The sequence below is a fragment of the Epargyreus clarus genome, unplaced genomic scaffold, assembly GCF_041222505.1.
Source record: "Epargyreus clarus isolate Ecla_fem2 unplaced genomic scaffold, WU_Ecla_fem_2.2 ptg000029l, whole genome shotgun sequence".
Taxonomy (NCBI): domain Eukaryota; kingdom Metazoa; phylum Arthropoda; class Insecta; order Lepidoptera; family Hesperiidae; genus Epargyreus; species Epargyreus clarus.
Genome location: NW_027332235.1, coordinates 10,739,639 through 10,811,727, shown reverse-complemented (window position 1 = coordinate 10,811,727; position 72,089 = coordinate 10,739,639). Strand labels below are relative to the sequence as shown.

General features: G+C 35.1%; 2 protein-coding genes across 2 annotated transcripts; one reads left to right on the top strand and one right to left on the bottom strand.

Annotated features, from left to right (window-relative positions):
• Positions 1–25,786: 25,786 nt before the first annotated feature.
• Positions 25,787–32,617, top strand: LOC140754374 (ommochrome-binding protein). The gene is made up of 2 exons (XM_073089380.1): positions 25,787–25,981; positions 31,441–32,617. The coding sequence occupies exons 1-2, from the start codon at positions 25,972–25,974 to the stop codon at positions 32,337–32,339; spliced, it is 909 nt and encodes a 302-aa protein (XP_072945481.1). The 5' UTR covers positions 25,787–25,971; the 3' UTR covers positions 32,340–32,617.
• A 9,948-nt stretch (positions 32,618–42,565) lies between these two features.
• Positions 42,566–67,729, bottom strand: pod1 (coronin). The gene is made up of 23 exons (XM_073089538.1): positions 67,619–67,729; positions 66,774–67,156; positions 64,377–64,563; positions 63,710–63,913; positions 61,943–62,164; positions 61,313–61,440; positions 60,577–60,717; positions 58,464–59,093; positions 57,707–57,815; positions 57,184–57,300; positions 56,601–56,721; positions 56,011–56,109; positions 55,584–55,681; positions 55,309–55,422; positions 54,721–54,957; positions 53,982–54,241; positions 53,402–53,523; positions 52,728–52,866; positions 51,743–51,874; positions 51,337–51,411; positions 50,823–50,958; positions 50,016–50,131; positions 42,566–49,625 (listed from the first exon to the last, which is right to left on the bottom strand). The coding sequence occupies exons 2-23, from the start codon at positions 67,080–67,082 to the stop codon at positions 49,533–49,535; spliced, it is 3,789 nt and encodes a 1,262-aa protein (XP_072945639.1). The 5' UTR covers positions 67,083–67,156; positions 67,619–67,729; the 3' UTR covers positions 42,566–49,532.
• Between the last annotated feature and the right edge of the window lie 4,360 nt (positions 67,730–72,089).

Below are 72,089 nucleotides of genomic sequence, written 5' to 3'. Positions count from 1 at the left end.
TACAAAGGGGGGAGTTAATAGGAAAGCTTTTTCTTCGCTAACCCGTGTTCTGGATGACACGTATCCACGGTATGCAACTATGTCATTGATTTTCCTAACAAAGGTAATAACAAACTACAGCCCCGCCCGCCCATCATAAGTACTAGAACTTCATACAACAAAACTACCAAAACCAATAGTAAGGCCTCCCACGAAGCATTACGCGCTCCCACGCAACAATACATAATGAATTAATTTACTATTACGTTAATCCCGTAGAACGCGGACGTAAGATATTCAGATAAAGTCCTTTTGTTAAATTGGGAAAGTTTCCTCGCTTCTTGACTCCCATTTTTCTTAAGACCCGACGCAGTTAAAGCATTCAGCGGAAATAAACTCACAACAAAAGTTATATTTAAGAAACGTAATAAAAGTTTTTGATGGAGTAAAAATTAAAATGGCCCTCCGCCGGGTTTAATATATGTTTTAAGTCGCTTCTTATTGTAAAATGTTACTTAACTTGTAAATTAATTATAGGTATATCCGTATTGCATTTTATACAAATAAAATACTAATACGTATAGTCCTGTCAAACTGCTAGTCCGCTCTGAAGTTGTTGCGAGTAGGTGTAGTCATACAATTTGCTATGGCGACGCGATTTATTTCTATATTCCGAGCGGACTAACAGTTTTACGCGGACTATACCTAGTTTAAACTTTATACTACTCATGAGATCACCGATAATATAATATTTGACGTTTTGTTTGTTTAAACACAGAAACTCAGCATTATTCCGTGTATGTTTATAAACATAAAGATTTTTTTTTTCGTTAAAAGATATAAAGGTACGGTACGCTATGTTCAACACAAAGGCGAAAGGTATATTCAATTAACAACTTCAAAAGATGACACTCTCAATACGAGTATCGCGAATATATTTTACTTTTGAATTAAATCAGAACAGTTAAAAAATCACCTCTGTCTTTATTTTTTGAAAAAGAAAAAATACGGTGCAATTTAATTTCACGTATTTTAAACAAGGGCATGTTTAAAATACGTATTGTAACGCTACACATATTTAAATTCAATCCAGAACATAAAAAAATCACTTAAAATTTCGCAACGTTTTCAACGCATCCCACTTAACCGGCGAAAATCACGTATAAAATCAAGGGTATGTAAATAACAACGTAAACCTTCCATAACTCACGTAACAATAATGGGACGACCGTGCGAGAATAAATCAGAGCGAGTGAATAAGCGTCGGTCCAAGTACGGCCCTGTGCTAATGACATTTTCAAAATGGCTACTGCTAAACAAAATGGCGGTCCACCACACCCCTGTTTGAGAAAATGTTTTTTCCTGCCATTTCCCGCGGTTAATGGCGTGTGGGACCCGCATAATTAACTCGGGATTTATTCAGTGCACACAAATAAACTGTTTAGAGTAAATAATAATTCATAAGTTAGGGAATGCTATATAAAATGGGGAATGGATAATGGCCAACCCTAATTAGTGGATCCCGTCGCTAATATAGGCATCACAATTTATTTGCAATAGACCATAGTAGACACTTAAAGTGGTAGGACTATTCACGTTTATTGTGAGTCTTTATTATATTACAATAGTTACAAAGTATATTTGAAAATAATGAGATTTTAACTTCTACTAAATCACCTTTAAAACTAACTTTTTTTTATGTCATAGCCATAGATTAGTAAAGATAACTCACTCCATACAAGTAAATGAAGCCAGTTTTGACAGTTGGAATTGTGTGCGTAATAATAAAGTGTTGCCACGTCTCCGTTCTAGTCTCCCTAAAATGTTTGAAATACGTATTTATTTATTATGTTAATTACGTAGTATTCGTTATTTATACGTAAACTTTCTCTAAAAAGGTTCTTTTTGTCAAGAATTTAAACAATAAAATGACCAATCCCGTCGTCTGTATCTACACCACATTACGAATTGTTTTCTTAGTAGTATAATTTAGTAGGCGCTTAGAGTAGCAAGGGAAAAGGGATTAAATTAAATGTGTATTACGAAAGTAATGTTTATTTATGAAATATACTCAACGCACACCATAACTAATAAGCAATAAAAAGTAAAATATATTAAAAATTACAAAAAATATACAGAAGAAAATAAATGACAGTGACAACAACAAACATAAAATATACAATTGCTATAACATCGATTAACTAAATCCGTAAATGTACAAATTAAACAAAAAAAATAATAAATAAACAAGCTTCATGGAATCACAAATCACAAGTAAATGAGGAGATATTATTGTTTCATTATTTTTCGTGTTTGGTCCACCATAATTAAGTTACTGACAAGAAAGAGACAATGTATTCCTTCCAAAAGTAAAGTGACGCAAAAGTTACGTCGATATTTACGTATGAATCTTTTGAAGGTGATTATTATTATTATTTACCCCTTATGATTCGACTGAAAAAATTATTTCCAAAATTTAATTATAATTTAATAATATTATAATATTTTAATTTAATGTTACTCGTACGTAGCTATTATTTCTGTTAAATTTAAATAAAACACATAATCAATATCTAATTTTACTTGCAAGTTATTTCTCACATATAAAGTAATTCACAATAAGGTACTGGCAACACTTAGTACTGTCAATGTTATCTATTTTCGTGTTTGTGAAATATTAAAAATATGTAGTTTTTAGACCACTTACTAATGAAATGATACTTCTCCGCGCTTTTTCTTAGATTCCGTGCTGTGTTTGCACCATTTAACTGCACATGTCAGCATTTTTCCGTGTAAATTACACCACGACGGTCGGAAACGTTATGGGAAAAACCGTAAACTGTTTTACGTGAGTGTGTGCGTAATTTCGTGTACATGCATGAAACCCGTAAGCTGTTTGATTTTTTTTTTTGACTTCGTCAATTACAAGGCGGTGAGATATCTTTACTTATCTATGGTTATATTAGAAATAAAAATAGCAACAAATAACACTATTGTCTTAAGACAATCTAAACTTTAAATAACTCGATTTCTAAATCTACATCTTCTCTATCAAAGTATTTTCTATCAAAGTTTTTTCTGCCTCATAATAGCACTGTTAAGCGCTGCTGTTCCAGTTTGAAGGGTGTGGTGAGAAAGACATACTTTTCTGAGGCATTCCAGCTTAGCGTGAGTTTAACCCTCAGGAGTAGCGGGGTTCGTGTCCGAACTCAGGTAAGAATCTGATTTTAACTGGGGTTGATTGCAGATGTCTATGGACGGCAGTAGCTACCTAAAATCAGGTGGACTGCATGCTCGTCTGCTGATTCTAAATTATATATAAAACCTAACGTTCGTTGTGTAACTTTCATATTCCACTGCATAACAACAAATACCTATTATCTAAAATTTTAATTAAAATAATTACATCGAGTATCACTATCCCTCTCCATACATACAAACATACATGCATATTATATATAGCCATGAACCCGACTTAGCAATTAGAAGCGGGAGAGGCGCATTTAGTATTTCATTTTCGCAAATGAAATGTTCTTACCAGTATGTCACGTGTAGCGAAACAGTGCTGTGTAAATGTTGCCGCTGTACTATAAAATCATGAAAATCGTGTGATGCCTGGAGATTTTTTTTAAGTAAAACAACAGCAAAATTCCTAATGTGGTAAATTTTGGTAGCTAATAGTCTATAACTCTCATTACCATTCTAATTTTATTTAAATTGAAACTGTGAACTTATATCCGTCGCACCCCTAAAAATATGTTGGATTAATTCGTGTAAATTTTTGATCGTGATTGAAATCAAGTATATATTGTATTATTGCTGTTCCAAGAGAAAAATCTTCTAACAGCCTTTAAATCAAAAGGCTCAAATAGTACATAATATTGATGTTACAAGGCAGTCGATCGCTTAATAACCAAGCGCCCATCTTGACACGACTGTACAAAACTTCCACATAATAAAAATAATTAGCCAAGTGCAACTTCAACTCGCATCCGGATGGAACCACCATTTTCTTTAATTTTAGTATTTGTTATTATTACAGCTATTGAAGTACATGCATTGTGAAAATTTGAACTGTCTACCTACTACGGTTCAATAAATAAAGAGAAAAATGTTAAAAAATAGCAGTTTCTTGTATGGAGAGCCCCGTTTCTTTTCAATTTCTTTTTTGATGTGAAACATCTATAGCCGCACGTAAAACCGATTTCTGGCGTGGCGACGCATGCCGTGGTATACGATGGTATATATATACAGTCTATATATATACCATCGTGTATATATATGCAGTAGTGTGTACGGTGTGAGTCAATAAATAGTCATCGTTATCTGGAAAAAAATCGTAATATTTTATTTTATCATTATGACATATTTAGTTCCTATCACAATATGTTCTTTTCTGCATATTACTTTTACAAAATAATGTCGATGTTTCACATCTGCCAGGCGTCCCGTGACGGCTCACATTTTTTATTATTAGTATTTGGTGTTATAGCGGCCACCATTATACACATTCGGTAAACATGTCAAGTGTCTATCTATTACGATTCAGGAAATAGAGCTCTGTGACAAACAGACGGACAGCGGACCCTAATTAACTGGTTTTTATGGCAAAAAGTCCATGACATGTTTAGGCACGTTACGGTATGCCTAATTTCAAAACCTATCCGCAACATAAATACATCGCTTTCCGTCATGTAAATACTCTCATGCGAAAGCTTTTAGCCGGCAGTTTTATGTTACATTACTTCGCAAAGAGCCTGAAATTCATAGAATATCTCTGTTTCAATTTTTCACATTTTCATACGATTTTCGTGACCCTCTCTGGTGACATCGCTTTTTTCAGGTTTTTACATTTTTAAATTTTCTTCGCAATTTGAAGGAAATTTTTTCGTTACCTCTTAACACCGAATGTCTTTTTTGTTTAAAATAGTGTAAATATCTATTTAAATCAAGACAAGAAAAATATTCATTCTTTACTATCTGATTTTTTTGAATTCTTAAATTCTTACAAAAGGTAATTTTGTATTTAAAAGTTAATTGCGACTAACAATGTCTTTCATAACGTAGAAATAGCAAACAAGAATGCAGTCCATCTGATGGCTACTGCCGCATATCAACCCCAGGTAGGATTAGACTATCAACCGCGGCTGGCTCCAAATTTTTTTAATCATACCATAGGCTTACAGTTGACTGCAATCTTACCTGATATTAAGTGAGATTCAACCTTGGAAGTAGCACACTAACGATGTACGATGGGTTGCTACCCTTAAGGGCTATGTTGGAACGCCTCGAATAACTATTATAATATAGCCGTTAGCCGTAACGTAATATCTAATTAACTGATCGGTCCACACTTCCTAGTGGCGGTATGTGCAAAATTAAAGCTGGTGGTAATTCCAAAGCCCAGGGTGGCCGATCGCACGGATTTATAGTTTCAATTACTTGCTCTTGCTTCGTTAATTCGCAAAGGTGTGTGTTCCACCACGATACCTGATACGATACAATTAGCTATGTAACTATGTAATTTTCTGACAACTAGGGGGTTGTCAGAAAATTTGTACGTGTAGACTATAATATAAAATATGTTAGTACGCTTAGGGGTGAAATTTCAACACATCGTAGAAAGATGTTAGTGGTGCCTACATCAAAAATATTTTGATCAAATTTCATGGTTTTAGATTTAATAGTATTGTTTTGTGATAATAAGTCAGAAGTGAGTATCTTTTCGCTTTCATGACCAAATCCGAAACTATTAGAAATAGCGAAAAATGCTGAAAGGAGTCTCGTGGCCTATTGGGATATAAACTAAAACTGCATCATTCGATTTTTTAAAATCCCTTCCACACGCCTTAGGTTTACTGTTAACTGGTACTGGTGGTGGTGGTGGTGGTACTGGTACTGGTACTGGTGGTTGTTACTGTTAGGTGGTAGGTTTACTGTAAGACAGTGTATCTTATGAGAAACAAATTCTGGGAAAATTACATGATGTAAGAAAACTTGTATAGCGTGATTCAGCAGCGCTATCTTTGGATGAATTTCGGAAAATTGGCATATCACCGCCCGTTGAGTTGCGTGAAGTCGCCACAATACTTTTCTTGTTAACGCGCTTTTATTAGCTTGGGTTGTATGTATGTATGTAACTATGTAACGGAATCTTTAAACCCGATTTCTATCCACTTTGAACGTTCAGTTTAATTCAACATTTTGAAGAATTATCAAAAACCGGTGACAATACACGATTTTAATAATTTTGTACCATTGTCTTTATCAACATCCTCGGGATTAACGATTTTCGAGGCGAGATTGTTCGAGCGCCTTAGAGAAAGTTCATCGCAAGGTTACTAGATTGCAACAATTATTAATCTGAATTGAATTGTTATTTTAATAACTTAAATTTGATTCTAAAAACTTTTTCTACTTTTTAGTCCGATTAGCAATAATGGCGTTTTTTTTAAATTATTATTTAATTTTTGCTTAGCTTACAAGTTCGCTTAACGCTTACAATAAAACAGTTACCTAATAAACGGACCTCGGTTACTGCATTAAGTAATGTAAATTCATGTAGCACCTCTTGTTCATTTTAGTAATAATTAATTAATGACGCGGACACATAATGGGACTTTAACGTGGCTATTGCTCGTAAATCTTAATACTTTAGTTAATTAAGCATTTCCCAAAATGCCACACAATTTTGCTTGTATGGCAACTATAATAAAAACAAAATTTCTTGCTAGAAAATATACCCTATGGTTTCTTTCGCAATGTGATGAATCCAACGACACCTTATATATTAAAATCCGTCAAGCCATTTAGACCGTAGGGTGGGCCAAAGAATGTGTCAAAAAACCCTCCGCAGTCGGGTAAATTTGGGTGTTTTCTTTTTTTTTTCAAATTATGTATTGAAGGTGGTAGAACCCTCTGTGGTTCGACTCCGGCGGCACCACCGCCACACCTATTTCTGCCTCATAACAGCAGTGTTGAGTGCTGCTGTGTTCTGATTTGGAGGGTGTAAGGGAGACATACTTTTTTGAGGCATTCCAGCTCAGTTTTCAGAGGTAGCGGCGCATCTGTGGCCGAACTCAGATAGGAATATCTAATCGGGTTGATTACAGATGTCCATGGGCGGCAGTGTCCGCTTACCATCAAGTGGACTACATGCTCGTCTGCTAGTCCTAAATTATAAAAAAAAATGTATTAGTACGTTTTATTCATGACTTTCTCCACATGTTTTTTTAGGAATAATTTAAATGTACTTATATTTTATATACTAAGTAATTAATTGTGCATTATGTATAAAACCTAGGCATTATAAAAAATGACCGAAACAAAAACGCAATGTTATTATTAGATTAGATTAGGTTTGTTATTAGATTTAAGTTTGTAATCATTTCTTTTTTGTATCTTGTGTGGCAATAAATCATTATTATTATTATTATGTATACTTCTTATTAATTAGGCTCGGCATTACGCATCCGGTATATTGGCATTCACGGGCCTAAGCCAAGTGAGTGCCAGTTACAGCTAAGAAACTTTTAGTAGTCGTCCTGGTCGTAGTATTCGAATCCGCGCTATTCAACTCTTTTCAACCTGTAAAAACTTTCTAACAATTCTGCACGTGTTTAAAATGACAGCTTTCTGTAGACTTGCAAATGTGTATACTGGTAAGTTTAATGTATTAAGCGATTGTTTTAATTGTGTGGGTATTAAGCCAGTAGTGGAGATAACAATCGGTACAATTATAGCTTTCCTTAATTGCCACATTCGAGTTACCTCATCTTTAAGGTCGGTGTATTTGCATATTTTTTTTGATATTGTATTTTGAACATTATGGGAATTAGGAATAGCAATATCTATAATGTAGGCTAATTTATTGATTTTGTCTATAAGAGTTATATCTGGTCTATTGTAGTGGATAGTCTTATCGGTTAAAATTGCTCTGTCAAAATAAAGTTTGTGAGTGCTATTGTCTAATATGGATTCAGGGTTATATTCATAATAAGGTTTGAGTGGTTGTTGTATTAAATTGTACTTATTTGCCAGTTTTTGGTGGATGATTTTAGCTACTTGATCGTGGCGATGTTTGTAGTCCGACTGAACAATTGCCTTACATGCCCCGGTGATGTGTTGGATGGTTTCAGATGAACTATTGCACCGTCTGCATAAATCTGTAGGGATGGGACTTTTCATTATATACTTCTGATAATTACGTGTTTCTACTACTTGGTCCTGGATAGCTATCATAAATCCCTCAGTCTCCGGGAATAGATCACCACGCCTTAGCCACTCGTTCGACGCTTTTTTGTCTACATTAACTTGGCATAAGTCATGGCGATGTCTCCCATGAAGTGACTTTTGAGTCCATTCAGAGATTTTTGTTTGAGTGTCAATCAACTCTTCATTTTTCTGGGATGTTCTTACACTTAAATTAAGAGGAGTTAACTTAAAATCATTCTTAACGATAGCCTTGTGAAGATTTGATGTTTTTGTTTTAAGATGAAAATATGTACGAAGATTTTTGATTTGTTTGTTGTGTAAATTTATGATTTCTATGAACCCCCTACCCCCTTCTTTACGCGGTAGAGTCATACGCTGTACACATGACCTAGGATGATGTTTACGGTGTTTGGTGAGCAATGTATTTATATTACGTTGAAGGCACTTTAATTCGGTTTTTGTCCAATTTATAATTCCGAATGAATAAGTCAAAATAGGTATGGCAAATGTGTTAACTGCTTTAACTATGTTTTTTGAGTTCAACTGTGATTTTAGGATTGTGCTTATTCTGTGTTTGAATTGTGTTGTTAGCGTTGCTTTTGTTTCTTTGTGATGTATGATTTTAGATTGTGTATATCCAAGATATTTATAACCACTATTTTGGTCTAAGGGATCTATATATTCTCCGGATTCCAACTGATATCTTTGTTGCTCTGTTTTCCCGGCTTGTACTGAATTTACTTTACATTTATCAATCCCAAATTGCATGCATATATCGTGTGAAAAGTTTTCTCTTATATTAGCTAAATAGTGTAAATCATCTTTTGTGTCAGCGTACAACTTTATATCGTCCATATAAAGCAAATGGTTCACTCTCATTTCTCGTATGTCTGTTTGATCGTCACGTTCGTTGTCCAAGTACTTTAGTATATAACCAGAATTAGTTAAGTTTAACATTTTAGATAACGGGTTAAGTACAAGACAGAACCATAATGGACTCAGAGCATCCCCTTGGTAGATTCCACGCTTAATATTAATAGATGGTGTTTCGATGGTACTATTTGTTGTTGTCAGTTTTAGTCGTGTGGTCCAATTGTTCATGATGTTACAAAGAAAACTAATAATCTGAGGGTATATTTTATATATATGTAACACTTCTATCAACCAAGAATGGGGAACTGAATCATACGCTTTCTGATAGTCAATAAACATACTGTAAAGATCTTTCCTTTTTTCCTGAACTTGATTTATTATGACTGAATCTATAGTTAACTGCTCTTTACATCCTTGACTTAATCTTCTACATCCTTTTTGTTCCTCCGTTAAAATATTGTTTTTGTTTAAGTGTTCGTAAATATTATCAGCCAAACATGACGTAATAATTTTATAAATGGTCTGGAGACAAGTAATAGGCCTATACTTTGCTGGATTAATTTGAACTGTGTGTCTTTTGGAATCATATAAGTAATTCCTGCCATTATATATTTAGGTACTAATTGTGGATTATATATAAAACTATTTATATATTTATGAAGATAGAAATGTGTGTACGTAAATTTTTTGTACCAGAAATTTTGAATGCAGTCAGAACCCGGGGCTTTCCAGTTCTGAAGTTTATTAAGGACATTTTGTAACGTTTCCATGGAAATTTCCTGAAACTCCATTTCTCCACTTGTGATATTTCTTAACTTTTCGTCTTTAATCCATTCCGCATCTGCATTATGGTTAACTTCATTATCCCATATTGAAGACCAAACTTATGAACATCTTCTGATTTAGGTGTATTTTGACTACATTTACTATTTGCAACATTATGATTAGAAGTCTCATTATAACCTGTTTGTCTTAGACCCCTATAAAACTGTTTTTCATTTGTGATGAAGTATTTATTTTGAGTTTTGCGAAGTGTACAAGTTCTATACCGTTTCAGTCTACTACTTACTACTATTAATTTCTGTTTTAAAGTGTCAAGAAAATTTTTGGATGATTTTTGTTTAGGAATGTGCTGTCTTTTAGTTGGATCTGTGCTGGTGAAATGTGTTAGTATTTCCTGAAAAGTTTCATCTATCTCAGGGTTTCTTACATTGCTGCTGGGTTCTGGTTGTTCATGATCATCGAGGCAATTTACATCGATGACATTTAAGAAGTTTTCATTGCTATTGATTTCACTATACATTACAGATGTTTCCATACTATTATAATTCAAATCATTTTTTTGTGAAATTTGTAATTCTGCAGTAACTTCTTTTTTGAGAATTTCCAACCGTTCTTCTGAGATTAGTTTGTTGTTAATTATGACCCTTCTCTGGTCAGCTACTCTTTGTACTGTGATATGTGAAAGATGAGGGAACTGAGTAATGAAATCAAGATATAATAATGTTCTGTAAGCTGTCATGTCCGTTTCCAGTTTTGTTATCTTTAAATAAGAGCGTATTATACATTCATTGTGTTCAGAGGTCCATCTCATACGTTGGCCTGTCTCTATAATTTGATTTGTAGCAACTCTTTCATTTTTAAATTCTACTTGTACTTCTGCATATATATTATCTATTTCCTGTTGATTAAGTAGCTTATTGCGAATTATCGCCCTTCTCTGATCTCCAACCCGTTGACGACTAACTTGCATATGTGGGAACTTCTCAGCAAAATGAGTGTAAAGTATTGGAAGGTAACTATTTTTGTTTTCAGTTTCTAATTTTGTAATCTGAAGGTAAGTGCGCAATATATACTTATTCATATCTTTACTCCATTTATTGCGCTTGCGTGATACATTGGATATGGGTACAGGTTTTTCGCCATAAATAGCGTCCTGTACAACATTTCCCCGCAACATACGTTCCGTGGTACGCACAGGGCCTACATACGCTTCCTGTGCACACTCACTTGACACAGGTGTTAAGGTGTTGGATTTGTGTGAAGATGTTTGGTATGAATATGGTGATGAACTGGGTGATGGGAACAGGCTATGTGTTGATGAAATGGGTGATGAAGGATGTGAAATGATATGAGATATATTATCGACTACAGCAGTATGAGTCTGGGTAGTCATATGCGAAGCGGTGCCCCCCCCAGAATACGTGGGGCAGCCCGAACCAGAAGGCCCGGGGCGGGATTCTCCCTCGCGGGTACCCGCCTGGGGTATTTGCCTACTTCTTAGTCGCATCGCATAATTTCTGACTACTAGCGCTCCGTTAGTCATTGGTATTGAAGCTAAATGCTGCCAATGTCCGCCCCTCACGTGGTAACAGATGGTCGTACCGGACGTGGAGTTAGATTTATGAGGGGCTTATTATTATTATTAAAATTTCGGGAATTATACATTATATATTATATCAGCTATTGAAACGTAGTAGTATTTATGTGATATTCAAACAAACAGACAAACTAAGCTCAAACAAAATAGAAATTGATAACTTCAAATAAATACCATCGCAACAATAATATTTTAACATTCGAAGGGCAAATTCTGTCATTTTTTCCTTAAAAATATCCTTAAATAAAATTCGCAACTGTGATCTGTTTGCGAATAATTAATAAATAAATATTGTCAGAACGGGAGTTCTGTGAGCGTGAATTATGACTGATGTCTTTAATTAATATAATTGGTAGTTACCGTGTTAATGAAAGCAAAATAAAACAATACTTTTCACTGCAGCTTTTTTACAAAAATGAAGCAGCAACGAAAATGGAGTACACTTTATAGTGTGGCCACTGTTGCCCATAGATAACTTTGTAACGTAATTGTAACATAGCATAGATAACACAGCCGTGATATCCTAGTGGTTAATAAACTCGGCCTCTCGATCGAAGGATTCGAGGTTCAAATCCCAGGCACGCACCTCTGATTTTTAAAAGTTATGTGCATATTATAAATTAATTATCACTTGCTAAACGGTGAAGGAAAACTTCGTGAGGAAACCTGCATACCTGAAAGATTTATATATAGAAAGAAAAAATCAAAGGTATGTAAAGTCTACCAATACGCACTTGGCCAGCGCGGTGGACTATGGCCTAATCCTTCTCATTATGAAAGGAGACCTGTGCCCAGCAGTGGGCCTGCAATGGGTTGTTGATGATGATAGGTAACACAATACATAGTCTCTCTTCCTTATAACACCATACAGACCAGAACAGCGGTTACACTATTATAAATAAAACTTTTTTTACATAAATAGCCTGGGATTCCCTGTGTCCGTGTGGCTGCTATAAACACACACAAAACAATACGATGACAGAAATCGAGCCCCGAACCCAGACCTGAACCACTTTATACCATAACCAGAAATAAACAGCCGTACCTACTAAGCAATAGCGTCTTATAGATTTACTAGTAATACCACCTTCATAATATTAGGTTTAACTTTCTCGATCTGCTATATCAGCTCCTCAGACTAAACTTCACTAACTTACACAAAAGCTTAACACTGTATCTAGCATTACTAGTCAGCGCTTCTCAACTTGAGCGCAACGACTATTCATCTTTGTTAAGTTGGCGGTCCACTGAGTACTTGTAACTTCAATAGTTAGTCGAGGTCTAGTTGAGCAACACTGTTTATATAGAAATATTGTAGTACAAACCGATTGACTTAGTACTTTATACCTGTATTTACTTTGTACCCGTTATAAAAGACTCCGGGTTCGATCAGATTGGTGACCATGTAAGGTAGGCGGTGAGGTGTTGAAATAATAGCCTGGAATGTTGGGATGACACTGAATTTATTATAGATTGCTATCCAATATAAAGGTAACATAAGTGTCAAAGAACCTTACAGTCATGGTGCTGTTATAATCAAACTGCGTAAGTGTGGTAAGGGAGTGGAATGGAACCAATTTATCCGAGGCATTCCAACTAAGTCCTCAAGCTTAGTATTTGTGGACAAACCTCAGATAGAAATCCAATTTAGCTAGAGTTTATTACAAAAATGTATGGGCGACAAGAACCACTTACACATCAGGTGGACAACATTCTCGTTAGATACTTTAATATTACATAAAAAGTAACTCTGTCTTCAAATTGTCAATCACACAGTATTTTTACATCGGTGTTACAACCAAAAACACAGTCATGACACCGTCGTCAAATCACAAAAGGCCTACCTTCTAAATATGACATCAATATAAGTTACGAAAACCCAGCGATTGTAAAAGTTACGAAATGTGAAATATTTCTAGTTCCGGCCCAATGTTCCGGCCCATGCGGTCCGACCGCTCAGCGACTAATATTACTTTATGGCTTATCGGAAAACTTGCGGACTTTCGATTCCGTATCACGGATTTTATATGATACATATTATATCTGTGTTTTGGGAAAAATACTTGTGTCTATGCCAATGATTAATTTTTATAAATTTATATATTTTAAGGCTTACCAACACAAGATACTTACAATTACAGGTGAACACAGCTTACATATTTATTTTCACAAAAAATCGTTATAACCATTACATAGGTAATAACAACATAACAAATAACTTTTTAATTTTCTTTACCTTGAACGAATTTTGGTGTGAGTAGTACACATAACTAACGAGTACATAGTTTACTAACTAACCACTACGCCGTTCTATAGAAAATTGCTTTAATTGTTTTGTTACTCAGCTGTGCGTTATATCCCATAGGAGATCTAAATTTACACTTCTATCCTTGTCAGTAAATCTCCCAATTAGGTAACGATGTGTAATTTGTGTTTTCAACTATAGATAAATTACATGTCCTGTCTGTTTTAATGTAATGACAGAATTCGACTCAATGTCGTCACCATCCCCTACAAACATTGCAAGACAGAAAAAAAAGTCTCCAAGGCATCCTCGACTTCTAAAAGGCTACTTTTGAAGCAATATAAATAAACTTTTCTAAAATACTTTTTTTTATTATATAGAAGTAGCAGACGAGCATGCAGTCCACCTGATGGTAAGTGGCTACTGCCGCCCATAGACATCTGTAATCAACCCCAGATAGGATTATATTCCTACCTGAGGTTGGCCACAAATGCGCCGCTACCCCTGAGGACTAAGCTGGAACGCCTACGAAAAGTCTGTCTCCCTTACCACACCCTTCAAACCGGAACACAGCAGCGCCTAACACTGCTGTTATTAGGTAGAAATAGGTGTGGCGGTGGTGCCGCCGGAGTTTGCCGAAATAGACACAAATATATTTTACGATATCGCGAAAGCCTAGTCACGTATAACCAGCGAGTAGGTACAGCTTAACGACTAACGATAACCCAAATTGCTGTAATTATTTAGTCATCTGTCAACTCCGTGCGGAATTTCACAGGAAGAAGATTATTCTATTCCTCACTAAATGTTAACTAATATAGGAGGTTGTATGATTGAGGTTGTATGATAAATTCGAGTTATATTTCAATACTTTTGACGGAATGTAGTTACCATCGCCTATAGTACCTACGTAGTTTTGTTGTTCATCTCATGTATCCATATTTTTGCAAATAAATATAGTTCTTATTTGAATTTGATTTACAAACATTTGTTTTTCAACAACAGATGACTGAAGGAGATCTATTTTCATGTGCAAAACATAATATTTTAATAAGTGATCTTTCCCATAACGGGAGAGTATTTTTTAGCATCGCGAAAGAGTAGTCACATTTGACCAACAAGTATAGCCTAATGACTAACGTTGACCGAAATTGCTCTAATTATTTTCATCCGTTACCTGTGTATGTGGAATCCCATAGAAAGAACAACTTTAATCGTTTATAAAAAAGGAAAGTATTTTACATCGCGAAACAGTAGTCACATGTGACCAAAGAGCATAATATAGCTTAACGACTTACAATGGTCCGAAATTGCTATAATCATTTAGTAATCTGAGCGTGGAATCCCACAGAAAGAAGTACTTTAACCCTATAAAAAAAGAAAGAATAGTCGCATATGACCAACGAGTATAGCCTAACGACTAACGATGCCCCGAAATTGCTGTAATTATTTAGTCATCTGTTATCTGTGCACGAAATCCCACAGGAAGAAGTACTTTAACCCTATAAAAAAGAAATAAAGAAAGAGTAGTCACATATGACCAACGAGTACAGCCTAACGACTAACGACGGCCCGAAATTGCTGTAATTACTCAGGCAGCAGTCAGCAGTGCGTTGAATCCCACAGGAAGCCTAGATTTATACTTCTATTCCTCACTAAATCTCTCTAATAGGAGCGGTAGGAAAAATGGGCCTGCCCTGGGACTACTATACGTAACAACCCCGGATTCGCGGCAATTTAGTTGAAATACTACGGCATTCTGCCTTTGGAATCCCGCGGTACGCATTTAGTAAGTCAAAAGTAACGGCTTTCAACGTATAAGATGAGATATTTATTCTTATAAGTCGTATATGAGGTCAGTATAAAATGATATATGATGGTGTAAAAATTTCAAGAAATTTTTACAAACGATAAAATCCATTTTACGATGGCTTAGCACTTAAAATCATTGTAGGGCTATGCCTAGGGATGCGTTATAGCATTATAGTATAATTTCAATAAAACCTTGCGTATTCATACGCAAAATGACTTAAGTTTCGATATATATTCCAGCATCATCATAAAAAGAAAAAGTGTTTTTAATAGCAAATAAGTCATTTACGAAAAGTTTGCCAATATGGCGAATTTAATTATTTAGCTGCAATATTTTTTGTCCCACTCGATCACTCCAACAAGTAAGTGAAGCCTGAAACATACGTATTTCAAGGTAAAAATAACCTAAATACAGGAACGCATAGTAAAGGGACTATATCCAAGATATTAGAATCCCTTTTGGCCCTGAACTATCCCACACAACACGGAAGACGTCACATACATATAACGTACAAGTCTATATATAAATATGAGTGTGTACATTACTGTGTGGTGAGTCAAAGGAGTTAAATTGTTCCCTGTGGGGGCTGATTGGCGTGACACTGACCGCGATGATTACATCTGTTTGTTATATAGTCTAAAATTAACTTATATAGGTTGATCTAATGTTTGATTATCAGAACATGTGGTGTGACGTCACATAGGACAGCTGATTGAAATAAGTTGAAAGAAAAAAACTGTTTTCTGTTTTACGAAGTAGCGAATAAATAATTAGTGATCATGGTAAGTTGCTTCTGCCGCGTGTGTGACTCCAGATAGGATTCAATATTCGTACCGGAGGTCGGCCAGAGACACGCCACCACCCCTGAGGACTAAGCTGCAACGCCTCGAAAGAGTATGTCTCCCTTACCACACCCATCAAACCAGAACACCGCAGCGCTAAACACTGCTCTTATAAGGCAGGAATAGGTGTGGCGGTGGTGCCGCCGGAGTCGAACCAAAAAGAGTTCTACCACCTTCAAATTCTGATTGTCAGTGTCCAATGGTGCCCATAAACACCCATATTGAACTGTAACATTACATTGATGGCCTACCTGAGGAGGTCCTCAGGTACTTAGGTAAGTCTGCCCATACTTGCGTTACTCCCCTTAGATAAGATGCATTTCTTAGTAGTTTTACTCCCGTACCCCACACTTCAAACCAGAAGACAGCATCACTTAATATCGCTGTCATAAAGCAGGCTTAGATGTGTTGGTGGTTCCGGAGTTGAAACAAAAATGGTGCTGCAACTTTCAATTTAATTTACTTTAAATATAATATGCTTATGCTGTACCAAAACCCTGATTCAGTTTTTGTCTATTTGAATATCTAATAAAATAATTATAAAGCCGTATCACAAAACTAGTAGGACGTTGTATATAATGTATCAGAATGAAATCTACACAATTCAGTCGCACATTTACATATTGTTGACACTACAATATACTCAAATAATGACCTACTAAACGATATCCAAAATCACATAATCGCTGTCTATTAGCCGACACCATAGCCCTATTGTGATGTTCCTTACATCTGCCACCATTATTGGTAGATTAAAAGGCCTCCTTCAAGTCAATTTGTACAGCTTTAACGAACTAAACTGTACAAGTGACTGATTGTACCACTTAATGGATTAATTGCTTAACTTCGGCTTCAATTAATGGCTTTACGTTAGGTGTTGGCACGGGAATTGGGTTACGTGAAATTATTATTGGTATCGTTTCTTTTTTATATATGTAATATAGGAGTAGCAGACGAGCATGCAGTCTACCTGATGGTAAGTGGCTACTGCCGCCCATGGACATCTGGAATCAACCCTAGATAGGATTAGATATTTCTACCTGAAGTCGGCCACAGATACGCCGCTACCCTTGAGGACTAAGCTGGAATGCCTCGGAAAAGTATGTCTCCTTTACCACATCCTTCAAACCAGAACACAGCAGCGCTTAACACTTACGTAATGAGGCAGACGAACATATAGAAGTAGCAAACGAACGTGCAGTTCGTCTGATGGTAAGTGGCTACTGCCGCCCATGGGTATTTGTAATCAATCCCAGATAAGATTAGAGTCGTACCTGAGATTGGTCGCAGATGCATTGCCAGCCCGGGGATTAAGTTGGAATACGTCGGATAAGTATGTACACTTATCACACCTTTAAAAGCGGAACACAGCAGAGGTACTAACATTGCATTAAGTAACAATATATGTACAAGACTAGAAATAGGTGGAAATAGTGTGTTTTGCAAATATTTTCAGAATAATAATCCCTTATCACTCATCATGAACATCGTCCAAACATTTCCAATTTTCAAATAAATAATTATTTCTAAACGAATTATATAATAACACATGGTTTCCAAAATAACAATTATTTAAATCACAAACATACTCTTCAAGTATATTTTCAATTAATTAGAAAACAGATAATACCATCAATATAATTAACATTTAGAAGCGACATAAAACAATATCAATTTGATTAAAGATCAAGTGGTGCTCATAACATAAACCAATTCAGATCACTCCATATTTATCGAGTTTTACAAGCGTATTTACAAATGAATATTTAAATTACACGAATATATTAAGAGGTGAGAAAATAACTTGAAGCTTTGTTGAAGGTGGTAGAACCCTTTGTGGTTCGACTCCGGCGGCACCACCGCCACACCTATTTCTACCTAATAACAGCAGTGTTAGGCGCTGCTGTGTTCCGGTTTGAAGGGTGTGGTAAGGGAGATAGACTTTTCCGAGGCGTTCCAGCTTAGTCCTCAGGTGTAGCGGCGCATCTGTGGCCGACCTCAGGTAGGAATATCTAATCCTATCTGGGGTTGATTACAGATGTCCATGGGCGGCAGTAGCCACTTACCATCAGGTGGACTGCATGCTCGTCTGCTACTCTCATATTATAAAAAAAAAATAAAAAAGGTGATTGAATAAAAAAGTTTAAGCTTGTTGCCAACTGGATTTATGCGTAGATTATTTGATAGTATAAATCATAGATAAGTATAGATATCTCACCGCCTTGTAATTTAAGGAAGCCATTAAAGGAACACATACGTAAAATGGCTGACTGTTTCCCCATTACGTCTCCGACTGTCATGGTGTCATCATTTACGCGAAACAATACCGACATGTGCAGTTAAGTGGTGCGAAAACAACACGAAATCGGAGAAAAAGTGCGGAGAAATATCGTTTCATTCGTAAATGCTGCAAAAACTACATTTTTTAATATTTTTCAAACACGATAATAGATGACAGTGACAATTTCAATTGTCAAAACTGGTAACATTTTTTTGTTACGAGTGAGTAATCTTTACCAATCTATGGTATAAATATTAACTTCGATATCCTTATTTAATCTCCTTAGGGGGTCATAATTCTGAAATCCATAATTGATGCTTACCGGGTTATTATGGTTATAACTCAGTCACGCATATTTCTATCATATAGTTGCAGTCATCGTCAATCCGTTACTGTCCCGCTGTTGAACAAGGATTTCTTGTCTAAGGAGGGGTTTGCGCCAAAGCTAGACTCGCAAAGTCCTGATAGGTAGACTTCACATGTTGTTGTGAATTTTTTACAGAAATCTCATCCAATTCTTATTTAAAGTTTTTATCTACAGTTGAAGACAGTACCTAATTTGCACATAATTCCCAAAAATTTAAACTCAGATTTGAACCCCGGACCCACAGCATAAGTCCAAAATTCATACCACTAAGGTTTTCCTACATTATTCACTCATCACGCTCCCAACGCTAAAGAAGTGTAACTTCACAAAAATAAGCAAACAGTCGCGTACCGTGATCTCATAACGGGCCTGAAATATGCAGAGCTCCAACTGGGTCGCGTTCGTCAAAACACAGTTCAAATGGCCTGCGAGGGTGACACCACTTGCTGTTAAAGACCTTCAGACGCAAAGCGCTACGAACGAAGAGTATTACACTCACACACGCATTAACAGATTGGAAGGTGGTAGAACTCTTTGTGGTTCGACTACGGCGGCATCACCGCCACACCTATTTCTACCTAACAACAGCAGTGTTAGGCGCTGCTGTGTTCCGGTTTGAAGGGTTTGGTAAGGTAGACAGACTTTTCCTAGGCGTTCCGGCTTAGTCCTCAGGGGTAGCGGCGCATCTGTGGCCAACCTCAGTTATGAATATCTAATCCTATCTGGGGTTGATTACAGATGTCCATGGGCGGCAGTAGCCACTAACCATCAGGTGGACTGTATGCTCGTCTGCTACTCTCATATTATAAAAAAAAAAAAACAAAAAACAAAAAAAACAGACGAACATAGAAAACGCTTCAGCGATATCCTTACCGGAGGTTTACCTTTCCTAAAGGATAATAATACTTTAGTACTAGTAACACTGTAACAAACCTCTGTTAGAACTTCAATCCTATTCGTCGTTTATCGTCTATAAGTGGCAGTTACTTACAATCAGACAGTGTGAGCGATAGAAATAAGGAAAATCGTCTCCGTATCCTCAAAAGTGTCCTAATTTATTTTTTACTTTCTTTTACTACACTTGTGTCATTTTTGAGGGGTTTATAACTGTTATTTTCTTCTGTAAGAACTTTAATGTGTATTGAAGCAGTGTAATCCAGGACATCCCGACAAAGTTAATTAAAGGTAGAGTACCATATGCAAGTACTTCTAGTGATATAGCTAAGAAATTTTATTTTCATTAGTACTTGAATACAAAAAACTGATTGTCTGAAGCACCTTTACAGTTACGAACAAACGGCCGACAGTAACAACTAACCTGGATGAAAATTTAAAAAGTCCAAACTTTACCAAGCTTTTGAACTTTCGAAAACTTTGAGCACAGCCTGTATTTCTTCAGGAAGTGGAATCACCCTGTGCATTATATTCGAAGAAAATTCCATCTACCTTTCTTACTGATGTCTTCAATTAATGTTTTTCCGTAATAAAAAAGAACTAATGAGCATTCACTCTATCTAATAACCATCTACTAGTATAACAGACGCAACAGACTCTTTAGGCAATAACACAGTAGAGCTACACAACTGCTATAAGCCGAGCTTACTAAAACAGTAGAGCTACACAGCTGCTATAAGCCAAGCTCACTAAAACAGCAGAGCTACACAGCTGCTATAAACCGAGATGACGTAAAAACAGGAGAACAACTCAACTGCTATAAGCCGAGCCGGTATAGCAGATCTACACGACTGCTATAAGCCGAATTGACTTAAATATCGTAGAGCTGTTACTCGTATAATCCGAGCCCACTTAGACATTTAGAGCTACATAACACACACACAGTTAGATATAGATATAGACTATATATAGACTCAGACATAGCATAGTACAGATTTTATAAGCCAAACAGACTAAAACATAACGCTGATATAATACCTAACATACTACATAATAGCACTTTCATACTATGTTTAGTTCTCAGGGGTAGGGATTTAAACATCACAGGAATTTTATTCTATAATATATAACAAGACTTTCAAATCTTTTCAAAACACAAAATCTTCTCACATCTCGAAATATTTTCCCGAAAATTCTCTTTCTCAGTATCCTAGCGGAATAAATAGACTTGTTTTTAAAACATAAGCAGCTTAAAAGATGAGTGCATAATGCGTCCTGGCTGACCTCGACTTTTAGAATTTTAGGTGACAGCATTTTTAAGCAAAAATTCTCCGAAAAATATTTATACGGAGACACGGAGACGCAAGTGGAATTTGTTTTTATTTTTGCTATTCGGTTTAAGTTTTGAATAATATTTTACAATACACGACGTGTGTAGCACGCATGGAAAAGGGTCCTGGGTTCGATTCCCAGCCATCCAGATGTAAATGATCATTCTAAATTCATAGGCAGTGATAGCCTTGTGGTTAAGAAGGCAGTGATTGTTTAGTGGTCAAAAAACTCGGCCTCTCGATCGAGGGGTCGAGGTTCAAATCCCAGGCACCAATGATTTTTCAAAATTATGTGCGTATTAGAAAATAATTATCACTTGTTAAACGACTTAATTTGATAACGAATATTGTCAAGATGAAACTACGGTGTTAGGGACAAACTATTGAAAAGCACTAGACTGAATAATTTTTCCTATTAAAGTCAAAATGTGAACAGTTAGTATCAATGTTAATGGCCTTAATGTCTTATGATATCTATCGGTTATCTTAAGCTCCAAATGAAAATAATGATATTCAAATTAAATCAAAAAGAACAGACCGAGACATAAAGGTACAAATCTTATACGTTCGAGTGTGTAAGAGTACGTGTATTTACGTAACACGTACTCACATTAACAACACCGGTTCGCATATTCCATATTCCTTAAAAACCCCGAGAAATATATCTCTCCATTGTCGTGGGGAGAGCTGGCTGATGAATGGACGTCATTTGTACGGGACGGGCATAAAGTGGCAACTGATTGCGGTGGAATTTTTCACTTCAGCCGCCTCTACATTGTGTACACGGATTTATAAGCTCGCCAGATTTGGGCTTAGGGAGGCTTTGTACTTATCAGTTATAAGTCAGTTGTCTTACATACCTTGCCGACAAACACGACACGCAAAACAGTAGTGTTTTGTTCCAAGTAGCGTATCTTGCACTGCATGCTATGCATTGCATATTCCGCCTTGCATGCCATGTCTTGTAAGACACAATACCTTGTCTTGCATACCCCGCCTTACATGACTTACTTGCATGCCATTTGTATTACTTAACTTGCCTACGTAACTTGTTTTGCGCGTCTTAATTTTATATGCTTTGAATGCCTTTCACGCCTTTCCTTGCATACCTTGGCGTACATGAAATGCTTACTTGCCTTAGCATGTTATCAGCTGCAAAACTACCTACACGCCTGGGAAATTAAAAATAAAAGGTCGTCAAAGGTGCGTAAATTCAAGAGTTGACGAGGATGACCATTCCATTTGAACTTAATAAGGTCAAACAAAATGCACTTAATAATTTATAATTCAAGTTAATATTACTTTGCAAGACATTGCCAATCCTAATTCTATTCGTAAATGGAAGTATAAATTCACTGAATCCAAAACTATATGGACAAGTGGGGTGTATCCCTCAGGCCTACTGAGATGACGTACGTGGGTGAGGCCTACCTGAATAAATTGTTACAGCAATAAAGAAAGCAACCTGTGGGAAATTTCTTGTGGCTCCCAAGCAAATATTAATTTAAATTATTCATTCATACATATATAATTTGCGCTGTCTACATCACTCTGTGCTTATGTTGCAAAGATTGTTTTTTTTAACTTATATAATTCGCAAAGGAATCAAAGCTTGATTCTCATTTGGCATCTTTTTAATATAGGAGTAGCAGACGAGCATACACTTGATAAGTGGCTACTGCCGCCCATGGACATCTGTAATCAACCACAGATAGGACTAGATATTTCTACCTGAGCTCGTCCCCTCAAAACACGAAAATAAGTGTAAAAGTGCTCGTTTTGAAAATATTGTACTATATAAAAATTAGAAACTGAAAATGTAACACTAACCAAGTAACAAAAAGAAAATATTAAGACTCTTAAAAAATACCTTGAATATTAAATAAAACAACGAAACATTGTTTGTTTATGTTAGTCAATAAAATATGTGATGTCTATTTGATCCGTACAGCAATTTTCGTTTCCGAGTGTTTTATTTATTTCTGACAAATAAATACATAGACATGTTTGTATATTCCACCACCTACGTCAGACAGCCCTAAGGTTGTCAGAAAATACTTATTAACTCAAATTTATTCGTGTACATTTTCGTAGAGGTATATAAATAATTAAATTCACCTCTTTTGTGCTCTCAAAAATGTAGATAATTGATTCGTTTTATATTTTTTCTTTTTTTTTTAATCTATTCGTTTGATTATGATAATTTTTTCGTCTATGATCAAACCTAGATAGGATCCAAGTCCTAACTGAAGTAGACCATAAAACATTACTAAGTCGAAAAGCCAAGTGGGTTTTAATACAAGTGTTTCTCCCTTACCAAACCTATCACACCAGAATACAGGAGCGTTTAACACTGTTGATATTAGGCAGAATAATTAACGGCAGTGACGCCCCTGTTTCCTTTTGTTTAATAAACAAGAAAACTAGTAGTCAAACTGATGGTAATTGGATGCCATCCATAACAAACTCCAATAAGCCCCAGATAAGATAAGAACCATATTAGAGCACTATATGAGATCGGTCACAAATGCGTTGCTATGCCTGAAACCCCTCGGTCCCAAGTTTGACTTACGGCACCTCTCAAACCAGAACACAGAGCTTAACACTACTGTTAAGCAGCTACATCAAGCAGAAATAGGTGCAGTAGAGTCGAACCACAAACCGTTCTACCATTTTTCAATCAATCCATTATAATTTCTCACACGGTGGCTCATTTAAACCGAAATTACAACAGTAACCTCACGCATAATGAGCGCTTATTGTCACATTCGCTTCCTGATATCATTAACAATGGAACAATTGTATTCCTACAAATTATAGGCGAACGGTTCAATACGCTGGATATACGGTCACTGAGCAGAACAAGAGCAGCATGGAGACGATTATAGTAGTAAAAAAGCGTTTTTGGTATTTTCGTGCCGAAACAGTTTTAGTTTTTAATTATATTCTACAAAACATGAATTGATATATAAATTTTAGTTAAATCTGTATGACTCTATATAAAATTTACATATGCTACGATTTTTTTTTTGTAAAAACCATCGGATAATCGTATACGATAATCCTATAACAATGACTTTAGATTTAACCCACTTTTATTCGCATAAATAGCAGTAAGCACATAAAAGTGTGTGTTCCGTTTCCACAATAAAACCACAGAGATACCACCCCTTCATCCACTGGTAAATTACGTTGATCAAACACCTAAAACGGACATAAACGATAGAAATTAAATCACATGTGAAATTTCCGCAGAGCAGACATTACACACACCTAATTGATTTAATCACCAGTTTACTCTCACTAAACTATTCCATTTTTTCGTTATGAATGTATTCACGACAGACAAATATTACACTTAATTTTGTTAATGTATGCTATGATCAAAGTTATAAGAATTGTATATAAAAAGTTCTCACACATTAAATATATGCCGTATTGGATTTTTTAAATGAATTTACTTACCCTTAATTAAAGAAAGCAGTATAAAACGTGTCAATGTCCATACTAAAACCTCAAAGCGACGTCAACTTACTTTTTTATATATAATATAGGAATAGCAGACAAGCATACAGTACATCTGATGGTAAGTGGCTACTGCGGCCCATGGACATCTGTAATCAACCCCATATAGGATTAGATATTCCCACCTGAGGTCGGCAACAGATGCGCCGCTACCCCTGAGGACTAAGCTGGAACGCCTCGGAAAAGTGTGTCTCCCTTGCCACACCCTTCAAACCGGAACACAGCGCCTAACACTGCTGTTATTAAGTAGAAATAGGTGTGGCGGTAGTGCCGCCGGAGTCGAACCACAAAGGGTTCTACCACCTAAAGCTTACTCCAATCACTTATTAAAAATGCTGATCAAAGATGCAAAAACCGAACGTAAACCATAGAAATTGTTAGAAATTAAATCTCAGATGAAATTTCCGCAGAGCATACATTACACACGCCTAATTGATTTAATCACCAGTTTACTCATTAACACTAGGTTGCGTTTGTTCATTATGAGTGTTTGCGCGACACACAAATATTTGACTTGGTTTTGTTGGATGTGATTTTCAGTCATGTTTATGAGAGCATCTTTATGTACGAGTATGTATAAAATCGACTGTATATTTGTGGCTGCAAAACTCGAAAAGAAGTTGATGGTTTGACTTGAAATGCTATATGAATATATAGGTATAAGAGTGTTTTTCTCTACTACAAAATACAAAATAATCCTATTTAAATTAAAACTGACGTATAATTATTGCTACCACTAATCTGCTCTACCACAAAATGCTAAATTCTGGTTTGAAACTGTAAAAACACCGCTGCTATTAAACAGAAAAACCGCCGCTGCAAGTAATCTACAAAGCCACATTTCAAAGTTACTAAGTAGTTGCTGTACGTTTTTGATTTCATATTGTATTTTACTGTTTACTTCGCAATGGTATTCAGTAACATCCTAATCATCCTGATCGCTTTTTTTCCAATTAAAATAATGCGTCCTATTCATATACGATGCGGATCTCTAAAACAATTCCAAGTGTCGTGTCGAAGGACATTAGCGGAACTACTCTAATGTTCTACATCGGAGCAGTGCGCGCGTGGCATTATGCCTCAACACCGCGTTAGCTCTGTTACTGCCATAAAATAATCGATTATTTTTATTCGTACTTAAATTAAAAAAAAGAATCATATTTTTGTGTCGTGTTTTTAAGTTTTATTGTGAAATTATTTTGTGTTTACGTTCGGAAATTGGATGACATGAAGACAGGTAGATTAAAAATAATTGTTTATTTCCGCACGATGTTTGCTTGTTTAAAAAAATATATTCTGCATTATTTTTCATTGTCATTTTAACTAATAATTTTCTCCAATGACTACGCTACGTAAGTTATAGGCTTCACATAATGTTTTCGTTTGTAATGAGAAGGCTAATTAATAAATGTTAATTAATTAATAACACGCAGGCAAATGGTAAACGTTAACACGTACGTGTTCCTGAAATTAATATCGAAATTAAAATATGTTATTAATCTAATTGAACTATTAATTATTAATAATTGAGGTATTAATTTATAAACAAACTGTTAAATAGAGGCTTTGTTGATTATGTCATCGGGAAATATAACAATACAAGTATTTAAACATAATGAATGTTTTCCAATAAACGTTTCGCAGCATCAATTTAATAGAGTATCTATTAAATCGCTGATCAAGCCAGGATAAATGTCATTAAATAAAATCTAATTAATTAAAATCTGCAGCATTTGTTTTCACACGAGTCTCTAAGTGAAAAGAATAAAAATAAAAGTCATTTGGTTAGAAACAAAGACGTAACAATAGCGAGTGTGAAAATAAGCAACTAAACAGCTTCAGTGGCAGCGAATTAAGCTCCGCACACATTAGAAGAGCTTTACTTAGGATCGCGTCACACTATACCGTCCTTAAATACCTATACTTTTTAAACCATAGAGAAATGCAGTCCACATGGTGATAAGTCAGTGTCGCTCATTGTCTTGCGTAATCAATACCAATAAAAATTCGTACCACCATATTTTCAATATTTTTTATATTTGCGCAATCAACATTGAAACTATCTATTATATCTATATATTATATTTCTATTTAAAATTAGCCGTTTATTGTAGGGTGACACCTATTTATTTTAAACATTTTCTTATTTTTAGTATTTTTTGTTTAAGTGTCACAGACGGTCAGGCAGCGGAGGCTTAGTAATAAGGGTATCTTTTTAACCCTAATAACTTTTAAATGACTTTTTTATATTTTGAAACCTTTCATTCTGGATGTTTGAGGGTCTAATTCACACTGAGATATATTTTAAGTTATGACATGTAAATTAATTATTAAGTAAGTATCTATGTTTTGTTTAAATGTCACTTCCTTGCCAGTGCTTGACCGTTGTGACTATATCTAAAATATATAAGATATAGAACTGACCTATATCTATACAAACGTTTAAGGGCAGCTTGCCCTTTCCTTTAGATCAATTTGCGTTCTCTACAAGTAGCATAAAATCCAAACCACGAACAATTCAATTTTCATCACATTTTGATTTCAATAGAATGGGTAGCCTCCCTAAATTCGTACTGCATATAACGAACCGCACGCCGTCCTAACGCGAATGCACTTAAAACTTTAATTTTGCAGCGCTCACGCTACGAATTGTGGGCTTTTTAAATATTAAAAAGGCCATTCGTTATATAAAGATAAGTAATGTTTTAATGAGAGTACTTTCAAATATTTAGTTGTAAAGTACTAAAAGGTTCGTGAAGTTTTGAATAGTTAAGAGTAATTCAAGTAAAAGCGCACATAGCCCCGCGATTTGTATATATATAAACAAATATACAGGCAAAGTAATATTGGATGGACCGCTCATGCTTAAGGTTTCTTAGCGCTTCGTTCTTCAGAAGATACGTCCTAAATCTCTAATGTTATCATAGGAATAAAATCAAATTACTAAATAGAAATAAATGATAGTCGTTAATATTTGAGCATATGTTACAATAGAAAACTTAAAGCTATAATCTAACAACAGACAGCAATAGTTGGCCTAACTTACACCATTTCTTTTGTCAAAACGATAATTATTTGCACGAGTAATACTTACCTCATACAAAGGCTCATTAGATTATGGGAAACTGGGGACACTTGATCCCCTCTTTTGTTTTTTGACCACTATTTGGTAAATATTGATCCGATTTTAGATATTTGGGTACTGAAATACGTGGAATATCATTGGCTATACTAAGTATAAAAGCTAATGATATCGATATCATTTTGTAACCAGCCCACGAAAACTTTGTATAGGTAATGATACCATGTGTCCATATATATGTCTGACTTGATCCCCCCCCCCCCTCTGGAACACTTGATCTTGAGGGAAATAAGTCTCCTATATTCATATGATACCAAAATGAAAAAAAAATATGTTAAAATCGATTTATTATTGATTTATTTGCTTAGTAGATAAAGTAGAAACAACAACAACATATCCACTGTTTTGATAAATCACATATACGAGTGACTATGTTTTCAGCTAACATTACTTATTGATATTTTTTTCCTGCACCTTCTATTGTTTTATATACTCTAGGGATATTGAACCCTGAAATTATTCAAAAATAAACATTAGTGGATGCTTGATGCGGGGGGATCATATCTCCCATAAGAAAGTGTACCAAGTGTACCCTAGCTATACTGTGGTTATAAAAAGATATTGCAAAAAAATCGTCTACTATTAACCCTATTCTCTGAAACAGACGTTTAAAAACATAGATAATGAATAGTTTAAAAGTGTTACTTTCCCAAAATAAGTTTACTAACCAATTATTTAATCAAAATGAAAACTTACGAAAAATATATTCCTGCCACACAAAACACACAATCATCCGCCATCTGCTTAAATATCAAATTGGACAAGAGTACCAAGTTTAGAAAGTTATAACGTATCGTAGACAACCAATGTTGCCACACTAAAATCATATTGTGTTCACAGAAGCTCTGTAAATCCAGTGTACCAAGTCTCCCGTAAGGATCAAGTGTCCCCAGTTTCCCCTAACATTGTCAATTTTGTCAGGCAACCTCGGAAAACTAAAATCATAGCAGTGCGTTATCGCTATAGCTCTACCACTTTAACTGTTAAATTCCCATAACTTCTAATTCAATTAGGCCATTGAGATAACGTCTGGATTGTAATTTAACAAACAGTTAAATAGGTCAAAAATGCAATAATGGATTGGCTCTGTACAAAGAGGGAACTCAGAAATAATACATGTCATGCCGGTACAGTGTAAATTGGACGTGCCTAGCTCAATAGAAAGAATTAAATTGCACGAACGCTTCAAGGCCAGATTAGACCTTTTCAAAAAAGCTGTAGGACTGCCACAAAGTTTTACAAGCTTTTATTTATTTTAATAGTAAGACATCACTGTCTATGAATAACTGTAACTGACATCAAATAGATCAATGGCCTTATCAGAGATCGGTTTTGGATGCTACCCGCTGAGGCTATATTAAATCGCCTGCCATAAGTATTTCTACTTCATCCCGCGCCCAAATAGATGTTACATTGTTTTTGGAACTTTTAATGTTAAAGTTTTTAAGGTGGTAAAAACCTTCGTGGTTCAATTCACTGGTATAACTATTTCCGTCTATAACATTGATGAATCTATCACTGACCTAATGTAGGACTCCAATCCTCTCTGGGGTTGATTACAAATATCCATAAGGCAGTCACCACTTACCATCAGATGAACAACATTCTCGGTTGCTATTTCTATAACAGTAACAAATCAAGCTGAAAATATATTTAATTTTGCCAGATATTATTTAAATCAAAACATTGCACTGCTCTGCTGATATCAGGCAAGAAGTATGTATGTACGAGTATCTCTGCAGTTAAACCATAGAGTCCTACATTTAATCGCCCACAGCAACGACCCCCATCGCCACATACGGTTCCGTTGGCATTAAATATTTAACGAGGTATAATGCGGTGTATCGATCATTTAAAAGTACATTGGTGCCCCAGTTATTTTTATGTGCGCGTATAATAGTGACTATTAAATATTGACTTGGGAATGTTCTATGAAATTGTCACTTATTTTCTCTTATTGTGGTATAAACATCTGTGAATACCCTTAAAAGGAAGCCTCTTTACAACTTATTGCGATGTCTTCCTATTTTCTTACGATCTCCGCTTCTGATCTAGATGATCTAGGCTGCTCTACTTACCTATTAAGGGCGGAAAAGATACGGTCACTGCATACAATCTTTTAAGGGCAGCTTGCCCTTAACTTTACACCAAGAAATGCTCGAATATTAAGTGCAAAGTTTGCTTATGATTTAAAAAATACGTTTGTAAATGAATTTTTGGATTTTAAATATACAGTAAATTTAATTGTCTTAGGAACTAGTGGCAAGTGCTGCCGTGTTCTAGGTTGAAGGGTATAATGAAGACAAAAACAGAGGATTAATTTCAACTTAAGCCAGTTATTAACAATAAAATCCTATTTTTGCCTACTAAAGATCGAATTTGAAAATTTCTAAGTAGCAGGCAGTAATTGTCAAATTCTTGAGTTTTTTTTTCTTCAATTTTCTTTGTTTGCAAAACATTTGATACATTACTTAATTACATTTATTAATAAGAGGCATTCGTTTTCGGGACTAGCCGCAGATGTGACCAAAATAGGACTTCAATTCTTTGGGGTTGGTGTCCAATTGTCCATGTTTTTTTTTATAATATAGGAGTAGCAGACGTGCATGCGGTCCACCTGATGGTAAGTGGCTACTGCCGCCCATGGACATCTATAATCAAACCCAGATAGGTGATCCTACCTGGGGTAGATTATATTCCTACCTGAGGTCGGCCACAGATGCGCCGCTACCCCTGAGGACTAAGCTGGAACGCCTCGGAAAAGTATTACTCCCTTACCACACCCTTCAAAACGGAACACAGCAGCGCTTAACACTGCTGTTATTAGGTAGAAATAGGTGTGGCGGTGGTGCCGCCGGAGTCGAACCACAAAGGGTTCTACCCCTTTCAACCATGTGGCGGTGACCACTTACTGGAGATAGCCTGCTTACATTTACTACTTGTTTCATATAAAGTAGTAATAGTAATAATCAGGTCACAGGTTAGCATGTGTAGCGTCAATACGACTGCATAATATTATTTTAATAGTAAACTAAGTACTTAGACAAATGGAAAATGATAAGATATCTAGTACTAGGTACTCTGTTGGGTTGAAAATAATTTATTAATTGGAGTTCTGTATTTAATTTTATGTGGTTTTCATATTTTATTTGTCCACAAAACCACACCCTTAATACAAAGTAATAAGACTGGTTACTATGATGCATTTGACAAAATTAGATATCAGTACACTTAGTATGAGTTTTTACGTTTTTACAAAAATGATTGTTTTTGTATTTGTTTACGTATTTGCCCATTCATTTCCAATCAGCAACCCCAGCGGACTGTAACAGAATTGATTGGAAATGTATGGGAAATACGTAAACATATACAACGGTCATTTTTTTACTGTACTGTACTGTTCTGAATCTGGGTGACTGTTAACTCATCTATTTATGTCACATATATAAATTACTTATAAATAAGAAAAGTCAACTCGCAGAAATAGTCGAGACGCTCATGTCGACACGATTAAAAGACTTCTACCATTCCTTTCTATTTTCTCTTACTTCCAGATGTTACCATGTTGCTGGCATTCCTCCTCGCGTCCATAGCAACAGCATCAGCGAAAACAAACTGCACCACTTGCATAACAGTTGAGAAGAACGACAACACGACGTGCTACAACACCACATTCCTATTAGAACTGGACGCACCCTTCAGAAACGAGGTCGTTATCCACAAGTTGGGGATCCTACGTTCCACCAACGTGCTGTTCTTCAGCTTCGAGCCGACTCTCACCGATCCTGAGTACTACAAGATTGGCTACATCAACCTCGACAACCCCGGCAACGTTAGCGTTATATCTGGTGGGAAGAAGATCATGAACTTCGGTGCTTTCGACATCGACCAAGCCAATGCCTTGATATACTTAGGGGGAAGCGACGGAATTTACGCCCTAGACGCCAAAGTCAATATTGTTAAATCATTCAGCTCCAGAGGAGATACCATACTATCTTTATTCTACAAGGATCACGTGTATTTTGTGAGAGACGGCGAATATAAGATCGTTAGGAAGAAGGACAGTAACTTCGATATCTACGTCGATGACATGCGCGTGAAGAACTTTGTCATCAATAAGTACAATGTCTTCATTTTCTTGTCTAACTTGGGACTGTTTGCGAAACGGAACAAAGAAATAGTTAAGCTTTCAAAGAACGCATTTATAAGAGGACTTACGATTGATCTTGACGATGTGGTTTATGCGTGGTGGGTTGATGAGGTGTATAAAGTGGTTATAGATAATAATGTCCTTAGTAAGTCCCGGTTAGTTAAGATCGCCGAAATTCCCTTCATTGGAGCTATAACTTTTGATAATAATAACAACTTTATCTTCACGTCTGATAAGAATCTTTTTAGACTAATCGAGACTGATTTCAGTAATTGTTTAAATGATACCGATGGGGTGAGGTAATTTGTTATTTGTACAAAAATACATTATTTAAGTTTGTTTTTCTTCAGTTAGTTAGTTCTGTTGTTTAATATTTTTTTTCTTTTAAGCACGCTCTTTATTTTGTTATACTAATAATTTATTTAAAAAAATCGAATTTAAAAGCGATTGTTTTTTAACTTTCAAATGAACGATAGCTTCATTTTAACATTAAAATATTTTAGACAAATAAATTGGTTTGTACTTATATTAAATTACAAATACAATTTTTAATTTATCAGACTTTTTATTATCACAACAAATTCCCTATAGTAAACAGATCGACAAAAACCAGCTTTATTCCAAAATTGGTATCAATATTTACTAATGTTAACAATTTCAGTTAGCAAATCATAAAAAAATACTATTCAGTATTAATCCTTAAATTAGTTAAATAATAAAAAAATCTGAAGTCTTATATTTGGATATCTGTCGGTCCCCAAGACTGTCTGTTTTCATGTTTTAAGTATGTTCTTTTTCAATACATTTAAACGATTGTAAAAAAGCCGTCAGATCTCCGTTTTCCCATCCAGTAGCTGTGAGTATTATGACATTATGACCCATAAACTCATTGCATCTAAATATATACATGTAAGTATCTGATGTTTTCATTGGCCTCGCCCTTGTCGTCAACTAGTTTAATTGCTTCCTGTTGATAAATAAGTCTTACGATAGCCGACACGTATTCCCTGTTGATCTAATCTAGCGTAGAGTAACATGATCATTGTCGCCTAGACTTATGTCAGTAATCGGTACTATTGAACAAAGTACGCGATGAAAATTACAAATGATATTTAAACATAAATGGTGTTTTTTTGTAATATAGGAGTAGCAGACGAGCATGCAGTCTACCTGATGGTAAGTGGCTACTGCCTACATACATCTTTAATCAACGCTAGATAGGATTAGATATTCCTACCTGAGGTCAGCCACAGTTGCGCCGCTACCCCTGAGGGCTAAGTTGGAACGCCTCGGAAAAGTTTGTCTCCCTTACAAAATGGAACACAGCAGCGCTTAACACTGCCGTTATTAGGCAGTTATAGATGTGGCGGTGGTGCACAAAGGGTGGCACAAACCTCTTCTACCATCTTCAATATATGTTCTATATTTAAGTTTTGATAGTATGATTCATTTCGTACAAAACGTTAAACATATTCCTCACAAGTAGTATCGCGGCTATGTTCTATCAAACTAGGCTTCTTTCTTTAGGGATTGAATATAAACAATTCATGGGGGACAGTGATCTGATCGAACACTTGCCATCAGGTACATATCGCCTACTTGGAAGCGTATACTGACCAATTTTAAATAAAATTGAAGTAGTAAAAGAACGTGCAGTTCATCTGATGGTCGGTGATCAATGACGTTCATGCTCATGGCTTTAACGGTTCATGGATCTGTAACTAAATCCTTATATAATAAGGTTTTTTTACCTAAATTCGGTCGTAAATGCGATGTTATGTACGTCAGTCGCCGACCATCGAAAAGAAAACTGTTCTGTCACTAGAAATAGAATACACAAAGAAAAATATACAAACTTATATTTAATCAGTTTTAGACTAAATTATGTATAGACATATTATATCCTTCAGCCAGTATAAACTCCCAAGATCGAACTACACTATTCACAACAATTAAACAATTACGACGAGCTACAGCATAATATTTCAGAAGTGCTCTTAATATAGACGTTATCGGCACTATAACCGATTTCGGCGCTGTTCCATACAATAAACCTGCACTAAACAATAGCCGGGGCAAAAGCGACGCAAAATCTATTCAGGACATAGAATGGACTAGACGTGGTCAAAGAAACAAAGCTGAAGTAAATTGTAGTATGATTAATTATGAAGGATTTTCGGGATAGCTCTAAAGATTTGTTACTTGTGTGGCAGTTAGGTTTTAATAGAATTTTATCTAAATGAAATATTATAATAGACGTAATTAATGTTTATGTATTCATAGTATCCCAATTTTATTATTTTTTGATATTATAATGACCTTATGATAGATTATTTTATAATTTAGAAGTAGCAAATTTGCTTCAAGCTCACATTATGGTAAGTGGCTGCAATCACCCTACTATTGTCAACCTTTTGAAGGTGGTAGAACCTGCTACTCTTATATTATAAAAAAAAATCTGACGAGCATACAGTCCACCTGATGGTAAGTGGCTACTGCCACCCATGGACATCTGTAATCACCCCAGATAGGATTAGAGATGTGGTCGGTCGCCGCTACCCCTGCTACGACTAAGCTGGAACGCCTCGAAAAAGTCTGTCTCCCTTACCACACCCTTCAAACCGAAACACAGCAGCGCCTAACACTGCTGTAATTAGGTAGAAATAGGTGTGGCGGTGGTACCACCGGAGTCGAACCACAAAAGGTTCTACCACCTTCAACCTTCTGCTACTCCTATATTATAAAAAATACCTGACTATCTGACATAAAGACGCTTACACAAAACCCAAGCAGAACATAAACCTTAACTCATCATTTAGACATATGTCCGGCCAGGGATCAAACCTGGGACGGTCTGTCAGACCGCCCCGCCATCCTGGTCGGAAAAGATAAAGCAAAGGAAAAGGATAAAATATTTTGAAGAAATACGGTGAAGGACAAATGCAAAGTTCGTTCCTCTTATCTCGACAAAGTATTTACTTGCCAAGCAACGTTTGAACTCCCTGGCAACGATGTACTTCAGACTACGGCGAGTACTTCTGACAAAACTTGTACACGTGGCGAAATTATAATTTGATAGCACTTTGTTGCTATGGCATATATTATATTTTAAGGTATATTTTTGCAATGTTATATGGAAAAACAAATGGGAGTTTAGATTACCTAATCCACACATTAGGTACTATCCATGGAAACTTTTCCTGAATATTTGTATTTAATCCACAAAAATAGGAGTATAGTAAAGTAAATCAAGGACGCAATAATACTTTTAAGGACTAACGTGAGTCTAAACAGTAACTTTTATGGTATAGAAGTAGCAGTCCACGTGATGGTAATTGGCGACTGCCGGCTATGAATATTTGTAATCAACCCTAGTTAGGACTGGAGATCTAAAGGCTTATATACGTTTTGCTGCTCCTGAGAACTAAATCGGAAAGAAAGATCTCTCTCTCACCACACCTTTCAAATAAAAATACAAGGTATAAATGGTAGTGCCAGAGATGCATTGCTACACTTAAGGACTAAGTTAGAATTTATGATAAGTACCTCGCCCTTACCACACCCTTCTAATCAAAACACCGCATCGTGGTGGTACCGCTGGAGTCAAACCACGCAGGTTTATTACGGCTACTTTAAAATACAACTTCATTAACTTTTTTCGTGCAAATATGAAACAAAATTTCCTTCAAAGAATTCCCTCTGGGCGCTTAAATCGATGAAAAGACATTTGACGCAGCGCTTCGACGAGTGGCCACTCCACGACCCGGGACAAACATCGTTCTGATTATTCTAGTTAACATGCCGACATTTGACTTATTTTTAGACGTAGAAAGAATATTTATTCATAGATTCGCAGTATAATATAAATGCAAAGACGGACAAACAAGAACCTAAGAAAATAAAAGTTAATGAAATTCTGATAAACTGAAAATAAGTTAAGACAATCTCTATTATCTCTGCTAAGCACACACTTGTTGAATAATTCTATGTAGATATTATTATTATATTAAATGGTATATGATTTAATCCATATCACATACCTTTTACAGGTCTGTGGTCCAAATACATAACATATATGTATAACATGACATTCCAAAGATATTATAGTAGCAAAAACCAATTTTACAAAAAAATATCCATTGAGTAGCAAAAATTATTAAGTCACTGAAACTTTGAAAGACTTTCGCTTACATCTTCGTTACCGCTTATTTTTGCTTATAACAGTATCATTCAACTTAGTCTTTGTTGGAGATGAACTTAAGACCTATTTATTTACGAAATCCACACAATGTACCGCCTCAAAATCTATTCAACAAATATATTTCATATAAAATATAACCTATGTTACTCGTGGATAACGTAGCTTTCGAACAGTGAAAAAATTTTTAAAATCGGTCCAGTAGTTTTTGAGCCTATTCATTACAATCAAACAAACAAACGAAGTTTTCCTCTTTATAATATTAGTATAGATATTATATTTAATATTAAAGTAATAACCAAATTGGATTTACATTGTACGATATAGATGCAGTCACTTAATATGAGTGTGCATGTGAGTGTGTGTAATGTGCATGTTAATATTTGAAGTTAGTTACCGGAGTTAATGGGCGACAATGATCACTTTACATCAGACTAGCTGACCCGGCAAACTTTGTACCGCCTCAAAATCTATTTATCAAATATATTTCATATAAAATATAGCCTATGTTATTCGTGGATAATGGTGAAAGAATTTTTAAAATCTGTCCAGTCGTTTTTGAGACAATTCATTACAAACAAACAAACAAACAAACAAACAAAGTTTTAGTCTTTATAATATTATAGTATAGAAGTATAGATAATGTGCGTGATCATTCGCTACTTCTATGTACAATATCTACAAATATAAGACAAGGCTTACAAGCTTCTAAAACGCTCATAAAAATTCCTACAAAGAATGCTTCAAAGAATTCCCATTTAGCCCTGAAAATCGATGTTAAGAGCGACGTTTGACGCAGCACGGACAAGTGGCCACTCCAGCGAAGCGAAACATCCCCAGTTGCTATGCCAACGTTTCAAAACCTATTTACAAATTGTTGGAATATTATGTAGGTAAATAATGTTAACATAATTTTATTTTACAGAAAACTTAAGGTTAGTAATTGTCAGCTTCACTTTGATTTATAAGGTAGTAATTTAAGCACTTTTGATGTAAAAATGAAAATAACCTACGGAGTAGGTTGGGTCTGCTATGTCGACGGATGAAATTGAAAAAATTTAAACATATTGTTATAAAAATATCTATTTATGGCTATTTGCGCATGTAAATCTACCAATGAATGATTTTTATTCCACACTCAATTACTAAATTATACCGATACATTAATCTATTAACCTATTTAAGTATCTTATATATAAAATTCTCGTGTCACAATGTTAGTTACCGTACTCCTCCGAAACGGCTTTACCGATTTTCACCAAATTTTATGCATATTCAGCAGGTCTGAGAATCGGCTACTATCTATTTTTCATACCCCCAAGTGATAAGGGTTGTTCCCCTTAACATTTTTTTATCTATATGGCAACACAACGTTTGCCGGGTCAGCTAGTAACCATGTATATAATAATACCATTCATATCATTGTTTCATGCACTGGTTAAAAAATTAAAGCTAAAGCTAAATGAAACTAAAGCTCCACCAAGCTACACCAACGCACGCCTGTCAGCCTACTTTAAATGATTTATACGTAAACAAGCTAAATAAAAATCCACTCCATCCAAACATTACCAAAAAGCGCGTCGCGCAACACGATTATATTTGCAGGAAAACGGCGTTCTCATTTTCAGTTATTACGACGGAATACATAATGGGACATTTTGACTATACGCTCTACATAACATTCTTAATTCAAAACACGCCCATAAACGGAATGATTGTAAAAATATTCAAAACATACGAGCGTTGCGCGCCAGTCGCGGAGTCTATAAAAAATATTTACCCATCAATTTCGGAGTTACGAGATGAACGAAAAGGGAGGAAAATAATAAAGAGGTACCTACCCTTCATCGCTTTTTTCCTACGTAATCATCGCCGGGTTTTCACGGGGAAAGTTAGCTCTGTTATAAAATATTCACAAGCCAATACCTCGGTGATTTATCTCCGAAATATACTCACTATGGTGTGATGGATCCATCTCTGTTATTAGGGTGGGTAGGCCCAATAATGTAGAGCATGCGTATTGCTTCTAGCCTAACCGCAATTTTGTGTATACGCCTCCGTTGAGATGATAGTGGACCCTCTAACTGGATTATTTTTTATCTGCACCTACATATGAATAAACTACGGGTGACATGAATATACAACCTAAACAGCGAGACGCCTCGAAAAATGAAGGCAGTGACCTACTAAGAAAGAATATCTCAAAATATAACACTGAAGCGAAATAGAATTTCTGTTATTATTCTGTTTAAGAGGACGAGTCGTCGGTAATCGTTAATCTATACTTGAAACAAAGTGAATGATGGAAAATGCTATCGGAATTTTAATGAAACTTCAGAAAAAATAGAGATATTTTTGGAAACGTCATTTACTTAGACCTTTTATAAGCATTTATTTTGAAGGTGGTAGAACCCTTTGGGGTTCGACTCCGGCGGCACCACCGCCACACCTATTTCTACCTAATAACAGCAGTGTTAGGCGCTGCTGTGTTCCGGTTTGAAAGGTGTGGTAAGGGAGACAGACTTTTCCGAGGCGTTCCAGCTTAGTCCCCAGGGGTAGCGGCGCATCTGTGGCCGACCTCTGGTAGGAATATCTAATCCTATGTGGGGTTGATTACAGATGTCCATGGGCGGTGTGCAAACATGGATCCAAATTTTACCACACTACATAAATGTATGAAAATGCCAAAAATTATTTCCAAATAGATTGGAAATATTTTTTGGCACCTGTATGATTTGACCCTGATATTACATTCCTACTTTCTTCAGGAAAACTTTCAGCAGTGGTAAATGTTATAAATCAAAACAATAAATAAACACAGAAAATATTATGTCGAGTTGAAATGTCCTTGATGATGTTTTCTACACTTGCTCTATCTGTTTCCCAATCTCTTGTTTTTATTCTGTCGACTTTTACAGGTACGTAACAAACTGCGATTGATACTTATGTAGCTCTAGCAAACGCCGAAAGCCGAAAGAATATTAAATTTGAATAGAAATTGAATACCAATGCCACAGAAGTCATGATACTCCGAAGCACCCGCCGCACAGTTTGGTACCAAACAGTACACAAGATGATAAAAAAGTGTATTGTCATTTGTCACGTTACATTAGCAATGGTCTCCGTTAATAGAAGTGTTTTGTGGTAGTAGATCAATGGGACCGACAGGCAACGAGGTTTACAGTAGATTGTGTAACAACTGCGTTAACGAGTGTAGTCACGCTATTTGACTATACCATTTAGGTATGCAGTTTTCATTCACAAACGTAAACTTTTGGACATACAAGGTTTAAGCACTTTTATAAAATAAATAAAAGTGAATAATCATTAGTATATTACTCTTTTACAAAACACAATCAATTAAATAAATAATTGAAACATAAAAGAAAAATAATTAACTGTTAACAATTAAAAAAAAATAGCTTAATATACTTTTTATCAAGCTCTATAATTTTCTATTTTTTTGTGGACGTAGGTACGTAAAGAGGACTGTTTTCCTGAAAATATTCCAATAAATCAATATCAGGTTTACTATTTACTTTTCAATTAAGAAATTTAAAATGCAGTTCGTACTGTGGTTCTTAGAAGAATTACACTAAAAATATACCGAAGAATAAAACACCGGGCAATTGCCACGACGGCATCTTGAAGTCTATCAAGCTGGCGACCCTCGGTTCGCGCCCTACACCCGCATGGAAAAGACGGATATGTAATCATTACATTTAGGAAGATACCCTACGATATAGTAAGGACAAAGGAACAATAGGCCATTCAATATAATATTCCTACACAAGGATTCAATTCAAATTAAGGCTATCGGTTTTTAGTAATCTCTTCCATAAGGAAGAGATTACTAAAAACCGATAAGGAATCCAAAGGATACCCAAAATACCGATAAAGAAACCATAATATAATACCGATAAGGAAACCAAAAGGATACCCAAAGGCTATAAAGCCTTTGGGTATCCTTTTGGGTAAAAACACAGTAGAGACTAATTAGACAAATAACAGACACAAATGCTTAGAGAAAATTATTCAAAGGTATGGAAGCAATACCTATAGGTAGGTATTCTCGCTGTGAATTAGGTACTAAATGGTTAATTTACTCACCATTCTTCCATATAAGGCAACGAACTCACGGAGCCGATTCCTACCGCACAATTTGAAATAAAATAGTCACCACTAATAAACTAGGTTACCTATCGTAACCAAACGTATACCCACTAAAACTTAGCGAAACAACGAAATTCCCAATTTCATAGCACAATATTGTTTTTTACTTTTAAATTTGCTTTTTAAATAATCACTATATACAATATCACTACTATTTAACTCCTTATGTGCAATACTTTCAGTTCGGTGACAGTGACAGCAAACTACGGAAAAAATCATTCTTCTGCAATCATCGTTATGTAGGTAGTTGCAGAAAGTCAATCACGTCTAATATCATGACCCACATAAAAGTTAAGAATTTGACACTAAGTATACGAGTATTACATGATACGTATACAATTAGGTACCAACCGATGACCCGCGTGGCGGATGGGTCACCATACTGGTATGACGCGCAGAAGACTGTGGGCTCGATCCCGGCAAGATTAATACCTAAATAATGAAAATAAACATCTGTTCTGGATCTGAGGGTTTCTATCGATGGCACCCACGACGCAGAATGCGGCTGTGAATGTAGAAAGTGTCTTTTTCTTAAAGTATTTTCTCTAAGTATTGAAAATATTACTTTAAAAATGTAATATTTTCTCATATTCATTTCAAAATGTGAACGCTCGGAAATATTCTTATTTTAGGTGACAGTTCTCTTGGCAAAGCCCGTGCAATGGTTTGCCAGACCGTGCTGATTTGCATACTGCATCAGTATAAAGCTGACACGACAAAACTACATGCTCTGCTGTAGTTGTCTTACGTACCTATAAGTATTCTTCGCTTAAAGTAATTTTCTTAGGAATAAAGCATTGCATACCTATGTAGAAAAATATGAGTAACGAATAAATGGAAACAAACAATCTGCCAAATCAGAATGATGGCACTTTAATATTATACACATTGTTCACCTTTTTAGTAGGTACTTCAAGCATTATAAAATTTTCATATTATATTTTGGTTTTGGTAAAAAAGCGTACAAATATCGATAATTTGAATTTAATGGTTTAACATTACACTAGCTATTTTTTTAATAGATCATCCCATTCATCCCCCAGACCTTATTTAATATCCTGAACATATTTTCTTTAATAGGTCTACTCTAAAATCTTCGATTTTTGGTAAGCATCGCGAGAGGATGTATTGGTGATTTCAGTAAGTGGGTTTTCGTACTAAGGATGTTGGTGCCATTTTATCTTTCAGTCGCCTGCTACAGCATTAATAGTCGCTAGTGCTATTGGGGGCCCACATTAAACGGCTTTCAAAAGTTCTTAAATATTTTAGGTTATATAGAACTATCAAACCAACATACAATAAGTTGGAATATTTAAAATGTCTCGCTCACAAAATAAATACATTCACCCTTCACGCCGGAACACAGCATCATCACTAATGTCACTGTAAACAGAAATATGTGAAGCGTTGGTGCCTCTGGATTCAAACCAGTTCTAAACCTTTTAATTCAATTTAATTAACTTCCGCTGGCAATAACAGGGTTCCAGCTCTTTCTTCCGATTTGAAATTAGTGTAAATCAAATTTACTCTTACAAGTAGTTCGAGCTCAGTCTTTGATAATAATATAAGTACAGCAATATATTTCGACAAAGGTCTCGTTCTATATGTCCGGAGATCATGTTAAATAACAAGATGGGATACCTCTTATCACACATGGTATAGAAATTATCATTAGTAATCAAAGTTTCATTGCTTTTTATTTTTAATTCGCTTTTTATTCTTCCTTTGCTTCGTCTTGCTTGCTGCTTCCTTTGCTTTTTATTATTTATAATTTGCTTTTTATTCTTCCAAATGACTTTATTTATTATATAATATGGGAGCAGCAGACGAACATGCAGTCCACCTGATGATATGTGGCTACTGCCGCCCATGGACATCTGTAAACCACCCCAGATAAGATTAAATATTCCCACCTGGAGTCGGCCACAGGTGCGCCGCCACCCCTGAGGACTAAGCTGGAACGCCTCGGAAAAGTCTGTCTCCCTTACCACACCCTTCAAACCGGAACACAGCAGCGCCTTACACTGCTGTTATTAGGCAGAAATAGGTGTGGCGGTGGTGCTGTCGGAGTCGAACCACAAAGGGTTCCCCACCACCTTCAAACTTTATTATCATCTAATATGTGTAGTAAAAAGGATGAAAAAATGAAAATGCACAATAATTTAGCAAGAGTTTAATAAAAAAATGCAAAATAATAAAAATATCTCCAAATATTGAACCTTACCGCTAGGGATATCCGTAGGTTTACAACATCCAAAAATACAATACTACATGCACTCACACAATCGAGGTTCGTTTGTTTTGTTTACATATTGTTTCATTTATATTCTTACTGATAGAAACTACACATCGTCCCAAAACTTTTCGTACATTTTTAAAGATAATAAACATATTTAAAGACATATTATGTAACTCTAATGGCCTGTATCCCTCGCAGTCCCAGGTTCGATTACCGGGCAGACAATATAAACTATGTATAAATTGGTTGCTGAGACTGGGTGTTTGTGTTGTAGCACCCACAACCCACATCACCCTAGTAAGTGCTTTAAAATGTTTTATACACATGCAAATTCTCAAAATTATTGCAAATCCAAAAAGAGGGGGTAGTAAGTTGGGTAGTTTCTATCAGCAAAAACGTGTCGCCTATTAGCCAAAGTTAACACCAATGTTCTACATAAATATTCAAAATAATCACAAACAGTGTTGGCACCAATATTTCCAATGTTGGAGCAATTATACCATGACGATACATAATAATATATTTAAAAAATTAGTTAAACTGGACATTTGCCTACAAACAAGCGAACATTGGTACAAAGATTTGCAGAGAGAGACGAAATTACTAATGTATTGCGTTGTCTCTTTCCCTTCTTTTATACCGTTGTTCTCATAAATTTACCGATTAGTAAATTTTCGAATAAAATAATAAGCAAGGGAGTGTTTTTTGACGCACTTATTGTCATTTCACAACTTTGGTACGGGGTAAGATCATAAGAGAGCAAATGTCAAGTATTAAACGATTTGTGCTTTACTGTGATTGGTGCAGCGATCCTCTTACATCCAGATAAAGTATTATAACGGTGTCTTACAATAATTTAAAACTCTACGCTTTTACGCAAATTTTTTTTTACTCGACTTCTAAATCCAGAACTAATCTTCTTGATTCATTGCAAATTGCAAAAAATAACTCCTACAAATTCGTACTATTTTTACATTTAGGTTATAATACCATATTTCATACGTTCTATCTGAACTTGGTACAATATTTCATCATTTAAATTGATTTTATAACTTAGAAAGACACACACACACTATAAATGTAGAATACCGTTTTGTAATATCCGTAAAATGTCAATATAAAAAAATCTGAAGAATGTATAAAAGATCGCTACACCAAACATTCTAGTGCTTAATATCATCAGAGTAATGAAAAAAGAAAATAATTATCATCGATACATTAGAGTTTAAAATACATAGTACCTTACCATATAGATTACAATAAGTGTTGAGCTTGTGAAATAAGTAATCGCATGTACAATAATATTTAACATTACTTTTACTAAGTTCTTTATTAAACAACTTGTTGTTGACAGACAGTATAGCTGTTTTAAAATAGGAGTAGCAGACGAGCATGCAATCCACCTAATGGTAAGTGGTCACTGCCGCCCATGGACATCCGTAATCAACCCCAGATAGGATTAGATATACCCGAGGTCGGCCACAGATGCGCCGCTACCCCTGAGGATTAAGCTGGAATGCCTCTCCCATGCCACACCCTTCAAACCAGAACACAGCAGCGCTAAACACTACTGTTAATAGGCAGAAAAAGTATAGCGAATGTGCCTTTCAAATCGAACCACCACGGGTTCTACAATAGGATCCCTATTTGAATGCCTGTTCATTAAATATTATTATACATACGTTAATTAATATTATTGTATAATATTACCTACATTTATTCACTGTGGTGATCATTGGTGCGCGCTTACAATATCGTGATCGCTTATAGCTTTTGATATGACATAGTGTGCAGTAGTTGTGGTGACGGTGTCTCGTAAGACTGGTTTGGTGTATAGAAATTATTCGAACAGGCTGGTGTAACATGAACTTTCACTCTCATTAAGGTACCAAAGCCCAGCAGTAGGACTTGTGAATGTGACGAGAATTAATCAATTAATTTATAATGAAAGACACAATACGAAATTGCGTTTGTATCATTGACTCATTGACACAAAAAATCAAGAGGAAATTCTTTTTGGCAATAATAAATGTCTATGAAACAAAAAAGAAAATTCTGTCGTATAAAAGTACACGCAAGAATGAATAATTTATAATAATATGCACGATGCAAATGCTTTCTATTCCACACCAAACCAATATCTTACCATCGACCGTCTATGGCTAAAATACAACCTAAAGCTTGAAATGAAAACGAAAATGAACCTTATTCTTAAAGTAATAATTCAAAATATCTTCAAGGAGTTTCCATTTAAAGAATAACTTTTGACTAGCGAATATAATTACATCTATACATAATTATAATAATGCTTTAAGTAATACGAAAGCGTATACGTCGCTTTACGGGCTTGTTGGCGTCCTGCTCGCACGTGCGTACGTACACGGGTGTGCGACAGAGATAGCACGAATCCCTAGATGCGCATATTCATCGCCCATTTTATACAAACAAAATTAGAACTAACCATTTGCGTATAGTCACAAATTAAATGAAAGCACATGTTTACAAAATAATAACATTACTTATACTAGAAAATGCCACGAGATTCGCTTACATTATACCTAATATAACCAATAGTATAAATTTTACACAGAATTCATATTATGTAATATATAAAGGAAACATGTCAATATAATTGTTAAGAGTGTAAACTTTAAATTCATTGAGTTTTATTATAATTTTGCAATATATATGCGATCAAGAAGACTTCCTGGCTGCGTCACACAATTATATAATTTTAATTAAGTCTATAACGGTATGACTTCGGATAACCGGTAAAAATCAGTATAGAATGTATTACATACAAATTATTGCAGCCTTGAATTTAGTTCATCTCAAAATAAAAAGTACATAATGCACAAAAAGGAGCTTTTAAAGGACGCGAGTAAGCCAACAAACAAATCTTATCAGCCGATAAAGAAAAATAGCAATTCGACTAACTAGTTTAACAAAAAAAAATCTAATTTATATTTCGTTTGAAACAATATGAGCAGTGAATATAGTTCACGACATTTTAAAAACTTTTTGGATATTAACATTTTCTTAAAAATAGAACCATGCTTTTAATGGCGCTATTTAATTATTAATTCGTTTTTGTGTTGCACTTGTTTCCATTGATAGATTCAGAACTCCTGAACGAAGTCTATCCTCAAAATAGTGCAAATATAACGGTTTCTCATTGTTAATTTCTTAATAAACTACTTGACATCCTTATGTCTACCCATTATGGATATTTTAAATCGAATATAATGGTTTATTGGCTTACCACAGTCCTTTTAAAACCAGCATGTAAATCAAAAAACCTGTTTCAAAGTTAAAAGTTAAAACTTTCGATTTCATTTAAATCTCACCAATTCTATTGAAGTGGTTATCATAGCCAGTAATTACACAATTAAATGTATTATTATTTCATTTAAACATATACAAATTTAACTCTTTCAATTGAATAAACTCTAAATAAACAGTTGAGTACAAATGTAAACATAAATTCTTTGGCGTTTTGAGCAAAAAGTGATGTTTGTATGGCATCAACTAGCGGTACTAAACGCTTTCATTTATTACATTTAATATAAATATACTCAATGAGAATTAAATGAAAAATGTTTCGTGTGTATTTAAACAATTTTATGTTCTTTAAATAATTGTATATGGAAAATAATATTTCGTGTTTAATAGTCAAAGTCCAAAGAAATGTGTGCGTTTCAAATAATCAATAATGAAAAAGAAGTTTCATTTATTTCTCATCAGTATGCATATGCAACTAACTTTATACTGAAGACTATAGAAATATAATGATTACATTTATATGTATAGTAAAATGTCAATTCCCTAATGAATAGGAGTACCCTATATTCCCTTACCTACATGTTATACGAGTCATATGTATACAAATTCATTAAATATGAGTAAGTGCAATGTATAAATAAATGCAATTTTATGGCAAAACTTAGGAATGTCAAATGAACGCCGGCTTTGTCCAAAAGTAACTTGCCATCTTTTTAATCTCAAATAAATAAATAGGTTTTAATTTAAATATTAAATAAATGAATCATGAGAATTAAATGAACATTTAAATGTTGTTCAAACAGCGTTAAGAGCAATAAATGAAACTTAACCGAAACTGTGATCTATATAACGATTACCATTATAAATATACCGACATTCTAATTAAATAATATGACATCAAATGAGCATCGTAATGAGCATACAATAGTCACGGAAAGCATTTGGTCAAATTGACGAGATCTTAGAAATTATTTAAAACAAAAATTCGATTATTTCAGAAAATAAAAATAAATACTTAGCAATTTTTCAACTTTCACATATAATTTGAACAATCGGTGAACAATTTTTCATTTAGTCATATTTATCTTGCGCTGGATTCCTGAATATTTATCATTTAATAGGAATATAATAGTAAGTGTTTCATTTATTTTCGTTTGATGTTTCATTTAATATTCTTCGTTGCATTAAACCTAGTTGTCGGATTTGATGGATCTTTTAATAAATTATATTCAGATCTCAATGATACTATATAATACTGATAACCAAATATTTAGTTAAAAATTGTTTATTGCTTGCAAGACTTAATTTTTCGTTGAAAATCTGTACGATTTTTATAAACATATTAGCTACATAAATACTCCTTTATACGAGATCAAAGTGAACCATGGAATACTTCAAATTTTAAAACCCATAATAATTTTAACTACTTGATGTTACTTAAATATGTATGTGTAGTACACTAACTACATTAAAGATATCGCTGAAAAAGCATACATACTTGGAATGAAATATGCCAAGAGTAAAATTTCATACAACTAACACATGTAAGTATTGCAAGATAATATCATAAAAACTTTATAATAAAAAGTACATTCGCTAAAAGGGGTATATAGGGAAAAATTGCACCATTCTTATAGTTTTCACACACCACACTACAAACTCTAAGGAAGCTTGGTAGAACCAGAACTCTCCTAGCCTCGGGAAGAAATATTCTCAGTGGCAGCCATATTACATATCCTACGTATTAATAATTTTAGACTAAGGCCATTAATAACTCGACTAATCGTAAAATAAATGTGTAAGTGCCTTTAAATGTGATCTAATTGTATATGTATCGGATAAGGGCTTGGCAAACATGGTACTTTTAGCATGTTGCATCGCGTTTTTGCGACAGAATTAATGCCACATTGTGCTACTAAAAGAAGTCTCCACCGGTTCCAAATATCGGGAAGGCTTTCGAAAAACTACTACCATCCAATATTAATACTCAATCTATCCAAACCTTACCTACCACAGATCAAAATTTAACAACTTGTAGTATGACGTAATTGTCCAATATAAATCTTTGGTAGGCAAACATTCGATAGATTGATTATGAATAACAGACGTAAACCATCGATCGCCGTAGCTAAAAGTAGCATGTGTGCTGAAGCCCTTATTGAAAAAAGATCTATAAAATACCATTACAGTTCTGTCATAAGATAGGAGGGTTGGATATCAAAGTTACGTAAATAGCTAGATTACGTCTAGAGTTCCTAGATTAAATAATTATATGTTAAGTCTAGTGTTTATGGATAGGGACGTGAGCCGGATAGACTATATTCTACCCTTAAAGTGTAATATTCGCATAGTCTAAGAGCCAACTGCGTGATGTTATGTTCATCTGATTTATATAGAAAATATTTTTATAGACAAATATTAATAGAGAAATACAGTCAACAGAAGTGAAACAATAGTAATTTGAATCTAAATTACTTGTAGTCATATTTTTAAATGTCTATAAAATTTTGATAAATATCAGATAAACGCGTAAATGACGCAGTCAGATCTCATACTAAAAGTTACTATAAAAAGATCCTAAGAGTAGACGAAAGTTTATTTTGCCTAAACGCCATGATCACGTGATCGTTTTACAACGCACGAGTGCGTACAACGGACGTACAGTGGATAAATGTCGAACGTACGTGAATTTATAGATGACGCATTTAAATGGATAATAATTCAATATCATTTATTTTTGATATTGCTTCAATGTTTTTGTAAAACCTGTAAATAGGTGACTTTAAAACAGGGTCCTCGACTCATTGGTATGGCTTATTTTTTATATATATAAATAAATGATTAATAATGAACTACTGAGAGCAATTATCGACATATGTCGTTACATACTATTACCAATATAATAATTTTATTTATATCAAAAAGGCAGAAAATGAGGCATGTAAATGAGCCTGGAACTCTGTCTCTTTTTCGAAAAATCAGTGAGATATCGCATCCAATTTACGGTCTATTATTATATAGGAAAATAATAGTATTTCAAAATGCCTCATTACAGCAAATTGTAATTAATTCCTAATATAATCCATAAATAAACTGTGTGAATTAAGAGACCAAGAGTAAGCAGCTGTTTAGTTATTGCATCCCTGCATACCTAATTTACGAGTATCTCATTTTAAAATTTCCTAGTTCCAAATTATTAAACAATTTCATAAATAAATTGTGATTTTCGCGGTTTTAAATACCTCATGATCGATTATAACAAAAATTGTCAGTCACACGTACTCACGCGCTAATTTGGCTTTAAATATAAAATACCGTTGTATACAAGTATTTTCATACTAAAGTCCCTATTAAAGTATTTACTTCACTAACAATTAATATAAGACTATACCACGGCGACGCATAGCCGCATTTAGCCAATATATTAAAAGGATTAGTTTTTCGACCAAGTAATTACCCGATCGGTAAGAAAAGGTTATGTTCTCGCGTGTATTTGTATATTTGTAAATGTCTTTACGAATGTATACTAACACGTATATGTTGTATTGTTCCGTTGTATGCGATTGGACCTTAAACTAGAGGTATTTGGGTATAATTGCAGTGCTCACTGGTCCCATTCGGATTCGTCGACGCCCTCCATACTGTCCTGTTCCAGTTTCAAGTTAACGGTCACTTTAGCGGACATCGCTTTCATTATCTGTGATAATAATTAATTTAAGTTAAAAACATTTTTTCATTCATATTATATTTTATAACAATTAATTATTAAAAATAAATAAATTAGAAAGGAATTCATTCCAGTACATTCGATTTCTCAAAATTTCGCGTAAACAAAAATATTTCAGTGAATTATTGATCGTAACTTAACTAGAACAAAAATTCCAAAATTTGTTCCAATTATAACATTTTAAACATATTTTTCATTGTTATACAAGCTGTAGGTGTGGGGTCAAAAAAGCAATATTTCTTTCCTAGTTCTGTAAATATGTCTTTCATCAATACAAAGCTTAAACAAACCTAACCTTTATTAGTTTGGCGTGACTTCACATCCTACCCACTAAATTCAAAGTGACTATTTGATACTCACACTATCCTGCTGCTGTTTAGGGTCCATGGGTACGTGGGACTTGATCAGATCGGGCTTCGGCTTCTGCGCCGGTTTAGTCTCCCGCGAGCCCGGCGACTGAGTCGTGTGTGCTGACACTGGATGAACAATAACGTTATTTACCCTACTATACTTGGTGAATTCTTCAAGTGGGTCGGGATAGCAAAATTTAAAACTATATGGATTGGCGAACAATGCTGAAAGGACTTATAGGGCTAATTTTAATATACTCAAAATGCGCAGCATGATACAAATTATTCAAAATTATATGGCGAGAACTAAGGTAACTAAAGATAGTAAGCTTTTGAAAGGTAGTGGCACCAATCGGAAGTACCAAAAACCACACATATTTTTAGCGTAAAGTAGTTTTACTTTTCGATAGAAAGATGTGGGTGCCAGCTGGTTTACATAAAAAGTGACCATCTGAGGCCTCAGAAATGACAATGCGTCTGTGATCGGCTTTAGGTAGTACTGTTAGCAACACCAACGAAATTGTAAATATAGCGGTCATGTGGCAACACCGCGGGTTCTCTTCCGCTCGCCACCATAACTAAGCCTGTACGTGTCCGAGTAAATAATAAAAGATTCTGCCTCCAAAATCAACAAAGCTTTTAATACAGTCCACATCAAACCCCCAACAGTACCCCTGTCCTATATGGAGTTGGTTAAAGATGTCCACGTGTGGAAGTAAATCAATAATCAGGTAAATTGCATGGTTATTTACAACTCCAAAGTTTAAAAAAACCTATCTTTTTATTTAAGAATATTAGTTAAAAATTATAAACATACGTGGCTCCATGCCTGGCGGTTGCAAGCTAACTATTTTGGGAGTAACATTCTTGCCGGACAACCATTCCTTCCCGGTCAGCCACGGCTCCCACGTCACCAAGGTTGGCGGGAAGAGGTCGTCTTGGAATAATTCGCTCTGGAAATATAATTAAATCTGTAATACTATTCTTAAATACATAATGTATATAAATACAAATAAAATGTAAAAACAATGTAAATAAATTCTTAATTAAATTATAATACAATATTATATACATGTGCGCAAACGCAAAGGGCTATGAAAGAGGGTTTTTTTATTAATTACAATTTACACCAAGAATAAGTTAATATTTTACAATTTATTAGCAGAAAATACTAGAAATGAATAATATTAATTAATTTATTTATTTGTTAATTTTATTCATTAAATTTTTGTACATTTTTATAAATGTCACACGTAACTTCTATGTTCTAATAGCATTCTTATTTATTTCATTTCCTATATTTATTGCATTTAATTGTTTTATTAACTTACCTTTATCCTAGGTACTGTGAAGGAGAGTGGTTCGATATTTCCATTAGTCAGTCTCAGTGCTCGCGCGAACTCCACCTGAAAATGATAAGCCACTTATAATATTATAATAACCAGTAATATACCGAGTGTAATGTAAATCATAGACGCATCGCCATTTCTGAGGATTGAAGTGAAATCCCACAGTTAAATATGTCTTGTTTACCACAACCTTTAAGCAGAATAGATGAGCACTTAACAGTAACACTGCTGATATTAAACAGATACAGATGTAACAGTCGTACCTCCAGAGGATTCTACCATCTTCCTAGATGAAAAATCTTAGGTCAACTATTCAGAAGCCATTAAATTAGCCTCCAAAACACGTCATGGGCTCCTGGAAGACAAAATAAATCATAAGTAACGGTACCTTTTCAACGGCGACGAGGTTCTTGTGCAGATAGCAGATGCCCTGGTGCAGCGTGGCGGCGCGGTGGTGCGACAGCGCGCACAGCTGCGGCGCCTCGCTCGACACCTCGTAGCAGTATATCGTCGAGTCGCCCTGGGGACAACGTTACACATCATTAACTGTTAGGCACAAGTCTTCGCTCAGAATAGGAGAAGAATTAGGTCCACCGCGTTGGCTAAGTGCGACTTGGTAGACTTCACATACCTTAGAACTTTTTTTTTACTTAAAATTGCATTTGGAAAAAACTAACTAGTATACAGAGTCAAGGAAATATAAGACCAGTGTCTACAAACATCCAATATTAACTTATTAATTACTGCTGCTCGCGGCTTCGCCCGCGTTTAAAAGAAAATAATATAACATACTAACATACATAAAACTGAAAATTCGTACCTTCAACTTTGCTAAAGATCATCACTTGATCAAATGCATAGTTTACCATTCAATCCTTACTAATAACGATTAAAATAATCGATGTTTTGGTTCCAAAAGATCGATTCTCCGATTAATCGATCTTAGATCGCCATCCCTAGTTCCCGTAGGATTTCCGGGATAAAAAGTATCCTATGTCCTTTCTCGGGTCTCACACTATCTTTGTACGAAATTTCATTAAAATCGGTTCAGTGGTTTGGGCGTGAAGAAGAGACAACCAGACAGACAGACAGAGTTACTTTCGGATTTATAATATTAGTAAGGATACTCGCCTGGGGCGACATACCAATCATAGCCGCTTGTGGACATATAATAGAGACTAACATTTTCAAGAAAAAGATGGCCTTTTAGGAAGGTGTAAGTACATGACATTTTTTTTATAAAACTCAATTTCCATTATGTAATTTAAAAAAATCTATTTACCATACCCTAACATACCCTATATTATTATGTTATCTGAAAGTGTCGCTTATAAGGATCATCATTTGAATATGTTAAAATGTTAAAATCTTACCCGTCCAGTAAGGAAAAGGGTGCCAGAGTCATGGTCGATGTGAATCTGTAGTATGGCGGGCGACACGTCCAGCCCAACGGTACAGACAGGCGCGGACAGGTCCGAAGCCTTGTATAGCAGGATCTGACGCTCTGACACTCTGTGAAATTAACACAATATGTAAATATGTGACTTTAAGAAAACATGCAAATTGAGTTTTAATTGGTAAATATTCTTTGTCAGGAATATGAGGTACAGAGATTTCTTCGAGTGTCTCTCTGATCTACATAAGACACAGTTTCAGGTGTCCTAAACCTACAACTTAAACCTAATAATAGGTCATTATAAAACACATAATAGCCATGGACAAAATAAATTACCATTTAAAGCAAGTATATTTATCTATGAACGACGCTTATTGACGTAATTTGCAACAAATCCACGGCGGTAAGTCATCGCCGACTTTGAAAGAGCTACTTTTGTACTTGATTTAAAACAGATTATAGTTACAGATATATTAGATTAAGCCCGCTCCACATTCTCGCGAGAACGCGAGAAAAGCCCGATTCTTATGGGCTCCACATTTTCTAGTTTCTCGTGCTTTTCTCGCGTTCTCGCGAGATTCTCGCGACAATGTGGAGCGGGCTTTAGTTTTGAATACATATTGTGTGAATACACAATGTATTTGTACTTACTTGTCAAATCCAGTAACGACTAGATGCGTAGCTTGAAGTGCCCATACAATCCTGGCGCCGCGGCTGCCCACCGGGCCCGGCCCGCTTCGGATAGGTTCCGTCGACGATCGAGGCTTGTATATCTGTTAAAGAGGTCGTATTTATAGACTATAGAATAAAATAGAATATAAAATATATGTACAATATATATACAAATATACATATACAATATAAATGTAAATATATAAATACAAATAATATAAATATACAATATATATGAATAATACAAAACAACGTAAAAAATGGTTTTTATAATTTTCCTTTTATTTGTACTGAAAATAACTGATTCCTTTTTTATGGTTAGACAAAGATAATGGCAACAAACTTTATATTCCATAAGTTATGGATATACATAACGTCACCATTTTTGTATTCAAGATACCAATGAATGGTCCTATGAGCCGGACGGTATTTTTTACCCTAGTCCAACTTCACACAGTACAATTAAATGTTAAAAGCCAGAGTAGTCCATACGATTTTAATATAACTGTTTAGACACCAGGTTGTACCAAGAAAATTAACAAACGAATAGATAACATACCCTAATAAGTCCATCCTTGCACACAGTAGCCAAGTACTCCCCACACGGCGACCAGTCCAAAGCAAATATCTGGTCCGTGTGACCGGTCAAGATGATATCCGCCGTGGGTACATCCTGACTGAGGTCCCAGATCTTGACAGTGAGGTCATGGGCCGCGGTGGTAAGGAGGTCGGATGCGGTCGGGTGGAAGCGAATTATGTAGATCTTGTCCGGATGCGCTGAGAATGTACGGTTCGGCTCGTTGGTTGATTCTTGAAGACCTGTTTATATGGAACAATAGTTAATTTAATTATTGTTGTTATTTTTTTACATTAATTTGAATTATTAAGGAATACACAAAAGAAGAAGATGAAATGATTTGTTGAAGTTTTTCAATCATTGCCACCATAACCAGACTTTCTTTTTTCCTTTCCAACGATCTGTTACGCATGGCGCTATCTATCACCAACACCTTATAATTTTAAATGTGTTCAGTTCTAAGAATCACTCAAATTATCCCCGCGCACATATATAATTCATTGTAAATTCCTTCAATCACATTCAATTTGTTCCCTCCTTCAGTCCTTTAGAAATATTTATTTAGACTTTATTTCTAAAACTTATATAAAACGATTTTTATCAACATTACACAGAAGAAGATATCATATCTATATATTACAAGATATCATTGTGATCCCATAAAGCACTTATTCATTCATCATTCTTCACTTATCTCTAAAATATACTCAGACCAACTCACCGTTCTCAGGTATGATCCACTCGCGCAACAACCCATCATCGCAAGCCACTATGAGCCGGCTGTCGCGGAAGGGGTCCCACGCCCAGTCCTGCAGCGGCGCGGGGTGCAGCAGCGCGGGGGGGTGGATCACGGGGGTGGCTTTAGACACGGGGGTGGCGCCGCTCGGGAGCTCGATAACCGCCACACGACCACCACCACCGCCTGCGCTCACTGGCACCGCGCAACGCTTACCGTTCGCTGGATTAAGTTGGATTAGGTTAGTCGATAAATCGTAGGTCACTCAATAGTTATGTAATGGTATCATGAAATAACTATAGGTCAATCAATAGTCATGACATGAAATAGCATCCCATACCGTGGAATTAGTTGAAATGATATGAGAATTATATTAAATGTTATGGAATATAATGAAATAGTTTGACAACAAAATACAAGTCAGTTAAAATTGTATGAAACTAAAATCGAATAAAATCTTATCTACCTAGAACGAATAAAAGTAAAAGTATATGAAATTAATTAAATTCAGTAAATTGAAAGATAACTCAGGTATATTATACAGAATTCTCTAAAATTTACTGGAATCCTTACCATAAAATCCATTGCATTCGCCAGAAATCTGTCGGCTGATATTCTTAATGTTCTCAACATGTGTGGACTTGTGGCCGGGTGTTCCTTTCAAATGTCGGAACTTCGATACCTTACCTAGAATCACACATAAATAAATGAGTACATATATTTGTTAACCTACCAAAAAATACAACACTCAGCTTTACGAAAGGTTGTACAACTAAGAAACAAACTATGGTGTTTTTTATTTATTTTACGTATGCAATATTTAATATTACTATAACAATAATACTTACCAAACACAGTGGAAGTTCTCTTGGTAGTAACATTAGGAACGGAGGCACGTTTCTCCTCACGGTCCGGGCTCTTGCGCGATTTCAGGGAATCCCTGCGCCTATAATTACAAAATAAACCATAATTCAATGGAGTAAATAGTAAAAATATGATGTCGTGATGTCGCTCCATTTCTACTACTTTCTAATTAAAATAAAATTATAAATTGGGACGTCGCTACTTTTGAATAACTATATAAGATGTCGTGTCGTGTCATGTCTGTACTGATTAGAGTACAAATGCAAATTTATTTACTATAAATTGCGACGACGCATCGACCCTAATCCAAATGTAATGCCGTATTGTTTTTAATCAAAGTACAATAGTAACCATGTGATCTCAAGTCTTTGTTACTATCAATGTTAGGATATTTTAAACAAGGTTATATACCGTAGCGGCGCGGGCGAAGCGGGCGTGTCGCTCTCCACAGCGACGCTGACGGATCGAACCTCGTACGCCTTACGACGCTCCGCTATCGACTGGGCACCGCTGTACAACCAACATTCCATAAATATTTGTTACACTTTACAAGTACAAGCAGTGTTTGATTGATGACTCGTGAGTAGTTATGGATTTGCAATAATGCTACTGTGATAAAGTTCAGTTTCGTCTTAGGGTTTCACCACATTACATGGTGTAGATGTATGTTACAACCTTTTATTTCCATTATTTATTATTCCAAACAACGTAAAAATACAAGCCAATTTAACTCTACATAGAACAATAATTTCAAAAAGAAAATAATCATTCACTTAATTTCACTTTTGTTTTGTCCCAGGAATTATCATAAAAAAGATTTTTTACATTTAAAGATTTAAAAAAAAAAAAAACACGTTAATTCAAAAATCTATTATCGCCGATTAATCACACACATAAGAAAACTACCTTGCCTTTTTACACGTTTTACAGCACAGACTCACCAACCACTATGAAATTGTATAGTATGCACCATAATAATAAATAAATAAATAACCACTTACTCAGTATTTTCGAACATTTTTCGCCTTTCGGCAGTGCTTGGCGTCTTGGGCCTGTAGCCCGAATCCGACGAGTTGACTTCCTCTTCTAAACTCGTGTCAGACTTGCCATTGGTGTATTCTTCTGTTGATAAAACAAAATAGATTAAATATAATAATTAAGGTATGTAAAAATTTCATTTATCATAATAATCCAATATAAATTATTATCAATCTATCATGCTAGCGAAAAAAATATATATGCACAATAACTGTCATCAACCCACGACGAGAATGGAAAATGCTAAAATCATAATTAAGTATGAACTTAACGTTTGAGCATTCCATTTGGACTTAACCTCACCTTCTTTTCTCATCTAGGTGCATCATTGATACTTAACCCGAGCATGTAATTTCCATACGAAGTTTTAGTTTATTTTTTAAGTGACAATTCATAACACCCATAAGACTTGAGATTAATTAAAGTCAATTCAGAATTTCCCACACATTTCAACCATGAACACACAGAAACTTAACACACTTCACCAGAGCCAGTAAAGAAATATAATATAGAGGCCAAAACTGCTGTGTATTGTTTGAAACCTACCCTTATTAGGCGCAACTTCAACATCGCTAGTGGGCGAGAGACTCTTATGCTTGTCGTCGTCGCGGCCGGCAGGCGGCGCCACCGGAGTGCCCGCAGAGGGCGCCACTGGGGACGACGCTAGAAAACACATAATTATATTAAAATAAAAAACAATTACATGCATAATTATTGACCTAAACGATTAGAGACACATGAAATGAAATAATACATAATAAGGTATAATTAATAGAAAAATATATTTTTACAGTTAAGTGTGATAGAAAACTATGAAAAACAATGATAACTATAAGATTACACATCTTTAATTATTCGAATCCAAAAACTCATACGTCAAATTCAGTCGAGCCACTTCGGCTATAGAATGTACCAAAGAATGAGACATACGCTCAAAAAACATCCTCTGCATTCTTCTTCATTCATATTAATGAAGTCTTGTAGTTTCAGCCAGACTGAATACCAAAAGAAAGAAGAATCATTCCATTTAAAGTTTTTTTTAAATAATAGTTGTATGTTTAATACTAACCAGAATCAGATTTGACCATCCCAGGCACAGCGGGAACAGAGAACACTTTGTCGAAGGAGAACTCTTCACTGCCAGTGGATGCTGAGAACGGCTTTGGTCCTAAGCGGGGCTGTGAACATTACCGCAATAAAGTTTCATGTTAATGTAGAATGTAAATATCAAACAAAATAAAATTACTAATAGAAGTCATATTAGGATAAACACAAATACATAATTATGCAAAATAAAACTCACTGTAGAAGCATAAAATTTCATAGAATAATATTGTGTACATATCAATACCTTAATTCGCACATCAGCCAACTCCACTTTTTGTCAAAATGTCTTTTTTATTTATTTTTATTTCGTTCAACGCCATTTAATATCAAAAAGTGAAGTTGGCTGATTTCCGAATTAAGGTATGGGTTATGTTAACGTGTTCAAATCGAAACCATACAAAAGATTCTGATTTATAGGATTGTTTTATTTACTTTTTTATGCTGTAACAAATCTGGCATGCTCAAAATAGAAATTTGAAATAGTCAGGAATAATTTTGAAAATAAAATATGGATCTTTTAACAAGTCCTAACCAAAACATAATAAGTAATAAGTATTTCTAATAAAAAAAACAACAACATATAAGTACCTAAAAAACTACAATATACAAAAGTGACCATGTTAAAATTAAAACATTCATAAAAAAACATATAAAACACTCTTCTTCTCTTCAACTCAAATTAAAACACAAATCTATCACACCAACCACACTACTGTTACCTTATAACCTCCCGTAGAGACTGTTACTGATGTTGTTCGTGGCTTGGGTTTAGGAGCCTCATGCAGTTCCTCACCGGCCCCTGGTTCCGAGATCGAAGACCTTGGCAGAGGCTTAGGCGCCTGAACAGGGGTACCGTTTATCAAACTGTTACTCCTTGAAAGGGATTCCGACGAATCAGAGCTTTCAGTTTTCTCCAACGACCTTTCGTGATTGTCAACGAATCTCTCGGTCTTTTCGATTTTTTCTACGGTCTTCTCGATTTTTTCTACGGTCTTCTCGGTGATTTCTACAGTCTTCTCGGTCTTTTCGCAGACAAATTCGGTCTTCTCAGAGTCAGTATCATCGCATTTATCATGTCCGTTGTCGGTGATTTTCTTATGGAAGCCGTTAGTTTCTCGGTTGTAGTCTTTCGGCTCCAAATTCTTGTTCCTCTCCATGCCCTTTATCATGTCTTTAACATTGACGAAGTCGATGCGGTCTTCTTCTTTCGGTTCTGGTGGTGGTTGAGGTTTGGACGCTGGTTTCACTGGTTCTTCTACTGATTGAACGATTTGAGGTTTGTTATCTTTCTTTGGAAGTGGCATAGCCATAATCTCTTTGACCATTTCTTCCAAATTTCCCCGGTGAACCTAGAAAATAAAAAATAAAATTTCTCACCACCTTCCTAACCAACTTTCAGTATTCAAATTGTATTAAACTACCAATTATTAAAAAAGCAACAAATATAAAAAATAAAATAAAAATAAAATCATAAACCAAAGCTATACTTACGTTAAACCAAAATAAACATTTCACCCACTAACTAAACACCACATAAACAAAACATTAAAAAGCCGGTAAAAAAATTAAAACCAAACGAAAATTAAAAAAACAACACTGAAAAACAGCACAACTACACACTTCACGATTATATAATAAACGATAAAATATAAATAAAAAAACTACGCAAAATAAAATTAATTAAAACGACCCACCATGCAAACTACTGATTAATAATTAAAACAGAAATTAACAATCTTAAATTAATAAAGGAAGAAGATATCATTAATAAGTAATGGACAGAATTCTATTTAATTAATCAGTACGGTTATTTGAGGCCCTCTAGAATAATATTGTAAAATAAAATTAATGTCACACGTATTCTTTCCGTACATCCATTTGTACCTCCAAGACCCCAATGGCTACGACTGATATTAAAATATGTCAAACGCTACAAAAAAGTTTTATAAAACTACACACACACACACATAAAATGACGGATTTAGCATAACGTATCTCAACCCCAAAAATATTGTATTAAGCCTAGAAGGCCCAAAAAAAGTTTCTCAAACGCGAGCCAGTACTTAACAAACGCTTATACCAGAGCTGAAATATAAATTTATCATTTAGGTATCTATCTAACCGGGGATCGAACCCGGAGCCCACTGCGCATCATACTAGTATGGTGACGCTATACTAGTATAGTAGGCTCGCGTGTGGGCGCTGACCCATATTCATCAGTTGAACGTCGCCACTACATACTGCTTATTGCACGCACTGGCACCCACACCAGCTTTAACGAACACCCTTAGATATATTTCGCGAGATACATTGCAATGTATCGTTCGAATCGGAGCACACATTTTGTCCCAATTGACTTGCATATACATAATTTGCTCGCTCACATAATTAAATTTAATCTTTTCCCATGTAAACCGGATCTTATAGTAAACTATAAGCTATGTGTACCCTTACCATAAGTTTTCAAAACATCCCATAATTTTACGTTACGCTTACTCAATCCATTATTCTGGTCCGTTTGCTTAGTAGACTGAGTAAATGTAACAATAAGTAAGTGTTCAAGTCTTTTTGTCTACCTCACATGTACGCAAAAAAGAGAGACAAAACATAATGCGCCATTTTGTCAATTTAGACATTTCTGACACTATAGATCTGATACAATCCGCTAGGGGCGCTGATTGGAAATTGTATGGGCAAATACGTAAACAAATACCAATACAGTCCTATTTGTCAAAACGTAAAAACTCATGGTAAGGGTATGAATAATTTACTCACACATTTAAGTTACTTTTCCTATATAACCAGACATTACAGTACAAAAGACACACTCACCTGAGTGCAGTTGTTAGCGTCGGGGTGCAGCGAGATGTTCGGCACGGGGTAGTCGTGGTTGTCGAGCCACATCGGCGCGCTGAGGTACGTCACACAGCCCGCGGTGTCCGGGTACAAGTCCGCGTGGTAGTCGCGGTAGCTCTGGAACAAGTGTATGAAAATAAAGGTCAAATTCAAATATATAAGATAGACAGGTTGGTCGGTAGTTTTAAAATATCAGCCATTTCATAATAAATTGTTGCAAAAATGATTGTAATACAAAATGGTGGATCTTTAGTTTGCTTTACACTCATACTGTGTTATGTATATTTTGTTATTAAACAAGTGATATAAACAGTGGGTTTGTCAAACAGATGGTTTGTCCTAACAGTTTTTTTTTAAACCTCATAAACTGCACTACCTATCAGACACTACCTATCTATCCTGTCTTTCAAGCTGGAACCAACCATACAAAACTGGAAAAAATTGGTTTCAAAGAATAGCATATACAACCACGGTAACAAATACTTTACACCTGTCTAATGACGCAACTTTAGTTTATTAAAATTGCCTGTATATTAAGATACGGAGATCACCAACCCATTGGACAGATGTTGTTAGGAAAACCATGGAAATAGTACAGAATCGCACTACAAGGAAGGGCATCATTAATAAGGCTGTTCTTGATGGTCACGACCCTCAGTCATGAGGAATCCACTAAGAAGAATATTAAGATAAGATATTATGTGATGATTACCTTCCTGGGCACTTGGTACATGATGGGCACGACGGAGCTGCCGGCGAGCTGCAACACTCGGTTCACTTCGCCCTCCATCACGCGTAACGCTCGCTTCGGTACCAGGCAAGCGCCCTTCGTCTGCTCACCTGTGAATAAAATCAACAAAATCACCTTCAAATAACCTTAAAACTCACTCATGTATAGTCCGCATAAAACTGCTACGCTCTGCATATAGAAATGAATCGCGTCGCCATAGTAAATTGTATGACTACACCTGCTCGCAGCAACTTCAGAGCAATGATTTGACTCCGGCAGCACCACAGCCACACCTATTTCTGCTTAATAACGCAGTGGTAAACGGTGCTGTGTTCTGATTTGAAGGGTCTACACCCTTACTACTAAGGAAAACATACTTATCGAAGCATTCCACCGTAGTCCTCGGGGATAACGGCGCATATGAGAGCGACCTCAGGCAGGAATCAAATCTTATTTAGGGTTGATTACAGACATCCCTGGGCGACAGCAACTTGCCATTAGGTGGACTGCATGTCCGTCCGCTACTCTTATATTTAAAAAAATATATATAAAAAACTGTGTATATTACTTAAACACTACACTAGCTGTGGGATATAATTACTTAGCACTTACCAGAATGTCTCAACCCCTCAATCAGATAGGGCTCTCTGTCAGTCAACTCCAGGTACAAAATGGTGGTGTCTCCCTTCCCAGCCAGGAAGAGCATGTTGGTATCAGCATCAAACAGCGGCATCAGGATGCCGGTGGAACAGTCCAGCTCCAGAGTTTTTTGAGTTTGGGACAAGTTCCGAATATCACGAATCATGATCTGGCGAAGACGAGCTGAGTCGAAACCTGAAAAAAAGTTTGAATTACATTTTGTGAACTCCTAATCAACTTTCTTGGGTATTCTAATTTATACTTTGTGATAAGCAGGCAGGCTCAGTATGAGTTTGATATTGTTTATATTTCATTGATAAAACTTTCTACTGTTTCTACACGAAATTATCAAATCTTCGTTACTTGTTTTATTTACACATTATTTACATCTTGCATTATAATAAATTTGGTGGATTATTCACTTTTCTAAATATGTTATTTATCAAATCATTGATTTTTGTCTAGTTTATAATGATGGTTTTCACACCTACATTCATACTTCATCAATGGTATAAAAGGTTTAACTACGAAAATATTACGCAAAATGTAAATTAATTTAACTACTTACACAAATAACATTAGTATAAAATCATTGACTGAATAGAGGTATATACAAAGGCAGTGATAGCTTGGTGGTTAAGAAAGTCTGCCTCTCGATCGTGGGGTCCGAGGTTCAAATCCCAAGCACGCACTTCTGATTTTTCGAAATTATGTGCGTATTAGAAATTAATTATCACTTGCTAAAACGGTGAAGGAAAACACCGTAAGGAAACCTACATACTGAGAGATTATAAAAAATCTCAAAGGTATGTGAAGTCTACCAATACGCACTTGGCCTGCGCGGTAGACTATGGCCTAATCCTTCTCGTTATGAGAGGAGACCCGTGCCCAGCAGTGGGACAGTAAAGGATTGATGATGATGATGATGACAAAAGGATTAATTTCGAATATACTTTCGCAATCATCCTTCCCATTCGACCTAAACAAATTCTAATCACATTACGGCCGATCTACGAGTAATAGTGACTTCACGACCAACCTTGCAAATTCGTCATACAATGAGTCATAATTTAATTAAAAGGTCCCTTATCACACGCGATCGTAATAAAACATGACATAGAATTGTTTTAATCAATCATTATATCGCTAATCTAATCACCGGCTGGTGTGAGTCGTTCAGTCTGTCACACCTATTTCTAAGTGCTAAAATTAACTATGACAATAACAAACGGACACGCAATTCTCCTATTTTTGTATATGTGTAACAAATTAGTATTAGAGCGTAAACGCGTTTTTCAAAGGGGATGATAAAGCCCCCTTAAGGCCGCGATGTAGACTCCAAACCATAGGAAATTTCTTCATGCTTTTTAAGAGCCATTGACGATATTTTTGTCAAAGTATTTTAGTGGCAGATAATTATTGTTGTATAGTAATGATCCATTTTTAAACCGACTATTTCCCAAAAAGTGGAAATTGTCAATTTTCACTTTTGTGGGCACTATACAAAATAGGTTTGTAAACCTGTGGTGCATACCACAACTACGTTCAAATCCATATTAATACCGAATTGTATGAACCAATGTACAAAATGATGATAAAAATTAACAAACTTCTGCAAAATGACTGATTGGTTGATTTTTTATAATCAATTACTAAGTTCCAATAGCTTACCAATCCTATATACTTTTCCAATCTGCGACCCTCTCTTACAACACACCTATTGTAAACCAATGGTCTTACCTGTAGTAAGAATCCTGTCATTATCACCGAGCCACACAACTCTGCTGTCCTTGATATTCTGGTGGCTGTTGGCTACATTCAGCACCGGGCTGGATGCTCTCGGATCCAAGATGCGGACCTTCTTGTCCTTGCATGATGTCGCCAGCAAGCGGCCGTCCTTCTTCCACGAGGTGGACTGGATCACTTCAGAGTGGTCTTTGTTTACTGAAAACAAATGATGTTATTTTAAGTCGTAATATATTTCGTGAGTTATAGTAGATACACTAGTTATGTTTTTTTGTGTCGCGATATATTTCGTATGTTATAAATGTATGACACGAGGGGTCATTCAAGGTTCGTAAGTAAAAGGGAGGGGTGAAAAGTTTTGCTTATTTTCGTTCGCAAGGTGGGATTTGATATCTATTCTAAATAATAACTATTTTCTATTGCTTTGAGACGTGCTTGACTTGGTGAGACGCTAGTAATAACACACCTCGTTAAAGATGAATTTCATCTTATTAATAGCTAGCTTTATTTTTATTTATCTATCTGTTTGTATATCCGTATATGTAAGGCTTATCTTGCAAACTGCGAAACTCGTTTCTCATCACATACTATTCCGGAAGAAACTTAGATAAATATAGCTTTAAAATCTCAATCATTTGATTAAAATTCACTTCAATCTTACCAAATGCCTCCTTCTGCTTAGTCAAGTCCCACAAGGCGAGCTCGTGGCCGGACGCGACGTGTATCAGCCCATCGGCCACAGGATGGAAGCCCACATTCTCCACTCTTCTCTGTTTCTGGGACAGAGTGCACTCCGGAGTAGAGAGAGACTCCTTAAGACCTTCGGGCGGAATATGCCACACTTTCACCTGTAATAACATTAACAATGTTATTATGTACAAAAATTTGACAGTCACAATATGTGATAAGTTCTATTTATATGTGTAACTATAAAATGAACGTATTGGTTTTCAAATTCTGCATACAAAATATTTAATTTTCACTGAAAATTAAATTGTCATGTAGTATTGTTAAACTGCAATGTGCATAAAGTATTAATGATGCATATTCAGGTGAACCCTTTGAAAATTATTTTGATTTTCATTTAACACAAATGATTTGTAGGCAAATTGCAATCTAAAGTCAAAAGAAAAACAAAAATATTTAACCAAAAACTTTGAGTGGGTGTTAAGGATTAATATTGTAAAACAAGTATTAGGAAAAATCATATTAACTATTAATTGAAGGAATCAAGTAGTATATGTAAAATTTAAAATACACACCCACACATAGACAACAAATGCTGAAGGTGCCATGTTTTCATTAGAATTGCTACGGTTATATCTTAACAAATCTAGTTGTGATTAACTACTAAGAATAACATTTTGTTTTAAAATACAATACCATTGTATTGCCTTAACAATCTCAACTTCAAAGAAAACTAATAAAACAGAGGAAAATTTATAATCAAGAAGGAGGAGATATAACAAATCTAAATTAATAAATTAATAAATTAATTAATGTATGAATTGATTGCTAACACTTGCATCATATATATGGATATATAATAAGCATTAAGATTGTTTTAACTAATAGGGTAAATATATAGGTAAGTTAACAAGTCCATAATACCACACACACAACTAGTACATTTAAATATAACTCTCTCAACAAAGAGTACAACAGCTGCAATGAAACATGTGCATTTTCGACTTGTTAACTTATGCACGCCTGGTACACATATATTTATATACATCAATACATACAATAAATATTTCTTACATAAATCTATTGTTTTCCTTAAATAATCTTTATATACAAAAGAACATTTTACTGTACCATTTGCTCATTAGATTGTTTACATGGAAAGATAAGAGTACTCCATTATGGTAATAACAGGATGTGGACTTTACTGCACTTTTATAATTATCAACATATGATATTGAACATAGAAATTTGAACCTTAGACGGAATTTAAACCTAGGAGCAGGATTTTAAATAAGGAAAAATCTTTTGGTCCAATTTTAACAAGACTACTCCTGAAGATTTTCTTTTTTGGCAATCTCTTAGCATAAATCTGTACACAGCTGGTTTAAATAGGGATTTACAAAAAATGGACTTAATAATATTAAAAGGTAGAGTCAGTACGGTTCTGCTGGTGAGGTACCACCACCATGATTATTTTGGGTGAGGCACATTTTGCATTACATGTTAAACGGTATGTATGCCAGCTAACTTACACATGAGGTAATAATAGTCCTCAGGAATGACTCTGTTATTGACTTCAGAATCTATTCTATGAATAGTTACAGATACAGATATAGTTAGGCTCTAGACAGACGGACCGCATTTCAACTGCAATCCAACCGCAAATTGCAGTTCAGGTGCAGTTTGAATGCAGTTGACATGACTGCAATTGAGCTGCAATCGGACTGTGCATTTGGTTTGCAGTTCTATTGCAGTTGTGTCAACTGCATTCAAACTGCACCTGAACTGCAATTTGTGGTTGGATTGCAGTTGAAATGCAGTCCGTCTGTCTAGAGCCTTACAGATATCCATGGGCAGCAGTGACCACTTAACAGCAGGTGAAATGTAAGCTCATTTTCACAAATGAGCTCACATTTAGAACTAACATTTTAACTTGCAAAAATTTGAGCTGAGCCCTCAATATAATACATTATACACGGTAAGCTAAAAAAAATATTTTTTCGTTCTAAATCTTAATTAATGTGTATGAGCATGAGTACCTACCTAACATTAATGACCAATTAGCTTTATATGAAAGTTGTTATAGAATAATCATTATTCGACTCACTTATAAAGCAATTGATGTATACACAATTAATATACCTAAACCTACAATCTCATTAGTTAAACAATGTGTATGGTCATTAGGAATACTAGCTAACATAATATTCCATTATCTAAACATAAATTAAGTGGGACAAGCATATCTTCGTTTGCTGAAATTACTATTAGAAAGGCGAACAGTATTCAATGCTCTGATCAACATGTAGGTTAACACTTAGTTAGTTATACACTCAAAAACATTCACAAAATTGTTGCATTAAAATCTTACCAAGGAATCCTGGGACCCAGTCAGAAGCAGTCCATCGTGGAATGGAGAGAACTCCATGTCAGTTATTGTGTCCGAATGAGCATGAAGCAAGGGCATCGTCTTGCTTTTCCTTCCACAGTCGTCCAATGGTAACACCGCCATACTCGACCCTACGTGCTCCCAGTTAAACGCCATGAACGCAGCCGAAGCACAAATATTGTTCCCATAAGTCTGATATGACCCGACGCATATATCTCGTATACATGCTTCGGGCTTAGGCACAATCGGTGCCGCATTTTTATACTTAGAGGCCTTAAAACGCCAGGCCATCTTGAGCCACTTTTTAAAGTTATCAGTCTTTTGAAAATGGAATGTAAGTTGCCTCCGAGAGGCGATGCGGTTATCTGTAACAATTTTTCTTTTGTTCAATTTTGTCACCTTATACGAATTAGCACCGCTAAATGTCACAGAAAGAAAGCCCAATATACAGTTTATTGTTGACGAAACAAATTTCACGTAGTCCAATACGACTATTGACTGAACGGAATAAATTACGAAAGTAATTCAACACTGCTCTCACTGAATAAAGTTCAAAATATTTTATCGCAAACCTATTCACGTATGATTTAAATGCACGTAGATAATTGTATAGCTTTTAAAATCTTTAAACAAAAAGGTTACTTACTAAGATATAATAAACCAGCGCACTAAATATTCTAAACACAAAACACTTTGTTTTGAATAACTTGACCGGGTTGAGGCCGGAAATGGTTCAAACCAAGTGAATTCTTTGTAAAGGACATATGAAAATTTGAGTAATATATTTATAATGGTACACCGATTTCAAAATATTATTATTTACTTACCTTATAGTAATTAGTGAATTAAAATCCGATTTCTGCTAGACACTCCCCCTAAACGTCGGCCATTTCAATTCAAGCGACATTTAGTGTGGCTAACTACCGATCGATAATGAAATTCCGTAGTCGATGCAGCTTGCAATGATAAATAATCGAAATAAAAAAATACAAATTTAATTTAATTATTAGTTTATTAGAGAGATATTTATTAATCGTATAACTAAGCTAAAATAAATAATTTCTAATAAATGGAATACAAAATTTGAGGCGTAAATGTTAATAAATTTTTGGGGCAACATAATTTTAATAATAAAAGACTTATTCGATTATTTGTAGTTTTTACACATTAGTGAATATTTTAAATTTACTCTGATAAACTGATAAATGATTATTTTGATAAACCTATTTTGGATACATTGAAAAATAATGATCAATTACTAAACGTTTTTTGAAAGGTTACGAGCGACATCTACAATTACCAGAATGTATCGCGCTTAGAATTTAAATCAGTTTCAACTGATTTAAATTCTAAGCGCGATACATTAGTATGTGCAAGTTATGCCTATATTTAGTGTATGGATGTTATATTGGGCCTATCAGGGTTGATGTATCATGCGCATACAATTTTATGACTATAGTTAAGGTGGAAAATGTGAATTTTTCCACTTACACTTCCAATTTCAGCTATACTAATTTATCCATTTTGCACTTTGCGGGAAAATATCCTTAAAGTGATTCCCCCTTTTAAACACGATAATCCTACTTATTCCCAACTTCCACATTTTCAAAAACATGTTATGAGATTTGATGTGTATATTACATAGTTCTTCAAAAGTAATGGCAATAGGGTTAAACAAGTATAGTCCGCACCAAACTGCTAGTCCACTCTGAAGTTGTTGCGAGCAGGTATAGTCATATGGCTATGGCGACGTGATTCATTTCTATATTCAGAGCGGACTAGCAGTTTTACGCGGACTATAAAACAATAAAAGAAAACAACAAGTATATCCAAAGTGATTCATTTATTTACTGCGAGTATTACAATAAATCAGTTTCTTTGGTGATAATTATTATTATGGATGATGAACGAACAAGAATAAGTAGCTTTTAACTTCAGATCAAGAGTTTTATTTACAATCATAACACAATCGCAAATTCACTGTTTTCGTTAGTAGTTTAAAATTATCTTCATACATTTTGCCAATTTGATACAATTTTATAGCTACACTAACTTACTGGTACAGGATCCCTAGTATAGTTTTCATCATTTATTACTAACAAGCTGATTTTTCGTGAGTAGCTTCGTTTCGACAAGACGCCCAACATTTTTCCTTACAGCAATGTTGGTAAATGGTAGCTTGATGGGGCAGCAAGGATAAAATTTATTACTAACCAAATTTTTCTTTGTTAATTATCAAGATAATTATTTAAATAACGTGAAAAAATATTTGTCCTACAAAATATAAGGTTTTTATTAAGGCGTCCCCCCTCTCCAACATGTATCATAAACAAGGTCATGAAAAATAATTACTAACCAGCTGATTTTTTTTTTATTGGCTGTCTACCATTTACATAGTCTACCATGCACATTGTCCTACAAATTGCATGGTATGTCATCTCGGACCTACACTTAAAAGTTGTAGTACTAATACTTAATGTAAAAATAATTAGTATCAAGCTGAGTGTTCCAGAATAGCTTCGTTTTAATGAGACGCCCAACAAATTCTCGTACGAAAGTTCTCGATTGTGGTTTATAACTAAAATAATAGGGATGAAATATGTTGATTTGACGAATCAAAAAAAAATATTACTAACCGATTTTTTTTTTATTAATTATCAAGACAATTATCTAAATAACGTGAAAAAATATTTGTCCTACAAAATATAAGGTTTTTTTTAAGGCGTCCCCCCTCTCCAACATGTATCATAAAATATAAAAAAAAAAATCAGCTGGTTAGTAATTATTTTTCATGGCCTTGTTTATGATACATGTTGGAGAGGGGGGACGCCTTAATAAAAACCTTATATTTTGAGGGCCAAATATTTTTTCACGTTATTTAAATAATTATCTTGATAATTGACAAAGAAAAATTTGGTTAGTAATAAATTTTTAGAATTCGTCCGGTCAACATATTTTATCCTTGCTGCCCCATCAAGCTACCATTTACCAACATTGCTGTAAGGAAAAATGTTGGGCGTCTTGTCGAAACGAAGCTACTCACGAAAAATCAGCTTGTTATTAATAAATGATGAAAACTATACTAGGGATCCTGTACTATACATACTCGAACATTTGCACAAATTGACAAAATATATGATTATATATTCATTAAAATAATGCGTAATTACTTTAAATAAAATCGCGTTAACACTCCACGACTAAACAGTAAACACCAATTTAACTATAAATATCGAAACAATCTGACACCAAGGTGCAAAATATTTTTAATGTGATGATAAAATATTATAATATAAAGATCCAAAAAATAGGCACCTAATAATAAATACAATGTTAACATTAACACTATGTATATTTAATTCAAAACAACAATTTATTAAATAACTTCAACATAGCAGTTAAAGAATATCTAGCAGTTTCGCTAACTGGGATGAAATAAACGTAATTCAAACGAGAAAAAATTAAAGCTCTCGTAGTTAATCTGTATTTTAGGTGCTTCTAAATAGAACCAAGTATAAATGCCTTACTTATAAATGCTTAACCGCTCCTAAAGAGAAAGTCAGGATGTTCTATAGAACCTGAAGCCGACCATAGATGCGACCGCTGAAGAGAAGTGGCGGGCCTATAGCGGTCAACGAAAAAAAAATCAGGTCGTCGGAATGACCCATCATTGAAATACGTAATAAGCCTATGTGACATTTGTAATTATGTAGCTAATCAACTTTTTAGACTAGGGGCCTCCATTCCACTTTCCGCTCCGGGCCTCCGACAACCTTAGTCTTATGGCAGAGGGCCGCGCAAAATATATTTTGCCCACATAAAATGTAGGTCTTTCGCCGTCACTGCTGAAGACAAAGCCTGCTTGTCCACTGCACCGTCACGGAGCCGATACCGAGAACGAGATTATTTCAGCCCGATTTTAATCATGTCGTGACGGCGATAGTTTGTCCACTGCGACCGATATCGGCGGTTTATTTTGTTCCAGCTTTCACGTGTGTGACGGCGGTGTATGGACAAGTTCCAATGTGTTTTACATTGCCGGCACATCGGCCCGTCAAAAACTCGGTGCCGATCTAGTGGTCACGCCGATCTATTCGAAATATCGGCGGCCGGGATGACGGTGCTCGGGTGACGGTCGTGCGGTGGACAAGCTGCTATAATAAATGTATGTACGCTACTTCGGCGCCGTCATTAATTATCGGTATCCGCTCGGTATCGGTGGTCGGTGGACAAACAGCGTAAGACAGTGGCCTCAAATGTAAGCAGGCCGACACCCACACACTGTATATAAGGCGGTAGTAACTTCCCGATCAAAACATACTGAGAATAAATTTAGAAGCACACTTAAATATGCAAACACCTACGAGACAAGTCGCATGATAATGTAATGTAACATGGGTCTTTCACACATGTAACCGTCGATCAATGATTTTTAATTTTATAGAATCACAGCCACTGACAACTACATTAAAATACATGTGCAAACTCGCCCTGTCAGTATTGGTCTTCACTAGAAAACTATAAGAGCCACACTTTATATAAAAGAAGTCGCGTGGACAGATGAAAATATTTTGCATATACCAAATTTATGCTTGCTAGTTGTTTGTAGAGTAGTTTTACATAGACAAACTAATCAAATAGACTTCTGTTATGCCTTACACACATAGACATAGACATCTATTTAAAAAATGTTATACACTTTTTGGGGATAACATTTTTTAAATAGATGTCTGTAGTCTTGAGTCAATCACTGAAATCTTTGTTGATTATGATTCTGATATGACAATTTTTAACATTAGAAGTCTATTTGATTTGGTTACACCTAAAACTAATAATAATACTTACAAATCCAACTCTTATAACACATTCAGGACTTTGATAAATTACGAATAATAACAAGCATAGTATTATTAATACTCATAATTTATAATCAAAATTGCAATACATTTCTCAAATAGATCTAATCACTAGGTTCATCTACAAGAATCTACAGAATACTAAGAGATCTTAAATGCCAAAAATTACTTCTAAAACTGAACAACCTAATACATTCGTGTGGCTCTTCAACTTGTGTATATGAGAGTATCAATGTAACCAATCTGCATGCACCACGAACTGGGTGGGTAAATACATGGGGAGTATGCAGTAAGGCCTAGAGGCCTCGATGAAATGTGTTGAGAAGTAAAGAGGGCACTTCGAAGGAGTGGGACTGGTTGAAGCGATGTCAATTTAAATAGAGCTAACAGCCACAATAGACTTCTAAAGATTAAATGAATAATGCCGTCATATAAAGAATTA

Coding starts and splice junctions, on each gene's coding strand:
- pod1 (XM_073089538.1), bottom strand. CDS start 67,082: ATGGCCTGGCGTTTTAAGGCCTCTAAGTATAAAAATGCGGCACCGATT. Junction 59,094..60,576: donor ACGCTAACAACTGCACTCAG/GTGAGTGTGTCT, acceptor TTTATTTTCTAG/GTTCACCGGGGAAATTTGGA. Junction 57,816..58,463: donor TCTCTACGGGAGGTTATAAG/GTAACAGTAGTG, acceptor TAATGTTCACAG/CCCCGCTTAGGACCAAAGCC.